At 42.6% G+C, this 64844-nt stretch overlaps 4 protein-coding genes across 7 annotated transcripts; 3 read left to right on the top strand and 1 right to left on the bottom strand.

The window, feature by feature from the left end:
- Positions 1–4981: 4981 nt before the first annotated feature.
- LOC133739428 (translation initiation factor IF3-1, mitochondrial) lies at positions 4982–11472 on the top strand. The gene is made up of 8 exons (XM_062167206.1): positions 4982–5388; positions 5663–5759; positions 6360–6427; positions 6683–6781; positions 7249–7308; positions 8332–8400; positions 10273–10335; positions 10430–11472. Exons 1-8 carry the CDS (start codon positions 5197–5199, stop codon positions 11156–11158), a joined length of 1377 nt encoding a protein of 458 aa, XP_062023190.1. The 5' UTR covers positions 4982–5196; the 3' UTR covers positions 11159–11472.
- Positions 11473–16395: 4923 nt separating this feature from the next.
- Positions 16396–26164, top strand: LOC133735743 (uncharacterized). 4 transcript variants are annotated; one of them, XM_062163177.1, is made up of 14 exons: positions 16396–16577; positions 17009–17644; positions 21040–21121; positions 21222–21278; positions 21985–22040; positions 22595–22826; positions 23009–23092; positions 23374–23448; positions 24154–24237; positions 25052–25116; positions 25184–25415; positions 25504–25592; positions 25678–25792; positions 25876–26164. In XM_062163177.1, exons 2-14 carry the CDS (start codon positions 17061–17063, stop codon positions 25915–25917), a joined length of 1797 nt encoding a protein of 598 aa, XP_062019161.1. In that variant the 5' UTR covers positions 16396–16577; positions 17009–17060; the 3' UTR covers positions 25918–26164. The 4 variants fall into 4 exon arrangements, with proteins under 4 accessions (XP_062019161.1, XP_062019162.1, XP_062019160.1 ...); XM_062163178.1 differs by having other exon boundaries at positions 17003–17644; positions 25199–25415; XM_062163176.1 differs by having other exon boundaries at positions 17003–17644.
- A 2886-nt stretch (positions 26165–29050) lies between these two features.
- Positions 29051–32813, bottom strand: LOC133735742 (uncharacterized). The gene has a single exon (XM_062163175.1). The coding sequence runs from the start codon at positions 32652–32654 to the stop codon at positions 29055–29057; it is 3600 nt and encodes a 1199-aa protein (XP_062019159.1). The 5' UTR covers positions 32655–32813; the 3' UTR covers positions 29051–29054.
- Positions 32814–53094: 20281 nt separating this feature from the next.
- Positions 53095–56360, top strand: LOC133738967 (monooxygenase 2-like). Its single transcript, XM_062166670.1, has 6 exons — positions 53095–53294; positions 53448–53594; positions 53987–54055; positions 54367–54532; positions 55090–55318; positions 55600–56360. The coding sequence occupies exons 1-6, from the start codon at positions 53221–53223 to the stop codon at positions 56154–56156; spliced, it is 1242 nt and encodes a 413-aa protein (XP_062022654.1). The 5' UTR covers positions 53095–53220; the 3' UTR covers positions 56157–56360.
- The last annotated feature ends 8484 nt before the right edge of the window (positions 56361–64844 follow it).

Raw genomic sequence — 64844 nt, 5'->3', positions numbered from 1 at the left:
TCTCTCAGCCATCTCCGACGTCTCTCTCAGCCATCTCCGACGTCTCTCTCTTCTCTGAGCTCCGGTATGTGATGAAATTAGTCAAATTGGGAATTTAGATTTAGGGTTTTCTAGTTTTCTTCTTTGATTTCTGATATTTTTTGTGGGTTTTACAACTTTGGTTTCTACTTTGCAACCGATTGTTGATTGTTGGTGTTTGTGGGTTTTGTTTTTGATTGTTGTGGGCTCAGATTATGAAATTAAGGTCACGAACTTGATTTGTTTTTTATTGTTGTTTGCTCAGATTATGAACTTGATTTTTGATTTGTTTCTGACTTGATTTGTTTTTGTTGGGATATTGTTCTGATTTGTTTCATTTGTTATTGGCTTTATGGCTTACTGCATATAGTTAAAGAAATTGTTTCTTCTGCCTTTTTAGAACATCTGAGGCTAAAATTGTGTTCGATATTTTTTGCAGATGATGGAAGGAACTCAAGGAACTCCAGGAACTCCAACTGGATCAAGCATAGGCACCACTCAATCCCAGCTGGATCCTGCAGCAGCTATGAGAGTTGTTCCATTAGCCCAGCCTGCTTCTACTACTGCAACTACTGCTGATACTGCAGCATCTGAGCAACCTGCAGCTGACTCTGCGCCTAAAAGGAAGAACAAGAGCATAGCTTGGGATCACTTCACTAAGCTCACCAATCCTGATGGTTCGAAGATGGATAAGCCTCGAGCAAAATGCAATTACTGCCCGCAAACATATTATGTGCACTCCAAGTCGAATGGGACTTCCAGTACTTCAAGTATGAGGAACCACATGTTGTATGCCTGCCGAAAGTGTCCCTTATACATACCGTCGAAGAAACAGAAGCATCTGGTATTTGATTATGCTGATAATGGAGGTAATATTACTGCACTTGGGTATGAAGAAAGCAGGTCTAGACTGTTTTGTGCTAAAATGATCATTAGGGATGAGTTACCCTTTAGTTTTGTCGAGGCACCAGGTTTTATTGATTTTGTGAATGTAACTCAGCCTTTATTTAAACCACCTTCCCGTAGGCAAGTAGTTAGAGATATCTGGGATCTCTACCAAGGTGAGAAGACTAGGATTAAAAACATTTTAGCCACCTACTCTCAGAGATTCTCCCTCACCACTGACACTTGGACTTCGATCCAAAATGTCAATTATATGGTTCTCACAGCTCACTTCATCGATGAAAATTGGGTTTTACACAAGAGGATCTTGAATTTCATTGTCATTCCTAACCATAAGGGTAAGACTATTGGGAAGCTTGTGGAGTCATGCTTGATAGGATGGGGAATAGAAAAGGTTTTTACCATAGTTGTCAATAATGCTAGCCCTAATCAGGTGGCCCTCGATTATATGAAGGAAAAGATAGGAAATTGGAAGGAGCTGGTCTTAAATGGTCAGTTTTTGCACATGAGGTGCTGCTGCCATATCCTTAACTTAATTGTTAAGGATGGCATGGAGGAGTTGGATTCATCCATCGATGCCATTAGGAACTGTGTCAAATATACCAGGTATTCTCTTGCAAGATTGGAGAAGTTTACAAAGTGTGCTTCGCAAGAAAAAGTAGATTCTAATGTGTCCATAGTTTCGTTGGATGTTTGTACTAGGTGGAACATCACTTATTTTATGTTGGACATTGCTGTTAAGTTTAGAAAGGCATTTCTAAGATTGGAGGATGAGGATTCTCAATTTGAAAGTTATTTTCAAGAAAGGGTTGGCGGCAAGAAGAGGGATGGGCCTTCACTTGCTGCTGATTGGGACAAGGCAACAAGGTTGGTGAAGTTTCTGAAATTTTTTTATGATGCAACACTTAAGTTTAGTGGAACCAAGGTTGTCACAGCAAATCAGCCCTTGTTGTGGATGTGCACCATTGTCGGAGAGCTTGACAAATGCATTTGCAGCGATGATCATCTATTAGTAAGCATTGGGACATCTATGAAGAAGAAGTTCGACAAGTATTAGAGGAAAATGGAAGACATGAACAAGGTTCTCATGATTGTTGTTGTCTTGGATCCTCAATACAAGTTGCTTTATCTTAGGGGTGGGCATTTTAACCCGGAAACCCGAAAAACCGAGCCGGATCGGTCTGGGTTTTGCAAAACAAATACTGAGAAATGAGAGAACCGGACCGGTTTAGAAAAAAACTGGGCCGGTCCCGGTCCAAGGATCTGGCAAATTGAAAAGCCCGAAAAACCCGAAAATATATAAATAGTCCACATGTCACAGTATGATAGGTTGTCTATTCAAGCCTATAGTTCTATAATGCACTCAATCTCATGTGATCACAGACGTTTTCTCACCCTTCTCAGTCCAAAAACGCATCTTTTGGAATCAAATCCTAAAAAAATCTTCGATCTCTAACCTCACTCTCACAGTTTCTCTTCTTCAAAGAAATGAATAACACCCTAAAATCTAAACCCAGTTCATCAAATCCCAGCGACCCAATTAACCCCAGCCTTCATCAGTTCAAAAACCCAATTCCAGCCTTCATTAGTTCGAAAACCAATCTCTCCGAATCTCCTCTAGCCAAACATCCTCAAGCATCCCTCGATTCCTCGATAGATCCAATAAGCAATGAGGAGTGATGAAGGCTGGATCTGATAGATCGGGTTAGCGGCGGTGGCGGTTTTGACGGAGGCAAAGGCCGTGAGTTGTTGGGTCGAGCATCCGGTGTCAGGAGAGGGATAGGTCGTGGCGGCGTGGTCCGGACGGTGTCAAGGGGCTTCTGGTACGGCGGCGGTGCTGAGGTCCGAAACACTGAGGTCTCCTCCTCGTCCTCTTTGTCTCGCTTCTCCTTTCAACCATGGTCTCTTCCCACTTCCAATTGCAATCTGACCATGGTCTCCGTCGGACTGAGACACTGAGTCTCCTCCTCGTCCTCTCTTTTCTGTGGCGTGTTTAGGCCCGAAAGCCCGGAAACCTGACCCGAAAAATTTCGGCCTGGGTTCACTCCGGTCCCAGAGTATGGATTTCATGTTTTGGGCCCGACCCAAATATTTCGGGCTCGGTCCCGGTCCCTGTAAATATGGTGCCGGTCTGGGACCGTGCCCATCCCTACTTTATCTTCAATATTTCTTCCCCAAGCTGATGCAAGACAAGGAGATGGTTGCAGTCGCTGTTACTGAGATCAAAAGCCTTTTTTTGGACATGTTCCAAGAGTATTTGGAGGCTGATCTAGAAGCTGCCCAAGCTTCTGCTCATGTAACCATTCCCAAATTCGACACTGCAGTTGTAGATGCTTCTGAAGAGGACAGCCATGCTCAAACCATGCATGAGTTTATGCTGTTACGACAAGAGAAAGATGTTGTGGAGATTAAAAATGAGGTTGACAAGTATTTGTTAGAGGCTTTCGAGGACCCTTCAAATAAGGATTTTCCATTATTGGACTGGTGGAAAGAGAATGCACCGAGGTACCCTATTCTGTCCCAAATGGCTAGAGATGTGTTTGGAGTTCCAGCTTCAACAGTGGCATCCGAGAGTGCTTTCAGCCTTGGTAAAAGGGTTATCGATCCTTTTAGGGCTAGTTTGACACCAAAGATGGTTGAATGCTTGGTTTGCTGCAGTGACTGGTTAAGGGCTAATGGTGTGGCCCAATTATATCAAGAACCTACGAGAACTGAGTTGGAGATGTATGGTGAGATGGAAAAGCTTGAATCAGGTAAAAGTTTGTTTAATTTCAGTCATTATATGTATTTGACTATTTGCATATATTTTTTAGTTTTTTTTTGTCTAATACATGTTCTTTTATATGTTTTCTTTTTCTTGAACTAGAATCAGGGGTTACTCAAGTCACCGCATTTGAGGAATGAACTGCTTGTGATGGTGACATGATGAGTTGAGCTGCTGAAGGCCTGTTTTTGATGGTAGCAATGTTTTTTTTTTTTCCCTACACTGCTTGCTACTTTCTTTCTTTTTCTATTGGAGTGTTAAGACTGTTGGCAGCATTGCAGCAAGACTTATTTAGCTATTCGGTTTGTAATAACTTAACTTATTTAGCTTCATTGCTTTGAACTTAATTGAGAGACTAATGTTGGACACTTGAACTGCTTAGTGATGTCTAAAATTTTAGGTTTGATAATTTGCAGGTTTGATTCGTTTGAATTGCTTAGATTTGGGTTTAAGTCTTTTGCAGGTTTGAATTTTGAAATAGTTATCATTTGCTGCATGTTTGAACTGTTAGGATGATGCATTTGCAGGTTTGAAATGTTGATAACATAATATGATGATTGATGCATTTGCAGATGTGCTGAGTTATGATGTTATCATGTTATGAGTTATGGTTGAAATTTTAGGTTATCATCCATTCATGCTTAGATTTTGCAAGTTTGAGTGCTTGGATTTTGAATAATGTTTGTAATGTTTTTTTTTTTTTTTTTTGAAATGGATAATGTTTGTAATGTTAGTGATGCTTAGATTTTGCAAGTGCTTGGATTATATGCACTTGGATTTTGTGATGCTTCTTTTCACGTTTGTGAAAGACTGAAAGTGAAAATAGACTGAAAAAGTCACTTATGGGCTGAAAATTGATTATAATATGCCTAGAAATAATATTTCACATTGGGCTTGAAAATGAAATTTTGGGCCCATAATAAAACCGAAACCGACCCGGCCCGATTCCAGAATTTGGCCCAACTGAATTTTCGGCCCAGCTAGGAACAATATGGTGTTCGGTGTCATAAATGGGATTTCCGATTGGATTGGTTCGACTTCAGTTTGGGCCTGAAACCGACCCGACCCAACTATGCCCAGGCCTACTCTAGACATAGAACCCACGAATAACGAATTTGTGTATTCATCATACGACATTATCTCCACATTTGTTTAACTGTCGAAGTAACTGGATTATAATATCACCAGACTGAATGACACTTTCTAAATTATTATTTTATGTATCAGGAAGGAAAACTCTGAATCCAGCAAGAAAATTTGGGCTTAAAACCAGAGCCATTCTATTGTCCAAATTAGGTTGAGCCACAACAGTGTACATTAGCCCAGAGTTAGAAAGACAAGACATGTTAGCCCAGAGTTGGAAAGACGAGACACGAACCTCTGTGTCTGGTTTCTTGTTCGTGATTTCTTGAAACCTTGTCACCCTCGCTGTTAGGTTTCCTTTGCCACTGTCTCTGTGGAGGGTCGCAATGCTGCGATTTGATATCTGAAACCACAAAACAAAAACAAAGATGGCATTTTGGTGCAGCAGACTCACCCAATCTAAGCTCAGGCAATTAGCCCATCACTCTAAGACCATTCCTTATGCTTCTTCTCTGCTTAACCCCACTGCTTCCAAGCCATGCGTTTCAGACAACCCATTGATCTCTCACCCTGATTTTATTTTTGCCAGTAAAGTTAGGTTCTTTGCTGCCCCAGTTCAGGTAAAATCACTTGGGAAATCAAATACTTCATGTATTTCTGTAAAGGGCACTTTTTTTTCCTTTGTTTTTTGGTGTTGAATTTTTGTTTATCTTTTATTTTGTTGATTGGTTTGGTATATTAGGAACACAGAGAGCTTAAAGTTGAGTAACTAAGCACAAAGTTTGAAGATTTTGTGAACTTTCATTGGCGTTTTGCAAGTTTGAATTGGGTCTGTGGTGGTTTTGGTAATGCTGATTGGTGTGCAGTTTTACTTAGTGTATTGTTGAATTTTAGGCAAATGCAAATGCAAAGAAGACAGAGCAGGGCACGAGTGGTCCGCGGTTGAATGAGCATATCAGAGCCAATGTTGTTAGGCTTGTTATGGGCGAAGGTATTGTCTTTTCTTTCTGTGAGTCGGTGTTGTTATGTGTATTGAAGGTTGTGAAGCTTTAATCCATGATGACACTATATTAGATTATTAGGTACCTGGGAAAGTGATCATTTCAATGTAAACATGACTAGTTTTAGGTTGTATGCTAATGCTGTTAAGTGTTACGTTTAGGCTGCATGAATAAATTTTTGAAGAAAAAAAACAATAGCAAGTATGAGAAGGAAAAAGAGATTAACCAGGTTTCTGGTCATTGATAGAGGAAAACTAAGAAGCACAAACTACACATTGTAATTTTATTTATCATACTCCAACTAATTACAACCAGTCATTGTGATTTGGTGGTTTTAAGCTGCATACTCATAGGGAGTGAATGAGATATTTAAGTTACTGTAAAACAGATAGATGCTATGGTAGGCAGAACTTGGGGACTTAGAGCTATAGGATCAAAGCATAAAGGAGAAATAATATAAAATAGAACGCCTCATTTTGTTTTTGTAAAACCGGTGGTTTTAAGAGAATGATGAGCTGTATTAGGGTGTTAAACTTTAGGAGTGTAGTGAACCTCTTTTAGATGTCATTCTCATTTATTTATATATGCAGAACATTTTGTCATCTCAAAGAGTGAAGCTCTGGAACGTGCCAGGAATCTTGAACTTGATTTAGTCGAGGTAAACTTTTTTAGTTATGTGACCATGCCATTTTCCCTTAAAACAATGATTGATGTTATTCTCTATTCTTCATGAAAACTAAGAGAGAGGCTTTATGTCATGCCAGTTTTTCTTTCATCTGTGCTATATATTCTTAGTATAGTTAACCTTTTAGTTGTGATGAATATTTGAATGGTTAACTTGTTAATTTCCCTAAGTTAATATTCTTTGCAGATTGAAAAATTTATTCAATTTATTTTGTTATATATTTTACAGGTTCAGGGCACAGCTAATCCTCCTGTTTGTAAAATCATGGATTACCATAAAGAGAAGTATAAAAAAGAAACAAGGGAGAAAGAGCAGATTAAAATCAAGGTATGGTATAACTTGTATTTGTTCTTTGGGTTTGGTGCTGTTAGATGTGAAAAGAAATATAGTAAAAATCAATTCCAGGTAGAATGAGTCTCTCTCTCTCTCTCTCTCAAATTATTTAAACTAATGCTCCATTTTCAAGATGTAAATCTTTTATGAGTTGTCCAAATTATCAAAATAAAATTCAATTCATTGTGTTCACTAACACATGACTCAATAATAATGCAACTCGTAAATATGACCTAGTTTGGCTAATAGGTTGATGTTACATTAGAAATCTAAGAAAGTTTGGGAGTCAATTCAAATAATTTTATCTGGTATATACTTGGATGTTATTATTGCAAATCAACGACGTGAAGGGCCGTGCATGCTTATTTATACTTCTCTTGCTTCTAGCTTAAGCTCCCATATTTCTCATAGATATACTATTTGCATGGCTAATGTTCTAATCAAATTTCTAATATATGCAGTCTAAGGAAGTTAAGACTTTGCGTGCAGATACTAAGGAAGTCAAGTTTTCTCCAAAGACTGTAAGTTCTTGAAATGCTCTGTTCTTGATTTCACTCTACCATTGATTGGTACACCTTGAAGCCTTTCTCGATATTTCAGATTAAGGGAAAAGAAAAATGCTTGGTTCTTATATCATGTAAGGAGTTACTCTCCTTACAAGTTAATCACAGTTCAATACTTGTCCTTTTCTTTTCTTCTCATATGGATTTCCTCCTCATAAGTCCGCACATGTCAAATGAGATTAGCTTGTAAATAGAGCTTTTCCGTACTTTTAAAAGTGAAGCATTGTTGAAGGGAAAACAAGTTGTTAAGGAGAGAATTTCTACAAACAGAGACTAATATGTTGAATTGGAAAATGGTCAAGAAATCAAAATTTAGTGTAGGGTTAGACTATTTTGTTCTCTTCACTTACTCAGAAGATTACTGTCTTGCCCTTGCTATGTGGATGTGGTACATTACTACATTAGCATTCTTTTATTATGGCTTTTCTAGAAACTTTAGTTTTTGATTTAGTGTTTCCTTTATTCTATTTGCTTAGTTCTCTCCCTTTTCCACATCCTTCCTCATGTTTAATTTTTTAATAGTTATCCAAGAAAAATTTATTATAGTTAAATTGATATATTGCTAGTTGTACTGTAACTCGAAATCGAACTTAAACTCAATGTCTTTTATCTATTTATTATTTCTTTGGACTGTTTATAAATTGAACTTGTGCTTTGTTAGGATTTAGGAGATGATAGGAAAAGTGCACCCAATAAAAACCCTTTTTATTTTATTACGATTCTTCTGTATCTTATATGTGTAAATTTAGAACTAAGTAGCTACTTTTACTTTTTCTCTTGTATGTCACGGTGCCAGTAATCACATTTGGGGATATATGATATATCGGTATGTGTGTAATCTTGCTGGAGATTGCTCAATCTATTGATTTCCTCTCTCTGGATGAATATGCTGATCATTATTGATATCCATCTAGTGATTTCATGATTTGAAATGGATAGGGCAGTCTGATTTTACAACATATGTACTGCTACTGATTTCAGGAGGCAAAGGATCTCAAGATGAAAGCAGACATGGTGAAGAGATTTATGGACAAGGGTTACCGGGTGAAGGTATTTTTCTATTTCGTTGAAGCGTTCTATTAATCAAGGGAATCATGAGCATTACTATTGCTCATGAGTTCATGTTGGCATGAAACTTTAGTGTTTTCGTTGGTAAAGGCATATTTACCAATCCCTCTCTTCTTTTTGTACCTTTGTCTTGTTCTTAGACTTTTATGCACATTTTCTCTTGAAAATTAATACAAATAGCCACCTTTTTATAGTTACATTTCCATCAAGCAACCTCAAAATAATCAAGATAGCCATCACAAGTAATAATCTCCTATCATGTTATTCTCAATTTCCTGAATACCTTGTACTTCAAGTCCAAACTATTATAAACCATGACTATCTTTAATCTTTAGAACTTTAAGTTGCAATCGTTTTTGCCTGTGCACTATGGAGTTGTGGGTACTATCTGCCACTGCTGTTTAACATTAGGTAGGATTCATGCAAATCTAAGTTCGTAATATTATGAATGCAATAATTCTGATGGTTCTGTAGTCTTATGTTAAGGATTACTCAACTTATTATCGCTAAATATAGTTTCTGTTTTCTCCTTCTCCAATCACACAGATGACATTTCAGAAATTTCTTTATATTTGTTTTGTTTTTTTTTTTTTTTTTGGGGGGGGGGGGGGGGGCGCTTTGCTGCTTTCTGGTCTGCGCAAGATGATAATTATGCACCACTCTCTCCGCTGCAGGAGTTTGAGTGACCTATTGGCATCTGGAGATATTAGTGTTGCGATACATGGATCTCATATTTGCTCCTAGCTACTGGCTTCTATTCAGGTTATCGCCAGTGTTGATGATAGAGAATGACTGCTATTTCTGTTGATTGTAAACTTGAGGTGTTGGACGGGGTTTGTTTTGTTTAAGCATCATTATACAAAGAGCCTCTGAAGGACCTTATATAAGGAACTTGGCAAAGGTCAAAAAAAAAAAAAAAACCAAATTGAAAATTAAGAATTGTCAATCGACCTTTATTCGTTTGAAGTTATGGTTAGTTGGTTTTGAAGATTTATTTACTCTGGGTCAATGGACTAGGTGCACTTGTAGGTGGACCTGGCTTTTTGCGCACTATGTTAGAGTTTTGCCTTATTCCTCTTTCAGCTTAGCCTTTTTTAGGCTTTTAGCTAATTGTAAGAATTACAGTTCACAAAAACTTTTAACTTCCTGACAGTTGGAGTTTAGTAGTGCTACTTTAGGTTTAGGTTCATTTCAAGTACTTTAGTATTAGAATTGCCATGTTAGATCCCAAAGGCTGCTAAACCTGAGCCATAATGGATTCAATCAAATCCTTGAACATGGTGACTGTTGCATAGGTACCAATCTACCAGTAACTATCATTCAGTTACAAGAATAGATGAGGTTTTGAAGTAGCTGAAATTTAGTAAACAAAAATACATATGACAGCTTAAGGTTGAAGACAAGTTCACCTTTTTCCTTCTTTAGTGTCCATTTTGTCATTGCATCTCTCATATTTTAACCAGTCCTTATCAAAAAGGGTAGTACTTCTGTTGACCAATTTGGAATATTATTGAAATATTCTTATCCGAAAGATCCCTTATAAGGAAATTGAAAAAATACATCATAAGCTAACCAAGAACGTGTGTACTGTTATCTGTTCATTAATTGACAATAGTGATTTTTAGATCTGTACTTATTCCATAAAAAAATACAGATGCATTCATGTACTTATTTATTCATTAATCTACTTAGTTGCTTTGTTTCCTATATGCATGCTTCCTCTTATATTCATGGGAAGAGTTGAGTTGTTTTGCCACCTACAGTTGTTGTATGAATCTATTCACAGAATCCTTCAGAGGCTTTAATGGGAGTTCACTATCAATTGGCTAATTCTGTTCCATGAATATGAAACAGTGTACTGCCTCGGATTCTGAGGGTCGGGACTTGGGAGCAGTTTTCTCTCGTCTCATTGCGCTGGTATGGACAGATGTTCTTTTGTCACTTGTTTTGAATGTCCATGTCATTACTATGAGTTTTCCTTTTCTCCAACTAAGATGTACTCCATTTACAGATAGAAGACACAGCTTATATTGAATGTGAACCTACGGTAGGAAGAGGAAAAGAGTCATTCATAATGGTCAGGCATGTGAAATTTGGCCCACCAAAGAGTGGTGGGAAAAAAACTAAGGCTGAAAACAAAAAAAGCCCTGAGAAGGGTAGTGGTGATGGTATTGGGGTTACTACAAGAGCAGACACTGTTCCACTTCCTCCACAAGAATCTTCTGGTGTTGCTGAAAATAGGTATAGAAATACTGAGGTTTCACCAACAAGAGAAATGGATAGTAAGAGAGAGACTCCCAATAACAGAGAAATCCCAATTTCACATTTCTCACCATCAATGAGAGAGCAGCATATTCCATATCAAAGAAGAGAAGCGCCTACAAACGTGCACTTCTCATCGCCAACAAGAGAAACCAACAGAGCTGCTCCATCGGCATTTAGAAACTCTGCTCAGCTTCCTAACAGTATTCCCAAGCAAGAACCATCTAATCCTAATCCTAATCCTCCCCGTTCTGCAGGATTCAAGCAAGAACCATCTAGTCCTAATCCTCCTCGTTCTCGTCCTCCAGGACTTGGTTATGGGATATTTAGCACCCCAACTGGTAATGGTTCCGCAAAACAAGGTGTGTCGGAAAGGTTTCCGGCAAATCCAAACTCACCAAGTTCAAGACCTTATAGTAGCCAAAGACCAGGAACAGACATTGGTGAGGATGGACGGGGGATGGGGAATCTTTGGTAGAGAGCGCTTTAAAAACCCTAGCCGGCCAAACTAAAGATGCAGACATATTACAATGCATGTTTAGACGATTATTTAGAGAAGTATCTTGCTGTATGTGCCAATAATTATTTGTAACTGTGTTCACCCTGAGAGTTGTGTCCCTTTTGAAAATTGCATCTTTATGCCTTTAGTATGCAAGGGGGTCTAATGAGATTTTGATCCGTCTCTGTGTAGTATTTTTGACTTCATTCAGTAGGCAGTTTACAGTGATTTTTACTGGAACCACATATATAAAAGACTGCTAGTTTTACATTATTAAATAATTCTTGGCGTTATATTGGTTTCATGGTTTGCAATTATAGGACACATCAAGATCTACTTTACTGGACCAAAACTTCTTGTTCTTCAGAACACCCGCAGATCCTACCGTTGATTCATGGAGGTACGGAGAGTCGGAATAAAAAAATGCAAGTTTGATTCATGCAAGTTTGATTCTAGAAAAGAACACAGCATATGAAGTTTAAATATCAAGAGTGGGGCTCTAACAAGGACCAAAATGTAGATTCAATGAGGACTTTCAAATCAATGGTTATGAGACTCACTAACTTTTCGATCACATTTCGGTAAAGTTTAGATCTTCATGAGTAGATTATTTATGTAAATTTTCAGCTAAACTGAAAATCGTTAAAGTGTTCATAATCATGATTTATCATTTTGAACATCAAAAGTTCAAGTTTGATAGATTTAGTTTATCCAATAATTTGATCTAGTGCGGTACCTAAATAATTAGCAACTTGGGAGAGAGTTTTCAAAAGTGATTTACTTATGGAGATTTAAACATCTAACAGTTGATTTACCGAGATGTGATCAAATTTATTTATTTATTTAAATACAGTGTAAAAATAATCCTATACTAACAAAAAATCAACTCCTAGGGTAATGAGTGCTGCCTTGAAGAAGGTTTTGATATAATTATGGAACCACACAGTTTAACTTGGATATGGGGGTTGATTTAATTTATTTTACTCGTATCCACCATAATTTTTCTTTGTTTATGAGTGGCTAGGTGTATGTAAGTGTAGTGTTATGTGTAGAAAACTTATTTTGACGGGCCACTATGTGACAAGTTTATTTGTAATGCTCAATAAAGCTATCGTTCCAACTCACCAAAAAAAAAAATGCAAATATCTTTTTGTAATGAGTGTGTAAAGAGCTGAATCACGGAATTATGGGTTTTAGATTTGTATATTATTATTATTTTTTTTTTTTTAAAAGAATCCAATGTCTTTGGTTTTACAAGTGCATGATATCATATGGTTTATCAACCCCAAATTTTAATTTTAAATTTTGAAAATTGTACCTCCGATGAGTCCAAGATGCACCAACACATAACTAAAAAAATTAGGCGAAATTATTACCGAACTCTATCAATTGTGTTTTTTACCTGACATTACTTTTGTTTTATTTATTAAAAAAGAAATTGATGAAAAATGTCCCATAAAATCAATGCATCAAACATCAAAGAATTCAAGACTAAAATGAGTATCTGTGCCATTTGATATTGTGATCCTATGTTACATGTCTTTTTTTTTTTTTCGATGACAGAAAACAAATACTAGAACTACAAAAACACAAAATCACGTCTAACACCTCTTCCTAGCTGATCTAAATGGAACATTGGGGACACAGCAAGGGGTAAATAGAAAAATGAAGCAGCATTATTTTGAGACGTATGAGCCAATGATGCCAATTGGTCGGATACGAAATTTGCCTCGCGATATATATGCCGGAACACAATGTATCCAAATTGTTGAGATAGCTTCTAATATCCTATATATATCAAAATCTGAATTCGCCATGGCACCTTGCACCTTCCTTGGATACAATCAATAAGCAAGTTGGAATCACCTTTGACTAAAATATTATTATGTTGATGAAGTAACGTCGTATGTAAACCATCCCGTAAGGCAGTTGCTTCAGCCACCAGAGCACTCGTGATTCCTAACTTCTTATTAGCAGTAAATAGAGGATTACCATATGCATTTCTAATGACAAACACAATCGTGGCATAACCATTACGAACATAGCCATCAAAATTAAGTTTAACCTAATTTGTATCAGGATGATGCCATTTGATATGATAGTATCTAGATAGTTTGAGATTTATATTCTTAGGATTTGCTTTGGCATAATTGGATCCCAACACAATTGCTTAGCAGAAACATTGGTGAGGAGACAAGCTTAAATTCTGATTCTAGAATGCCATATGGACCAAGGAATCATTAAAATTGACGAGAAATAATTTCTAGAATCATCACCATTAGCTATATGATGTAGCCAAGAAATAAAAGAAGCATTCCAATTAAATAGTTTCGGAGTAAACACACATTTATAGCATAATTACAGTGCATAAACAAATGATCCACATATTCCGGTTCAACTGAACAAAGAGAATAAACAAGAGAAATATGCTGATTGAACGAAGAAACTCTATCTTTTGTTTCAAGACCATTCCGAATTAAAGTCCAAGCAAATCTTTTGACTTTAGGAGGAATATTTAGAGCAAGTTTACCCGTAGTCAAGAAATGTCAAGGTCGAAAAGTCAAGAATTCGACTAGTCAAGTTACTGTTTACTGCCACTGGACATAGGTTTGCACCAGTTTTTTTCTTGACCGGTCAATACTGTTTATTTACTTTTACTGTTCATTTCACTGTTTACTTTTACTTCACTATTTACTTTTACTGTTCAAGCACTGTGGATGTCTTCTTCTTCCTCTCTCTCATTTCGTTACTATGACCTCTAATCCATGAAGAAGACCCAGACGATGAAGAACCTCACTCTTCTCCTTCTCCTCCTCCTCACCTGTCACATCTCCTTAGTTCTCTCATGGAAAAAAGACGAGTTCCGAAGCTGTAACCAAACCCCTTTCTGCAAACGTGGCCCAGCCCGCAACCCCGGCTCGTCGTCCCTTACAGCCCAAGACCCCGCCATCTCCGACGGCGAGCTCACCACCAAGCTCTTCCCCAAGAGAATCGAACAACAAGAAACAAGCCCCGATCAAATCAAGCCCTTGCTTCTCACTCTCTGCTTACCAAGATGGGATCTTGCGCCTCAGGATCGATGAGCTCGACCCGCCCCGGAAGAGCTTCGAGGTCCCCGACGTCATTTTGCCGGAGTTCGAGAGCAAGAAGCTCTGGCTGCAGAGGCTTTCGATCGACGACGACGCGGCTGACTTCAGCTTCTTCACTTTTGCGGCGCCACGCGTCGATGATTGGTCCTCCACTTCCCTCCATCGGCGCGTCGTGCTTTGCTGAGATAGTGCTCACGTCAGCCACGATCAAGCCTAGTCCTAGCTGGCATGTGGGCTTGGTCGGTCATGGAAATAGTCATGGACTTGACTATTTTCTTGGCTGTAGTCAAGAAGGGGTGGGTTTTGCCCGGTCAAGGCACCACCGGTGGAAGATGGATTTTGCCACCAACGGTCACCACATCAGCTTTTTCTTGACTATGACCAGTCAAGAGCAAACCAGTGCACTTGCTCTTAGCTTCCAAACTTTATTTAAGAGTGAGGTTCTAGAATATTTAGGAACTTGCTGAGTCTGTAACCAAGAAGCACTTTTGATAGAGAACTTACCTGATCTGGAGGGACCCTAAACAAAATTATTAGGGGTAGGATGAAGAGGTAAAGGAATGGCTATTATTTGATTAGCAACATCATGAGGTAAAAAGGAATAAAAGAGCGTCTTTATTCCAAGACATATTATGAATGAACTTATCAACTGTGAGGGACCAATCTAAAGAGCTTATTTGATTTTCTGGAATTATTGAGAATAAAGGAAAAGATAAAACCCAATTAAAAGACCAAAACAAAATAGAATGGCCATCACATTCCTTAAGTAAGAATATTCCTGGCATCTAAAATTCCTTTCCAATGTTACATGTCTTTTGAAGATGGTCATATGTAGCACAAAAGACTCGAGCATCTTTTAACATGCTAGGCCAATAAAAATCACTTTTTCAAAACTTTAAGTGCAAATTTCTTAGTTCCAAAGTCAGGTGGACTCCACATGTTAGTATAGATTGAAATGCATATTCAGGTACGCATCTTCTTATCATCTGATTCAGAGAATGCTTCCATAAGTATGGATCATCCCAAACACGGTGTTTAGCGGTTTTGACAAGTTTGTCCGTTTGAGAACATATGAGATCTTTTAGAATCAATTAATGATGACTACAAGCCGAGGATTATAAACCTGCAATGAAAAGAGTTGCTCATCTGGTACGCTCTCACGCAAGGGAAGCATGTCTTTCTTTGCATTGGAGCTATGCACAAGTTTGCTAGATGATGATCCGCAACCACATTTTTTCTACCTTTTTTTGTCCTTGATTTTGAGGTCAAATTCCAGAAGATCGATGCTTCTACGTATAAGTCGCGACTTTGCATCCCTTTTTGTAAGAAGGTATTTCAATGCTACATAGTCAGAAAAGATAATCACTGTAGTGCTTATAAGATGATAACGAAATTATGTTATGCTGTAATCGAGTTGCATATCGAGTTATCTTTCCGTTGTGTCACCGCTGTAAAGCAAATAGAGTCGCCTGTAGAGCGCTCTTTGCTAGTTGGTGCGTAATTGAATACAATTGTTTAGTAGAGAGTCATGATATTATTTCAGGATGTTCTCTAGGTGCCTATTGTAATAAGGGGTTTAGGCTGAATGTCCCCCCCCTTGTATTCGACAGTTTCATTAATCAAGGCTTGAGGGCAGGTGCACCATCCCTTTATTAAAAAAAAAAAAAAAAAAAATCACAACTAAAAGCTCATTCTATGTAAGTTGAGGAATTCAATTGTGCGTCGTTGGTGGTCCTCGATGCTTAATAGATGATGTGGGACATCTTGTTCACATTTCGGCTAAACATGCTCCCACCTCGTAATTTGATGCTTCACACATCAACTTAAATAGAAAACCCCAAGATCGTGACATGATAAGTGGAACCTTAGACAACAACAACTCCTTTTGCTTGTTGGACATGCCCCCACACACTCCTACTTGAAGTCGAAGAATGCATCCTCTCTCGTCCGGGACTGTAAAATAATTTTTCGAATATCGAAAAGTATCTAAAAAGAAAAGGATAAAAAGGTGAAAATTCTCAAAAATTCCTCTCGTCTACTCAGGGCTCCAGACCCGGTTAATACAAAACGGTCAAAACCAACCCATCCGGGTCGGGCTGGGTGATGTATATCACGTGGCGCCCAAATTGATAGCCTGCACTTTTTGCCCTAGTGCGCGAGAGAGAGAGAGAGAGAGAGAGCAGAAGGAGAAGAAAGAGTGATACACTCTCTGAATCTGTAATTGAAATCCGCTTTAGCTTCTCGAATTCACTGAGCTCTACTTTCGTCTACCTTTTCCTTCTGCTCATCGCTGCTTCTACTCGCCGGAGGTAAAAATTCAAGCTCGCAGTAAAACCCTAACACTGTGTATTTGGGTTATTTATCATTTTTTTGGAAGCATGGATTATTGTTGCTGCGGTGTTGCACTGTCGATAGCAATTCGCCTGTGGTTGGCTATTTAGGGATGGTCTAGTTGCTTTGCTTCTGTTTCACTCTCATTTGTATGGTTTTCAAAAATTGATAATGGATTTGAACTCCGGTGAAGTAAATTCTAGTAAAGAACTAAGAATCTGTATCGCTTTCGTAATATTTTTTTTTTTAAAAAAAAAAAGAAAGAAAGAAAGAAAGGATGTTGTGTTTGGCGTTTGGTATTCTCTGGCTATAACTACTCTTTTCCTTTGGCTTACTTTCGGCAGAAAAATGCAGCTGCAAATCAAAACTGTGGTTTAGCTTATTTATTTATTTTTGTATATAGGTGCAGATATCAGCGGGATTAAAGTTTATATCTCTGAGGTCTGTAAAAGAAAGGTGTGATGGATTTCGATGAGTATGACTATTTAGAGAAAACAGTTGAAAATCCTGAACCTCCGACATCAAAGGACAATGCAAATGGTGGGGAGGAAACTTTGAAGTCTGGAGAAAAAGGCCGCAGCCGAAGTTCAAAGCATAAGAGTGATGATAAAGATCATGACGGGGAGCGTCGCTCAAAGCGTTCAAAATCTGGAGATGAGTCGCATGACCATGATCGGCAAAGAGAGAGGGGATCTTCTCGCCACCGTTCACAGTCCAGAGATATAGAAAGGGACCGTCACAGGAGTAGTCGGGAACACAGAGATAGGGAGGATAGAGAAAAGGAGGAAAGAAATGGCAAGGAGAGAGATAGGAACAGGGACAGAGAACAGGATCGTGATCGAGACAGGGATAGGAGAGAGCGTGACCGCGATACTGACAGGGACAGGGAGAAGGAGAAGGAGAAGGAGAAGGAGCGGTCACGTCGAAGCAGGAGTCATTCAGAAAGGCATAGAAGTGATCGGGATGAAAGAGAGAAAAGCCGTGACATAGAGCATAAAGAAAGGGAGAAGGAGAAAGATCTACGGGAGCGGGAGAAAGAAAGCAGGTATTCCTTACTCCTTGTAGCTGTTAGATTTTTTTTGTAGACTTCGTAATCTATTTTACTTTTAATTTTATTTTTATCAATGGTCTACATGAGATTAATAGTGCATAAGAATAGATAAGTGAACCTCATTATATCTGCAAGCCAGCAAACTTGGTTGATCAGTCTAGTTCTTGTTTGGCTTTCTTGCTTTTTGTGCTGCTTGTTATTTTTCTACTTCAACAGGGACTGGTTAAATTAATTGTACTTCTAGAGTAACAACATTGTCTCCTCATTGTACCATGCTTTATGTTGGGGAGGAAGCATATGCTACACATACTTATAGTAGAGGCTGATCATTGTGCAATCTTTCCCTTTGTCCTAATAAATCTAAACAGTTGTTCTGATGGGAGAGATTTTTTGGCCCCTTTTTGTTGGTAAGAGGTAGGGAGACTTATGTTTAGTTCTCCATTTTAAAGGTACAATTGGTGCACTACTGCATTAATTCCCATCTGATTTTGAGAATTTCTATGGATTTCCCATTTCTAGCACTGATTTTGAAAGGAGGAGGTCCTAGGAGTCTTTTACAAAAATGGATCCTAAAGAGCTGTAGGATACTGTAGTTTTAGCAGTTAAAGAGGATTTATAATTTGTGGAGAGAGGTACTTTTGGGTGGCAAGGGTATGTATGCCGAAAGAATAGCTATTAGGATAATCGGTCGCGAGTCGCGCGCTTCTGGAATGTCTATGGAACAATGCGAGCAAAATATGCATTTTAATTTTTTCAATTATGCTTCTTGCACCAGGCACTTTCCAAACATTTTCAAGGCTTGAAGAGCCTTGTACCAAGAGCCATTGTTCAGGATCTTTTTTTTTTTTTAGCAATTTCTGTTATTAGCATCTTCCAAACCTTCTGTGACATCATCACCGCCTTCCATTATTGTTTTTTTTTTCCCTGTTAATTAGGTCGAAAGTCATGTTATCCTTGAGGCACTAGCTTTGATGTATCATGTATAGGTCGAAAGTCATGTTATCCTTGAGGCACTAGCTTTGATGTATCATGTATATGTATATGTATATGTATATGTATATGTATATGTATATGTATATGCATATGTATATATGTATTGTAGACTACAGAAATGCTCACTCCTTTCGTATAAGAGCAATTCATCTTTACAAGCCAATCACAATTTGACAGATATTGACTTTCAAGGAGGAATTGGTTATTAGGATGAAGGATAGAGTAATGGACACATGTCGTGCTGATTTGCTATAAGGATGAATAACTTCTTATATGCAAGGAGCCAAGGCTTTTTCATAAATTTATATATTGTAAATGCCAGTAGATTTAAGAAAAAAATAATATATTTTTTGTTTTTTCTCTGAGTGAGACATTGTGGGTTGAGTAGATATTGGAACCTCTGACAGGCATTTGTTAATTTCTTTTCCCTCCAGGCATTTTGGTGTCAATATGGCAATTTCAGAGAAAGGTTGGCTAGCTAGGGTTAGGATCTTTAGCTTGAATTTCAAGTGATTTTATTTTTACCTTGAACTCTGGAACTAAAGCTGGTGAACCACTTTAATTTTTAGTGTTGATAGGGATATGGAGCTTGTGAAAAAGTTATCTGAAAACTAAAAACAAAGATGCTAGGACTATTGCACTAGCTGCCCTCTTTAGATCTTTTAAGCGGACTCCTTGTCCGTATCCCTGTAACTCGATTTTGCTTTTTCAATAAAAAGCTGTTTCTTATCAAAAAAAAAAAAAACTAAGAATCCCTTACATTATAGGAACAGTTTGTTGATGGAGATTTTGTGTTAAATATCAGACGCGTGACCAATTGTATTTTGGCAACTCACTTTGTTTGTAAGCACTAAACTCACTTGACGAGGATCAATTTGTGTACTTGTTTCTGTACTGGATGTGGAAATGCATTCATTTTAAAGATGTACTACACTCACTGGATTGTTGTTATTATTAGTATTATATCCTTCAGTGTCTACTGCTTCCTCAAAGTATAACTTTTTCTTGCACAAAGGGGTTTCATGCCATTGTTTAAATAAAATCTCAGTTAGTCGTGCTTAAGCTTCATAAGTTACTTCTGCTATTTAATAGCCTTAGAAATTCTGAATATTGAACCCTAGATTCTCGGAACTCGCAGATATACTAGAGCAGTCTTCAGATGGTCTTTCTGGCAATTGGGCCAGGTACAGCTCGGTCATGGGTCTTAAATGTTTCTTCTAAACTTCCAGGCTTCTATTTAGAAGCTTGCAATGCAAGAGTGAGGGTTCATATCGGAGATTTTGACCGCGGTGGTGATGTCATGTTATGCTTTTTGTTATCCTCCCCCTCTGAAGTCAGTTGCTTAATTATATTTATTCTGTTGCAGAAATGCTGGTGAGGGAGTGATGGGCTTTGCTTAGAGAAGCAGCTCATCTTCTGATGCTTGTGGGAAGGGTTACAAGATTGGCTATTAATTTTTCACAGGATATATTATATATATAATTTTAGTATGTGTGATTGCTTGCCTTTAGCATTTAGGTTATAGATGATGTCTGCAATCCTTGGAAGTTGATTTTAGTGATCCTGGATCTAAAGGGACTTATGTGGTTTTCCTTGTAAGCATAGGTACCTGCCATTGTGTCTGTATACGTACAAACCTGCATAAATCCTGAGATAATTACATCCTTATGTGTATGTAAGTGTATAACTTTATGTCTTTTTATTCCTGTATCGAGAAACTTGTGCAAATTGCTTGTCTTGGATGCTTTAGGTCCATAAATTATGTTTTATTTTCCAAGCTTTCTCATTTAGACTTATAGTTAAAAACACTTGATCATATTAATATCATCTTTTTTTTTTCTTTTTTTTTCACTGACTTTTCAAGTAGATACTAGGCTGTGTTTCAGTTTCTAGGGGTAAAGTTATTCTATATGTTCATGATTTTTTCACTGGAATAAAAGCTCTAACATGTTCCAGATAATTGCAACTAGGTCCTTTGATACTGCCATACATACAACTTGATGGTGCTGTTTCATTTAACATTATATTGTTTATAGAAGGTACAAAATCCATTTTTAATTAATGCATTACGAACTTTCATGCGATATTTTTCTCCACCTTGTTTCTACTTCAAATTTTAAGATGACAAGGGCTGTTAACTTCTTCATCTACATAATTTGGTAATTTTATGCTAAGTATGTGTAGTTCCCTGCAGAATTATGGTGCATGGGTTCAGCCTTTATTCATTCTACAGAAAGATTGTCTGCCAATTTGGAATTATTATTTTATTCGTTTTGGATCTAAGGATATACTACTTTTGATTCTTGCATATTCTGTTGCGACATGTTATTGTCGTTTGTTCATATTTTGCAATAATAATAGAACTTTTTTGTCAATTTTCTCTTTCTGTGTTGCAGAAGATATAAAGAAAAAAAGGAAGAAGTGACAGAACCAGAGGCTGATCCTGAAAGAGATCAGAGGACAGTATTTGCTTATCAGGTAAGAGCAAGTATTTTTGTGTTTCGGTTTTATTTTGTTCTCATGACTTCTGTATTTCTCAGGTTTTTAATTTTGGATTTTTGGTGAACAACTTTGGCAGATTTGTCTGAAGGCAGACGAAAGAGATGTATATGATTTCTTCTCACGAGCCGGCAAGGTTGATACATTGGTCATTAATTTTTATGATGTTTAATTCAAAAACTTGGACTGTTGATTTAACAGACTTATATTGTGTTACTTCTTTTTTTTTTTTTCATGTCAGTTAAGAGTTTCAAGTTCTGTGACAAATACAGTTTGATCTATACATGCTTGAAGGGTGTAGTGGATCACCCTGGCTCTATCTGATTGAATGTGTATCTTCTGTTATATTCTGGAGGCATCTTATCTCTTATATTGGCTATTAGTCCAGTATTTTCTTCAACTAAAGCAAATGCTGAAAATCTAAAACCTCTTGATTTTTCTCTTTGTATTTAAAGTGGCTGTAAAGAAACAGATTCTAGTAAATCATATGGCCAGCCGACAGGATGGTTGCGATCTGTTTTTGTCCTGATTTGGTTAACATTTTTACTGCATAAAACTATGGAAGATAGTTTTCCCCAAAGTAGCAAACCTTGGCCAAATGCTTCCTGTTTCTTGCAAATTTTTTGACAACCATAAGTTGGGAACTTATGAGAATTTTATATGTACCTTTCAGATAATCTAGTCAGTATAGGGAGTTTTCTAATTAGAGTATCTATCTCAATTAGAAATTGAGATTGGGTGTCTATATGTCTGTCTCTTTATGTTTGTGTCTGTTATTCTACTTTTCCTAATAATTGTTGGTCTATTTCTATCAGAATCTTTCTAATATTTTATTTTTCCAGGTCCGCGATGTACGTCTCATTATGGATCGTAACTCAAGACGGTCCAAGGGAGTTGGGTAGGTTTTTTTTTTTACTTTTTAATATTTTATTCTGTCTTGAATTCTTGGTGACAAAAGCTTTGAGTGTTTTTATTTTTTATTTTTATTTTTTTAATTTTATATATTTTATATTTTATATTTTTATTTTTTTATTAGAAGACTCACTTCAAGAATCACACATTGGTAGGGGTAATAAGAACTAAGATAGTCTGACAGTGGCCTAGTTATTTAGTTGTTTACAGTTGTCTGGTGTTGACTAGAAACTAATGAATCCATTAAGGTGAAAATTATGCTGTTGTTTTTATTGTTCGGTTAATTTTGGAATTTGGTTTCAAAATGCCTTCCACTTCTTCTCATCTCGAGGGCTATATCACCCTTGTTCTTAGATTTTCTGCTGCAATAAGAGAATCATCACATTATTTAAAAGTTTAAGTTGTTCCTTTGTACCAACTACAGTGCATATTAAATAGGTTTTTCCAACTTGTCAAGACAAACTAATGTAAGGATAGCCTTGCAGTTATATCATACTAATATCTTGCTTTGACTCGAGAGTATTGGTGTCTGGTTTGTAGGTATATCGAGTTCTATGATGCGATGTCAGTACCTATGGCTATTGCACTCTCTGGTCAACCTCTTCGAGGTCAACCAGTGATGGTGAAGCCATCAGAGGCTGAGAAGAATCTGGTTCAGTCAACTTCTGTGGTTACTGGAGCCGGTGGGATGATAGGTCCATATTCTGGTGGAGCTAGACGGCTGTATGTTGGCAATCTACACACCAACATAAAAGAAGACGATCTACGCCAGGTGAATAATTCTCCAAAATTATTCTAATTTTGGCATCCCAAGTCTTAGATGAGAGGGAAAAAAAACAGGAGTTGCGTTTTGAGCACTTTTGTTTATATTCCTAAAGAAACTCTCCTATTGTTGATATACTTCTCATTTTGACTTTTTTAGTCAACCTTTAATTGTGATATTTATGTATGCAGGTTTTTGGAGCATTTGGTGCTGTAGAACTGGTTCAGTTGCCTCTTGACGAAACTAACAACTGCAAAGGTTTTGGATTTGTTCAGGTGTGTTCTCCAACTTAAGTGGATTACATGTATATATGAAAGTGCATTCAAGAATTGAGTCAATAAGAACTGAGCCAATTGAACCCAGTAATCCACTAGGAAGTATTAAATTTAAAACATTTAAACTTAAAGGGCAATGGCTTAGAAATCTTGATGAGGATGGATGTTTCTATTTTTGTATGTGCCTATAAGATCCATTCAAATGTTCTTATCATGCTTGGTAAGATTCCTTGTAATTGTATTGTCTAAACAAACTGATTGAGGTAGTTATGTTCCTGCAGTTTCAACGGCTTGAAGATGCTAGAAATGCACTGAGTTTGAATGGCCAATTGGAGATTGCTGGTCGAGTAATTAAGGTAAGTGCAATTTATTATAATGTGATTGGACTTTCTTCTCCAAAAGCCGGTTGAATTTGTATATTCTAGTTCATGAATTAGGCCATGTCTGTATTTCTTCAACATTCTGCTCAAAGTTTTTATTGATAGGATATGAAGTTTGGTATGTTTGTTCTTGTTGCCAAATTAGTGATGCTTTGGTATAGGAGAATAGTGCAACCCATCAGATGCATTTTGCCATAAGGAATCAGCTGGATTTTTGTTGGTGTTCATATTTTCTATAGGGATGTCAGTGTTGGGTAGCATTTTTCTATAGAGATGTTCGTATTGGGTAGCATGTATTCTATGTGGAAACTTCAGATAGAATTCCGGCGTAAGATCCACTATACGGATACTATATTAAGTGGTCAGCTTATTATAAAATTCCGGTGTAAAATCCTTTTGTTCTTCTGTTTTGAATTTTCTATCTGCCGTACTGTTGTAATGATGTGGCAGTTTACTGCTACAATCATGAAATTTACTTGGTGGATCGGAGTTGCCACTTGGACCAATTGTTTAGACTCAGCTTTTCAAAAGCTGTTGGATTGCTACATAGTGGTGTATTCTTGTGCTTCCTAAAATTAAGATTAGGTTTAAAATTTTCTTGCATACATAATCTGGATTTTTTTTGTTTTGCTAGAGCATATATTTTGAAGCTTAATCTGCCAGTTTTGCAATTTCATCTAGGTATCAGCTGTGACTGACCAGGCTGGAATGCAAGATGTTGGAGCAAATGCTGGTGATTTTGATGACGATGAAGGTGGTGGCTTGGTAAGATCTATTTTTCCTCTTTGGTTAAATTTCACAGGCTGAGATGATTGCGTAGAACTGGTTGCTCTCCTAATAAATGTCTAGAGAGTAATTGTTGCATGTGTAAAGGCTGCTGCTATATTGCTTTTAAGATGTCATTATGTTTGATGCTAATGGCACCTCTACTTCATTTTTTGATAAGGAAGCAATGTTATTGATACTTCATTGGTTCAATCTGCTTAGTACTTTATGCGGTTGTTATCATCTTAGTTATATATTTTCTTTTTATAAATGATTAGAGTTCATTATCCTGAGAAATAAAACGTGATAAATTAGTTTAGATTGGCGTCTCGTTTACTCTGTCAACTTTTAATCATTGATATAAAGAATCTCAGTTGTGATTTTATTTGCAAGTCAGTAATGAAAGTTGAGATAGAGAATACAGTCTTGTAGCCTGTTTACTGGGCTTGTCACTCATCCCCTCCCTCTTTGGTTTAACTAGTAAGAAGTACATTTTCTCTCAAGACATTTTGGACAGCAGTGCTACAAATCATGAGTGGTGGTTTGGAGTGAAAGGAGATGACTTTACTAGTTTTTTAATCCCACCACTTAGCCCTCCCTTAATATCCTTGTTAGTTGACCCTGTTGCTTTGACTAGTAGGAAGTGCACAATACTCTTCAGGCAGTGCAGTCATCAGCACTGCAAATCCAAAGGGTAGTGGTTTGTAGTATAAAGAGATGGCTTTACCAAAACACTGAACTAAGTTTCTGCACTGCATTATAATTTTTGGTTGATCTGCAATATAACTGACTTAATCTGCTAATAATATTACAGTCATTGAATGCCCGGTCACGAGCAATTCTTATGCAGAAACTGGATCGTAGTGGCAGTGGATCAAGGTTTGTCTTTTCTAATTCTTGTATTTTTAATTGTTTTGGTTGGGCTTAAACTTTGTTATCTATGCAGTCTTGCTGTCAATAGCACTGGTCTACCAGTGGCACTTCCAGCGGCACCAATCCTGGGAGCTGCACCAGGAGTTTCTTCTCTTGGTACTCCCATGGCCTCTGTTCCTGGTCTTGCTGGACTTGGTGTTCCGGGTCTTCAAATTCCTACAGCTACTGTTCCTTCTGTAGATACAATTGGTGTTCCAAGCGAATGCTTACTGTTGACAAATATGTTTGATCCTAAAGAAATTGAGGTTTGTGGTGGACGCCCTCAATAAAAATTCATTATTTTGATTCCATTAGTGGTTGTATCATATAATTGTTGGTTCCCTGTTTGAGCAGGCTGAACCAGATATTGACGTGGACATTAAAGAAGATGTTCAGGAGGAATGTTCAAAATACGGGAAGCTGAAACATATTTTTGTTGATAAGTAAGTTTTGTTTGCATCAATGCTCGTGTCCTTTTTTCTGTTTTAGAGTTTTATGTTTGACTCTCATTATACGTTTAATGAGCAGGAATACCGCTGGTTTTGTGTACTTGAGATTTGAGAACACACAAGCTGCAATAAATGCTCGACAAGTTCTCCATGGAAGATGGTTTGCTGGGAAGATGATCACAGCGACTTTCATGGTAATTACATGTTATTATGGCTGTTTATAGATTGTTGATATTGCCCCATATTCTCTCTGATAAAAATGACTTCATTCATGCAGTTGCCTCAGACCTATGAGACTAAATTCCCTGAGAGCCGGTAGGATTATGCACATTGGGAATGTGAAGAAGGCAGCTGGTATGCCTTTTAGGTCCAATTTTCAGACGAGGGATGGGGATTTAATTGTCCTCGTGGCAGTGTAGCAAGAAAGAATGTCATGTTGAGATGTACATCACTTGGAAATTTTCAGTCAGTGCAATGTGAAAGTACAGATACTGTTTGTAGACTAATTTATACTCCCATTTGTGTCAAATTTTTGAGTTTTTCAATTATGAATGGGTGTTGCTAGATTTTATCGACTCCTCGATGGGACATCCAATAAATGCTCATGCTGTTTGGATAAAGGTTTTACAAGCGTATTCTGGGCCTCACTCTTCAAGCCGTTCTATATGAACAAATTGAAGCATGAGGACACTCGATGCCCAAAATGAAGTGGTTTTGTCTCTTTGATACTCGAAAGAAATATATGTAGTCTGATCATTTGTGATCTTTTGAGGGCTTGTTCGTGCTTCATCAATCTCGTGGTAACATATTTCTTTTCTTTCATTTGAACTGGAATAAACACTGACGTAAACGAATTTAGTGTCATCGGTGGAAGACACTGCGTTTTTGTTTCCTAGTTCTTATTTCATCACTGATGTAAGACACTGCGTTTTGGTTTCTTAATTCTTATTTCATCACAGCTTTTTGGTGTCTTAATCTAATAAGCAGTTTATACGTACGAACTGAGACTATCTAACGTTGAAATTCGGAAATTGCCGCCAACAAGAAGCTTGGAAGGCAAACAGGTAGATAATAATTTTTAGAGCATCTTTAGCAGACTATCAATCTCGTTACCTTGGCTATTTTAGACAGCATGCTTAACTTTTTATGAATATTAGCAGCTGCACTAGACTCCTAAGTGGCTCTCTAAATATAGAGAGCGAGATAATGCTCTCTATTATTTTTGTTAATTTAAAATATTTATTTTAAGTCATTCTATTATCTTGAAGGCTTTGTATTCTTACTAATCCGCTTGTGTTTGTGCAGCGGGACTGCGGTACAACCTAACGCGGGAGGAGGAGTGTCGCATTGCTCGTATCAGAGGCTGCTGGCGGAACCGTAACCTGCTGGACTTTAGACTTCTGACTGGCTGGGAGTTGCTAGTCGACCAGAAACTTACTCGCTCCGTTGGTAAGAAATTTCCGTCAGACCGATGTTTCCTTTGTAATAAGTAGCCGAGACTGACTGGCTTATGTATATTTTCCCAGAAACTCCGCCAGGAAATAAGTCGAGCCGCGACGCTTTCGAAAAAGCAATGGACCGCGCCGAGGTGGACAATTTTCTGGAGACCATGTACGCCGAGGGGCTGGCGGCCCAACAGACGCTGGTGAACCCCGAGACACTGGCGCTGAGCCAGTCGGAGGTTCCGGTAGTGCTGCCAATGCCGCACCACTCCCATCTTGGTGAGGATGGCCTGCCGGTAGTGCAGGCGGGGGTCCCAGTAGCTGGCGGGAAGAAGGGAGGCGCTACGGCTGGGCAGCAGAAAGATCGGATGCCCGCCAACAGGCGTGGCCCCCAAAAGGAAAAGGTGGTGCCGTCGGCGGATACTGTCATTGCAGCAAGGGAGGAACCGCCGGTGAGGGTGACGAAGACTGCCGCCGGGAACCAGAGGGCGCCGGAGAGAAAACGTCGGCAGGCCGACTCCCCTGACGAGGAAGAGGGGGAGGACGTGGAGGTGATCGGCTCGCGCCGACAGAAGAGGGCCCGAGGAGCTCCGTCGAAGACTGTTGTGGGGGAGGGGGAAGAGCCCGTCGCCAGCGAGCTAGACTCGTTTGCCGAGTACGCACCGTTCATGACGGATGGGGAGCGGGAATTTCTCTTCCACCTATGCGAACGGCTAGGGTTCGGCGGCCTAGCGGGTATCTCACGCCCGACAGCAATTGACCAATCGCCCTTCAACCTGGCGTTTGGGCAAATATCTGCGGGACTGCACGACATGTTTGTGGCGGCGTCGAAGCAGCCCATGGTCGAGGGGGAGCTGCGGGAGGAAATTCAAGGTCTCCAGAGGGAGTTGGCGGAGGAGAAGGAGAAGCTGGCAGAGGCAGAGCGGCGCCTGGCTAAGGCAGAGTGTGACCTTGCCGATGCCCGCGGTAAGCTTCGCGTGGCCATCGAGCGTGACTTGGAGAGGAATGACCGCGTCTCCAAGTTAGAGCGGGACGTTGCGTTGCTGGAGGATCGGATTGCCGCCAAGGACAAAAAACTTATTATCGTACAGCGGGAGTCCGCCGCCAGGGTGACGGAGTTGAAGCGGTTAGAAGGTGAGGTTGCTCGTCTGAGAGCTGAAGGGAATACCGCTGCGGTAGCCGCTGTCGAGGCATTCAAGCGGTCTGCGGAGTTTAAGAAGGGGATGACCGAGTCGGCGAAGGCCGGGGCCCTGGCAAACATAGATATGCTGAAGCGGAAGGGTGCCACCGACTTCGCCAAAGCGTCGCAGCCCGATGCGCCGCCAGTCAAGAGTACCCCCACGGAGAGAGACGGCGTGGCCGCTCCAGCGGGAGGTGCCCGGTCAGGTATCGGGGAAAGTGGTGCGCATCCGGCGGAAGGGTCCCAGCAGACTCCCAACCCCACCCCATCGGAGGTGTCGTGCGCTGGTTTCCTGGCGGCGCACACCCGTGCGGATGGCACCATCGAGACTCCAAGTCCGACAGCGCGAGGATCTGATCAGACGAGTCGAGCGGTCGTGCCGCCGCCTGCCGAAGCAGAAGATGTCGAAGGCCACCCCTGAGGCCAGTTTGGACCGCTCCCGATTTTTCAACTTTGTTTCTTTTGTAGCCGTTGAGGCATGCCATTTTGTAATGTTTTGCTGAATAATATGAAATTTTGAGTTTGTGTTTGCCCCATGTGTTTGTACCGTTAGTACTTTGAGTTACATTTTGCTTTTGTCAATCAATGACACATTAAAGGAATTAAAATTGGTCCAAGTGCACCTCGTAGCGGACGAGGTCCGCTGACGATCGCTGGCGTTGCCAGTTGCCCTCAGTGCTAGACTTGGTAACAATGGTTTGAATAATTCCTCGTTTCATTGATAGCTGATTGATCAGCGTACAAAAGTGGGGTAGTACCCGTCGGGTAGCTTCCCTTAGCTAAATATTAAACAAAAATTTAGCTAAGTCAAGATGCTCCTGGGTAGCGGTCTGACTATTTGTAATAATACCGAAGGTGTTCAGTATTCCAAGGGTGGGCCGATTTGACGCCATCCTTGTCCATTAAGTAGAAGGTGCCTGGGCTCACGACTTCCACAATGTTGTATGGGCCTTCCCAAGTTGGGCGGAGCTTTGTTGGTGGTGGAATGACTTCTTTCATTACCCAGTCCCCCAGTTGGAGGTTCCGGGCTTTGACTCTGGCGTTATAGAAACGCGATACCAGCCTTTTGTTTTGCAAGTTGCGCAAATGGGCCTTGAGTCTTTTTTCTTCTAGGAGGTCCCTGTCCAGGTTGATGCCGTCGCCGTTGGTGTCTGGGCAGTAGCCCTCGACCCTAGCGGTAGGCTGAGTTACTTCAATAGGTAGGACCGCCTCTGTGCCGAACATCATGCAGAAAGGAGTTTCGCCGGTGGCGGTAGTTGGAGTCGTCCGGATGGCCCATAGGACTTCTGGAAGCTTCTCCGCCCATAAACCCTTGGCGCTGTCGAGCTTCTTTTTTAGCAGCTTCTTGATTATCTTGTTTGCTGCTTCGACCTGGCCGTTGGTTTGGGGATGGGCGACAGATGCAAAACTTAACTTGGTGCCCAAGTTGGCGGTGAACGATATGAGTTCCTTATTGTTGAACTGTGTACCGTTGTCTGTAATGATTGTGTGTGGGACACCATAGCGGCAGTAGATGTTCTTCCAGAGGAAGCGAATGACCTTGGCGGTAGTAATTGCCGTTAGTGGCTCCGCCTCTATCCATTTGCTGTTGTAGTCGATGGCTACAATGATGTACTTGAATTGGCCCTTGGCGGTTTGGAATTTTCCCATCAAATCGAGGCCCCACGTGGAGTGAACCCAAGGGCCGATGATGACTGACAGAGGTTCCGCCGGTGCATGTGGGAGATCCGCGAACTGTTGGCATTTGTGGCAAGACCTCGAAATTTTCCGGGCGTCATCACCCAGTGTGGGCCAGAAGTAGCCCTGTCGCAATGTACGGTTGGCCAATGATCTGGCACCCGAGTGGTTTCCACATTCTCCGCCGTGGATTTCCGCCAGGACGATCTTTCCCTCCTCTGGGGTTAGGCAGCGGAGGTTGGGGTAGGTGAACCCCTGACGGTACAGCTTGCCATTCTGAATGTTGTAGCGGGTTGCTCTCCGCTTGAGCTGTCTTGCCTGGATCTTATCCTCTGGCAATGTGCCGTTGCGCTTATATGCAATGATCTCGTCCATCCAGCTGGAGTTGACTTCAATGTTGAAGATCTCCGCCAGGGTCTTTGTGATGCTTGGCTTGTCAAGGTATTCTACCCTTGTGTCCGCTGGACTCTGATGTGGCTGGGCGGTTGCCAGTCTCGCCAGTGAATCAGCCTTGGCGTTCTTTTCCCTGGGGATTTGTGTGATGTTGTGAAATTTGAACTTTTTTAGCAACGTTTTGACGTACCCCAAATATGCCGCTAACTGCTGGTCCTTGGCTTGGAAGCTGTCGTTGACCTGGTTAACGACTAGCTGGGAGTCGCTGAATATGTTGACGCTGTCAGCCCCCGAGTCAATGGCGAGGAGTAGACCGGCGATGAGTGCCTCGTACTCCGCCATGTTGTTTGAAGCTTTGAAGTTGAATTTTAACGCATATTCCGCGTTCAGTCCCCCGGGTCCTGTTAAGATGATTCCGGCGCCGCTGGCCTTGGCGTTGGCGGAGCCGTCCACATGCAGGTTCCAATCTGACTGTGGGGGGGCTACCTCCTCAACGGTCACCATTTCTGTTCCGGGCCTTGTCTCAACACCGGGCTCCGGCTGTCGCTCGGTTAGCTCAGCGATGAAGTCCGCCACTGCCTGGCCTTTCATGGCGGTTCTTGGCCTATAATCTATGTCGAACTCGCTGAGCTCAATGGCCCACTTGCTGAGGCGCCCCGAGTGCTCAGGGTTCTGCATCACTTGCCGCAGCGGCTGATTGGTTAACACATGGATCGTGTGAGCCTGGAAGTATTGCCGGAGGCGTCTGGCAGCAACGATAAGTGCGAGGGCCAGTTGCTCCAAGGGAGGATATCTCGTTTCTGCTCCGTTCATGCCTCTGCCGGCGTAAAACACTGGAAGCTCATCTTGGCCTTCCCGCTGGACAATGGCGCAACTTACCGCCGATGCCGAAACCGCCAGGTAGATGAATAGTATTTCTCCTTGCACAGGAACAGAAAGGAGAGGGACTGCCGCCAGGTATTCCTTTAAGCCCTGGAACGCCGCCTGGCACTCTGGGTTCCAGTTGATGACCTTCTTGTGCGTTGTTTTGAGGAGTTTGAAGAATGAGGCGCACTTATCAGTGAGTCGAGAGATGAACCGAGAAAGGGCGGTTAACTTGCCCTGGAGGCACTGGACGTGTACCTTATATTTAGGGTCTGCCAGGTCAAGGATGGCCTGGACCTTGTCTGGGTTAGCCTCGATGCCTCGCTCGCTGACGATGTAGCCCAGGAATTTGCTTGCGGTGACCGCAAAGAAACACTTCTCTGGGTTGAGGCGCATGCCGTAGGCCAAGAGAATGGTTACTATGACCTTGAGGTTTGCCACATGTCCGCTGGCCCTTACGCTCTTGACTAGCATGTCGTCCACGTAGACCTCGATGATTTTTCCCAGATGCTCAGCGAACATGGCGTTCATCAACCGCTGGTAAGTTGCACCGGTGTTCTTCAGACCGAAAGGCATGACATTGTAGCAGTAGAGGCCTTTGTCGGTGGTGAAGGTGGTGCATTCCTGGTCGCTGGGGTGCATCTTGATCTGATTGTATCCGGAGAAAGCGTCCATCATGCTGAGGAGCTCATGTCCGGCAGTTGCATCGACTAGCTGATCGATACGAGGAAGCGGGAAACTATCCTTTGGGCATGCCTTGTTGAGATTTTTGAAGTCGACACACATCCGCCACTTGCCGCTGGCCTTTTTGACCATTACCAGGTTTGAGATCCACTGGGGATAGATGACTTGGCGGATGAACCCAATGTCCTGGAGTTTGGCAACCTCCTCTCTGATTGCCCGGTATTTTTCCTCATCAAAGGCCCTTCGCTTCTGCTTGATGGGATAAAAGGAGGGTTTGATGGTCAGTTTATGAGTGATAATTTCAGGAGAGATACCTGGCATGTCCGCGTATGACCATGCAAAGACGGCGGCATTATCGCGTAGGAACTGAGTGAGTTCTGCCTCCACCTCTGGGTTTAGATGGGCGCCTATGCGGACTGTCCGCTCAGGGTGTTCGTCCGAGAGGCAGACAACCTTTAGCGACGTGTCAGGGTCGACCGGCTCCTTCCGTACATACTTCTCCTCCTCATCCCTAGGATCCTCAAAGATGTTTGGTGGCGGTGCCTCACTACCCACTGTCAGAATTTCATGGCGGCGCGTCGACCGCGCTATAGTCGTTGAGTAACATTCTCGTGCCAGCTGTTGGCTTCCCCTGACACAGCCCGTGCCGTTAGGTGTGGGGAACTTCATGAGAAGCATGTACCCGGCAATGATGCACTTGAGCTTGTTAAGCGCTGGTCGACCAATGATGGCGTTGTACGAACTGAAGCAGTCGACAATAATGAATTCTGTATGTACCTCCGCCATGCAGGGGCTAGTGCCAATAACCAGCCGCATGTAATCTGACCCCAGCGGTTGTGTGACGTCACCGGAGAAGCTGAGCAGTGGCTCGTGATCCTGGAGTAGTTTTTTGTTCCGCTTGAGATGGTCGTAGCAACCGTTGAAGATGACGTTGACAGCGGACCCGCTATCTACCAAAATTCTCCCCACCGAGAATTTGCCCAGAATGGCATCGACCAAGAATGGGTCGTCATGGGGTAAATGCACTCCGCGCTCTTCCTCATCCGAAAAGGTAATAGGTTCCCAACCTGATTTTGGGAGCTTGGCGGATCTTTCGTAGCGGATGTTGCAGACTTCCTTTGGGTGATTAGCGCGTGCATAGTGCTTCCTTGCCCTGTGAGACATGCTGGTGATTGGAGCACCGCCATCGATGGTGTTGATGCGGCCCAAGGTCTCAACGTTGGCAATTACTGGTGGTGGTTGACGCACCTTGAACTGCTCCAACTTGCCGTCACGGTACAAGGTCTCGATGGCCGTTTTGAGAGCATTGCAGCTATTGGTATTGTGGCCGCTGTCCTCGTGGTATTTGCACCACTTGCCGATGTTCCTGGGTTTGCCTGTTTTTGGGTATTTTGGAGGGGGTGGCGGTGGGATCTGATCCTTGCACTGATTGTAGATGTCTTCATATGAGGCAGTCAGGACCGTGAAAATTGCATACCGCTGCGAGGACTCCGCCTGCTTGTTGCTGTTATCCCCATGGGTTGGGCGGTTGCCCTTATGGTAATGCTGGTCCTTCTGCCGCTTGCTCTGGTGGTGGCCCTGTTGCCACTCCCTTTTCTTGTCAGTTGATGGTGCTGAGGGGGTCTTGCTAGCGGTTTCCTGATGACTGGAAGATGGCTGTGTTGATTTTGGTGTTAGTGGTGGCGGTGGGGTTTCTCCGTATGTGATGAATTCCGCCTGGGAGTGAATGACCGCCTCACTCATGACGTGGTCATACGTCGCATTGGGATGATTGTAGTTGAGGTGATAGAGGAACGGTCCCTTGAGCAGTCCCTTCCTGAAGGCCGCTGACGCCATCGTTTTGTCTAGGTCACGGCACTGAGATGCTGCCGCCCGCCACCTTGTGACAAAGGCCTTCAGTGATTCGTCCTCCCCCTGCTTGACGCTAAACAGTTGACTTGTGTTGTGGTGTCCGGCGGACAATAGGATGAACCGGGAGAGGAAGGCATGTGATAGTGCATGGAATGAGTTGACAGACCCCGGCGGACACTCAAAGAACCAGTTCATTGCCTCACCGTCCAACGTCTCACTGAACAAGTGACACAAGGTGGCGTCATCGAATCCTTTGTTGTTGGTGACTTTCTTGAAGGTGTCCATGTGGACAAAGGGATCGGACAATCCGCCGTAATGCGCCATCTTTGGGGTTTTTGCAGACGCTGGTCTGATAGCTTGCAGAATCTCAGCGGTGAATGGCCCAGGTCTGGAAGCGAAGAGTGGATTCTGGGTTGGCGCTGGGGCGCCCGACTCCGCCCGGATCAGCCTTTGCTCCAGTTGGTGCATCCTTTCCAATATCTGGGCGGTTGCATCGCTGGCGGTGTCAGCCCGGGTATTCCGCTGGACCTGCCTGCGCCTTGGCGCAGGCGGATGGCCCTCAGTCCTTGCCCTAGCCTCCGAACGGTTGGTATGCGGCACTGATTCCGCTTCCTGCTCAATCATTAGTTGGGGGATGGGCGGTGGTCCCATTCCCGACAACTCAGGTGGGTTCAGCGGTACCTGCATCTGTATGACTGGCCCTGGTGCCAATGTGCCAGTGCCGGGTCGACTACGTCTGGTGCTGCGTGACTGCTCGCTCAGTGCTGGGCGGGCGGTAGGCTCCAGGGTCCTCTTTAGCTCTTCAAAACGTGCCAAGAGCGTAGCCACCTGTCCCTGGGCCTCAGCCTTCTCCTTACGCTCCTCCTCACGCTCTCTGTTTGCCCTATGAAGATCCGCCAGTGCTATCTCGTACATAGCGACGAGATCCTGGCCCGGCGGGCGGCTGCTGCTTGGGTTTGCCTCGCCGCCGGGGTTGGCTGGTGTTGTAAATAGTGCGCGGTTAACGCCTATCGTTGGATCGGAGGGTTGGGGGATGGTGGACTGGTCCGCCCGCTCCTCAGCGTTCCCTCCGCTACCGTTAGTCATGGTGGATGTAGTGGGATGACCTTTTGTTCAAGGATTCCCACAGACGGCGCCAATGTTAATGTCTAAAAGTTCGGCGGTAGCTGAACCTTTGTTAACGCTGATCACGTGGGCGGATCGATACTTGTGACGTTCTCAAAGTCTCCGCTACCTGTCAAGTAAAATACAAAGGGCGTCAGAGGGAGACCGCGTTGGGCGGTCTTCAACTCTCCGATGCCTAAGTTAGTCAATGTATTTATGTTGACAAAGTAACAGTAGGTAAGTATTGAATGCGTAATTAATGAGGAGAGAGGAGAGAACCTTTTATAGGTGAGGAAGAGGTTGATCTTCTCTTTGTTTTCGATGTGGGACTGATGTGCTTCAGTCCCCAGCTCTGGGAGCTTCTGATGCTACCTTGGCGCGGCGCGTGGCGGCGCGTTGGCGGTGATCTGGGGGTGATCCGCCGCCGAGGTTGTAGCCCGCCTGGCGGTGTGTTTGCATGTCATTCCTTTGGTTGGAATTAGTACCTTTGGCGGTCGAATGAGCGTGACCCATTATAGCTAATTATGCTTGCAAATGTACATGTATGTACAGTATGTGTAGCTGGAGACGCGCTCCACCCCATGACCCCAGACATTGGACAAGGCGGCTGTGTTGCATTAGAGGATGGTGTTGTATTAGCAAGGTGTCTCGGTGAGGCCTTGTTGGAGAATCGGAGCCAAGAAATTAGAGATGAAGGTGAAGAAGGAAAAGTGGAATATAAAATGATTGAAAGAGGATTGAATAAGTATGCTAGTGAGAGGAAATGGAGAAGTTTTGATCTTATTAGTACAGCTTATGTGGTTGGTTTTATACAGGAGGCTGATGGAAAAATAATGACTTTCTTGAGGGACAAGTTTTTCTCTCCAATCCTGGCCGGGTTGCGGTTGAAGAAGGCTGATTATGATTGTGGTAAGCTCAGAAGCTCTTAACTGCAATGAGCAAATGATACATCCTCTGTATAATGGTTATCAAGATTGCAAGTATTCTTATATATCTGTCATATTTGTAATTCTAATAATCCTATGTAACATGAAGAATTACTATTGGAGTGCCCTAGGAAAAGGGTTTCTGTATAAAATCAAAACTTGTATTATCTCTTTATTAAATGGAAGAGTTTAGGAACTTTAAATCTCAATGTGATTTGTCTCTGCCATAGAGGCAGAAGGTCTTGCTCTTTAATGGATCCCTTAATGGGTATATAAGCAATGTGGGATTGTCTTCTTGGGAGTTCCGATCTCTGGGTAATGGAAACTATCCTAGAACCCAAAGATGGCTCCTTTTCAGGATGGGAGTTCGCAAGGCTGGCTTAGAAGAGGTGCAACGGTGCAACCTGTGATAGAGTCATAGAGCACCGGCTCTCTACTTGAGGGGCCTATATATTGCATGAGATTCATTTGTACAATCAACTTTGGATATAAATGAGATCATGTTTTTATCTAATAAGCAACAATTATTCATACATAAAACTCTTATATTACCGTTTCACCTGAACTTCTGGGTTTCCGACCGTCCATGAGGCTCCTAAATACTTTAACTACTTATTACAAACAAACAGTAGTTGAAGTAGTTTGTTTTCATGAGTAGTTGAAGTTGTTTTTGGGAGCACGGTTGGAAACTCATAAGTTCAGGTGAAATAGGAGAAGGGTTTTATGAATAATTGGTGCTTATTAAATAAATCAATCTCATTCATATGCATCCGGCCACAATTTATTAGATAAAGTCATGAAGCATGAATCTCACATGCAGTTATGCACCTGTTAATTGTTAGCCTTGTTACTCCATAGTAGTCATCTTCCCTCATTGAGTCATCGTCATCTTAATTGTCATAACAGGATATAAATACCCAATGAATTCATTGTTCTTGGATATATCTTTGTATTGTGCTTCACTTCTTTTTGTTTCCATTAACCAAGAGAAAGGTTCCGAGAATAATAAAAAACCATGGAAGTAGTCGAAGATGTTGTGATTGTGGGAGCTGGAATTTCTGGCCTTACAACCTCCTTAGGACTTCATAGGTACTCTTTTCTGTCTCAGACACAGTCACGCTCCCACTGTGCATGTCGATCTGTGACTTTGTGTAAAGTACTAGTACATGTTCATATGTTTTGTGCATATTGATGTAAGCAAAGTCAAAATGTTGGTGCATGCAGGCCGGGTATTAGAAGCTCAGTGCTGGAATCATTTGATAGCTTGGCTTAAGGATAACAGGATTTGCACCCGCAATATGGACTAATGTGTTGGAGCCAAAGCAGTAAGAAAGATTAAAGCAAAGGAAATTCAAAGTTGATGCATAATTCTTGATTGATCTTCACTGGATGAAAAGTACAACATATAAAGATGGTATCCCATCATAGACAAAAAGGGATCTGATCGTGTGGTACAGGACCACCAGTCACGTCAGTCCAAGCATAACAGCTCTTACTACATATTGGGCCTAATGCGCTGCTAATGGCGGGCTAACAAAAGGGATTTGTTGGGCTGGTCCTAACAAGTCCGGCCCCCTTAAGTGGCAGGCCGACCACGGCTGCTGAAGTGAGGAAAGCGGGCCATGATGGACTGCGCCTCTTCCCAGGTGGCGTCCTCTCGAGGCATTCCTGTCCATTGAATGAGCCACTGGGTCACAGAACGACCCTTCTTCTGAACAACTGCCATATCCAATACCTTGGCCGATGTCCATACGACCTCTCCGTTGGCATCAAAGTGGGGAAGGGTCTGAGATGTTGGAGTAGAGTCACCGTTGCGGCGCTTCAGCAAGGAAACGTGGAAAACGGGATGAATCTTAGAGGACGCCGGCAGATCGAGCCGATAAGCAACTTTACCGATCCGTTCCATGATCTTGAATGGTCCGTAAAACTGGGGTGACAGCTTATGGGAAGGCCTTTTTATCAGAGACTTTTGGCGATATGGATGAAGCTTGAGGAAAACCCACTCATCAACAGCAAACTCCCGGTCAGTACGACGTTTGTCTGATTGTTGTTTCATACTGTTATGTGCCAAACGCATGTGATGCTTGAGGGTTTGTAATAGCTCGTCACGAGATTGCAAGGATGAATCCACCGCGTGGACGATGGTCGAACTAGGCAGGTATCGCTGAATGGTAGGCGGTGGAGTCCCATAGAGGGCCTGGAAGGGAGGCATCTTGATGGTAGAGTGGTAGGTGGTGTTGTACCACCACTCTGCCCAATGAAGGAGGCCATGCCAAGAGGAAGGCTTGTCAGCAACAAAACAACGAAGATAATGCTCAAGAGTGCGATTGACAACTTCCGTCTGGCTGTCCGATTGGGGATGGTAGGCTGAGCTCCGGCAAAGCCTGGTGCCCTGTAATTTGAAGAAGGACTCCCAGAAGTGGTTGAGGAAGATGGGATCTCGGTCCGACATGATCGAACGAGGCATGCCATGAAGTTTGAAGATTTCTTTGACAAAAACCTCAGCAATTTGAGAAGCTGTATATGGGTGCGTGATGGGAATGAAGTGGGCATACTTGGATAAGCGGTCAACAACCACCAGGATAGCATTCATGCCATGAGAATTGGGGAGACCATCGACAAAGTCCATGGAAACGTCACAGAAGATGCCGGTTGGGATTGGTAGAGGCTGGAGCAACCCAGGTGGATTGATGGCTTCATAATTTTGTCTCTGACACTGGTCACAGGCGGCTATAAAAGCCTTGACATCCTTCCTCATTCCCGGCCATTTGAAATTGCGGGCTAAGCGAACCAAGGTGCGAAGATAGCCCGAATGGCCGGCCTCGAGCGAGGAATGGAACTCATGGAGGATCTTGGCTCGCCATTCTGAGGTTTGAGGTACGAAGAATTTCTCCTTGTATATGAGGTGATTGTTGATCATAGAGAAGCCTTTCTTTGTAGGTTGTTGCTGATGGAGAGCTTGAAGGATCAGTTGTGCTTCTGGGTCTCTTGAGCATGCCTGTTGGATCTGTTGGAGGCTGTCGAAAATGGGGGCCGAGACCGCCTGGATGGCATAAAGTCCATGACTGCGGGAAAGGGCATCGGGGATGGTGTTGAGATGGCCGGGCCAGTACTCAATCTTATAATCGTACCCAAGTAATTTGGCCAACCACTTATGTTGTGAAGGAGTAGAGATCCTCAGGTCTAGCAGATGCTTCAAATTTTGATGGTCTGTGAGAATAGTAAACTGGTGGCCAAGCAGGTAGGGCCGCCATTTTTCGACCGCATACAAGACAACTGTCATCTCCTTATCATAAACCGGCAAGGTTTGGTTCTTGGGGGAAAGGGTCTTGCTGAGGTAGGTAATCGGGTGCTGATTTTGGGAGAGAACCGCTCTAATGCCCAATCCGCTAGGGTCCGTTTCCACCGTAAACGGAAGGGAAAAGTCAGACATGGCCAGAACCGGGGCCGTGGTGACGGCGATCTTCAATTGGTGGAAGGCATCTTCTGCTTGGGGTGTCCAAGTGAAATTGTTAGCCTTGAGCATGGCTGTTAAGGGTTGGGCTATTAGCCCAAAATTCTTCACAAACCTCCTGTAGTAACTAGCCAAGCCCAAGAAGCCCCTGAGGCCCTTTACGGTTTGGGGCTTGGCCCACTCCTTCAAGCACTGAATTTTATCTGGATCCATAGCAACTCCATCACTTGAGATAATGTGGCCCAAGTAGCTCACTAATTGTTGGGCTAGGGAGCAGTTAGAAAGCTTAACTTTCAATTGGTGTTCTTGCAATAAGTGGAATACCTCGGTAAGATGTGCCAAGTGTGATTTAAAATCCAGGCTATACACCAATATATCATCAAAAAACACTAATACATATTTTCGTAAAAGTGGTTTAAAGATATGATTCATCAAGGATTGAAAAGTGGAAGGGGCATTAGAAAGCCCAAAGGGCATTACCACAAATTCATAATGGCCGTCGTGAGTACGAAATGCCGTCTTATGGATGTCGTCCTCCCACATTCGAATTTGGTGGTAACCGGCTCTCAAATCTAACTTGTAGAAATAATGGGCACCATGGAGTTCATCCAAGAGCTCATCCACGACCGGAATGGGAAATCGATCCTTGATGGTGACCTCATTGAGCGAGCGGTAGTCGACACAAAAACGCCACGTTCCTTCCTTCTTGTGGACCAAGAGGACTGGTGAGGAGAATGGACTGCGGCTCGGTCGAATGAGCCCCTTGGCAAGCATGTCTTTCACTTGGGCTTCTAACTCGGCCTTTTGGCTATGAGGGTAGCGGTAGGGCTGAACGTTGATTGGTCCAGCCGACGGCAAGAGTGGGATCCGGTGGTCAATGGGCCGGATGGGGGGAAGGCTCGTGGGCTCCTCAAATAAGCCTTTGTAGACTGAGAGTAGTTGTTGTATTTCTGGACCGTAGGCCTCTGTCTGTGGCACTTTAGGACTCATTGTTGGAAGCCCAGAGTCCAACTGCTCGTGCGAGAGAAGAGCCATGAGAGAGGAGGAGTCGTGGAGCGAGGGTGGTTTTCAAAGGCCTTGGAGAATATGGTAATGCCCGTCGGCCATGAACATCATGACCTTGTCCAAGAAATGCCAGCCTACGAATCCGAGGGTGTCCAACCACTGAGCACCAAGGAGTAAGTCACAGCCAGGTACCGGAAGAAGGAGAAAGGAACTCTTGAATTGGTAACTTTGGATGGTGACTGTGATGTCGAGGGTCTGGCCGGATGGGGAGACCGTTTGACCGGTGGCCGAGGTGAACTGAATCGGTTCGGCGGTGGCAATTGGAAGACCTAATTTGGAAGCAACGCTGGGGTGGAGGAAATTCCTGGCTGATCCACAGTCGACGAAAACATCGACGGTGTGCCCATTGATCTCTCCTTTGAACCTCATCATTTCGCACATGGTGGTGTTGGTGATGGCATGGAGGGGTACGATATGCTCCGAATCAGAGGTGGGCTCATCCTCTGGACAGTCCTCGAAAGGTGGGTCCTCTGGCAGGGATGGTGACTCCAGGATGGCCATGAATGACTTTTTGCAAACATGTGACTTTGACTAAGTCTCGTCACAAGTGTAGCAGATGCCTTGGGCTCTGCGCTCACGTTGCTCATTAGGGGACCATTTGCAGTAAGAGACATCAGATTTTAGCTTATTGTTGGGATTGAAGTGGGAGGTGTTTGAGGAATTTGGCTGGTTGTGGGTGGTTTGTGAGCCAGTTTGGCTTAAGGGGGAGGCAGATGGGTGAGAAGAGAATTGACCAGACCTGGTAGAGTGGGCCCATGATGTCGTTCGCTGTTGCCTCGAGTATCGGATATCAACCAATTTGGCTTCAAACCGGCGCGCTAGGCGCTGTGCTGAGGTCAGCGAACGTGGCTCCAAGGCGATGACGTCATGCCGTATCTCAGGTTTGAGGCCGCTGAGGAAGACGGAGAGGAGTTGGGCATCAGACCATCCTGGAGCTCTGCAAGCAAGCTTAGTGAAAGCCACAATGAAGTCATCGACGGAGGTGGTTTGTTGGAGATGAGCCAGGGAGGTCTGGAAGTCTGCATCGTTGCCGACGCCAAAGTACTCCAGAAATGAAGTAGCAAATCTTTCCCAAGTCGCAGCCGGGAAACGTTGCTCGAAACAACTCATCCACATACATGCGTCGGGCCCGAAATGGGAAGCCACAGTGGGGATATGCTCGTGTTGGGGAATGCGTTGGGAGCGGAGGTACCGCTCGGCCATGTTGAACCAACCAATAAGGTCAACTCCGGTGAACCGGGGTAAGTCAATTTTGGGTGGCCTGAAAATGGGGGTATGCGTGTTGTGGTGAAATCTGGGAATGGTGGCGTAAGAGGTTGGTGGGATGGTGAAGTCAGGTAGGGAGGTGTGAGTTTGTGTCTGTGGGGATGAGGTCCCTGTGAAGTGAGGGCCTGACAGTGAGGTGATGGTGGAATATGTTGGTGGAATAGAGAGTTGGGGTTGGGTAGGCATGTGTGGGGACGATGTTGGGAGGGGGCTAGAGATGGATCCCAAGTTAGTGTGGCTCGGTAGAGGGGAAGGGATGCTGCCGAAAGCAATTTGAGGAAAAGTTGAAGGAGTGCTAGGCATAGTTGGTATCACTGTAGAGTGGGCTAAAGGTGTGGTTGGGCAGAGAGAATTGGATGGAGTAGGTTTCTGTTGGCGATTGGGGACTAAGGCCTGCATCAGGGTATTTTGGAGGGCTGCCATCTGTACTGACATGTGATTCTGAAAAGCTGCTTGGTTGTTGTTGACGGAGTCTAAAGAGTGATAAAACTCTTCGCACAACAGTTCCAATGCCAGATGGAGGTCGGTTTGGTCACCAGGTTGGAAGGAAGATGAGGCCAAGTGTATGGTTGGTGGTGAAGGGGGTGGTGGTGGGACATGAGTGGAGGAAGTGGGTGGGGAGGAGGGGGCGGAAGTCTGCACGGTCCTGGATGGAGCCATGCTTTGATACCAGATGTTGGAGCCAAAGCAGTAAGAAAGATTAAAGCAAAGGAAATTCAAAGTTGATGCATAATTCTTGATTGATCTTCACTGGATGAAAAGTACAACATATAAAGATGGTATCCCATCATAGACAAAAAGGGATCTGACCGTGTGGTACAGGACCACCAGTCACGTCAGTCCAAGCATAACAGCTCTTACTACATATTGGGCCTAATGGGCTGCTAATGGCGGGCTAACAAAAGGGATTTGTTGGGCTGGTCCTAACATAATGCGTGGAAGGCTTTAGATGCCGTTGGTATTGGCAATGATCTCCGACAGCAAAACCAGACTCTTCATGGGTAAGTTTGACTGGTAACTTTTCTGTAAATCATATTATGCAGTCAAATTTTCAATATGAGCTAGTTGGTGTTCTGGATCTTCAAATTCCTACAGCTACTGCTTCTGTAGATACAATTGGTGTTCCAAGGGAATGCATACTGTTGAGAAATATGTTCGATCCCAAAGAAATTGAGGTTTGTGGTGGACGCCCTCAAAAAAAAATTCATCATTTTGATTCCATTAGTGGTTGTATTATATAATTGTTGGTTCCCTTTTTGAGCAGGCTGAACCAGATATTGACGTGGACATTAAAGAAGATGTTCAGGAGGAATGTTCAAAATGCGGGAAGCTGAAACATATATTTGTTGACAAGTAAGTTTTGTTTGCATTAGTGCATGTGTCCTTTTTTCCGTTTTAGAGTTTTATGTCTGACTCTTGTTACACGTTTAATGGGCAGGAATACCGCTGGTTTTGTGTACTTGAGATTTGAGAACACACAAGTTGCAATACATGCTCGACAAGTTCTCCATGGAAGATGGTTTGCTGGGAAGATGATCACAGCCACTTTCATAGTAATTACATGTTATCACGGCTGTTTATGATGAACATAATCGTCGTGCCTTGAAGAACACGTTAGAATCCTCTAAATGATTCCAGCCTTGGAGGCCAAGTCTACTTGCTGCCTAAGCTTAGCCTCTGTAATCTCTTTGTAAATCTATGTGTTTAATACTTTCCTTGTTACCTGTATCAGATATAATATAAATAAGCAATACAATTGGTCCTCTCTGTGTGTGGTTTTCCATAAATTCTCTGTTCTCTTTCTGTTATCTTTCAATTTATAGATTGTTGATATTGCAACATATTCTCTCTGAAAAAAATTACTTCATTCATGCAGTTGCCTCAGACCTATGAGACTAAATTCCCTGAGTGCCTGTAGGATTATGCACATTGGGAATGTGAAGAAGGCAGCTGGTATGCCTGTTAATTAGGTCCAATTTTCAGACGAGGGAGTATTTAATTGTTCTCGTGGCTGTGTAGCAAGAAAGAATGTCATGTTGAGATGGAATTTTTCAGTCAGTGCAATGTGAAATTACACATACTGTTTGTAGACTAATTTATGCTCCCATTTGTGTCAAATTTTCGAGTTTTTCAATTATGAATGGTTGTTGCTAGATTTTATCGACTCCTCGAATCTGCAGGACATCCAATAAATGCTCATGCTGTATTATGGGCCTCAGTTACGCTTCAAGCGGTTTTAGTTGAACAAAAATTGTAGCATCAGGACACTCACAATGTATGCCAAAATGATATGTGGTTTTGTCTGCTTGATACTTGAAAGAAATAAATGTAGTCTGAATGTCTTATATGTTTAAGAATGAGAGATTTGAGAGAGATTGATGAGAGAATTGCATGTATGTTCCATTATTGAGAATAGGAGCCCTATATATAGGGATTACAAAGTACATATTCTAATGATACAAGGAAAACTATTCCGAATAGAACTAGGAATTCTAGAACCTTCTCTCCTATTACAATCATAGAACTAATCCTAGTTTGATTAGGCACACAAAGTTGATTTCCTTCAACACTCCCCCTTGTGCCGCTCAAACTTGGTGGTGACACTTCATCCGTTGCCTCGTTAGAGAAAAACAATCATGTGGGAGAAAAACAAGCTCGAGGAGGAGAAAAAGAGTACAATACATCCTTTACTCTTTGAGATCGAACATGTAGACATCATACCTCCCCCTGATGTCGATATCTCCTCATGATTACTACAATCATGGGAGTTTGGATAACTTTCTTAATCCGATGCTCTTCACATGTTTCTCGAAGGTGGATTTAAGTAACGACTTAGTGAATAAGTCCGCTACATTATCCTCTGATCGGATTTGATTCACTTCAATCTTTAGAAGTGATTGTTGTTGCTGATTATAAAGAACTTAGTCGATATATGCTTGGTGTTGTCGCCCTTGATGAAACCTAACTTCATTTGCTCAATACAAGCTGCATTATCCTCATAAATGCATGTAGGTTCATCCGTGGTAGACTTCAAACCACAGCTTCCTCGAATATGTCTAATTACAGACCTTAGCCATATACATTCACGTACTGCTTCATGTAGAGCAATAATCTCTATATGATTTGAGGAAGTAGCAACAAGGGTCTGTTTTGTAGACATCCAAGATATCACAGTGCTTCCCATGGTAAAGACATAACCCGTTTGGGAGCGACCTTTGTGAGGGTCAGAGAGGTACCCTGCATCAGCAAAACCCATCAAAATATCATGGTCGTTTTGATGGAGGGAAGTAGGGGGATGCCAGCCACCTTGGACGGCGGTGGCGACTTGCCTCTTGGGGTCCGATCCCAATTTTCCGTCATTCCTCTTCTCTCTGTAGGGATAAAATAGGCCCATATCAATCGTACCTTTCAAGTATCGAAAGATTGTCTTGACACCAATCCAATGGTGGCGTGTTGGAGCAAAACTATGTCGAGCTAACAAATTCACTGCGAATGAGATGTCCGGTCTTGTGCATTGAGCTAAGTACAATAATGCGCCTATTGCACTTAAATAGGGGAGAGAATTTTAAGAACAGTACATGAACTTAAGGCCACTCCGAATTTTGGTGCCCAACGTTTATATAACCCAAAATAAGTACATGAACTTTTAATCCCGACCCAGTTTTCATACATGCCGTCACTAACACCGTTAACACCTATGCCTTATTAATATGCCACGTGGCATAGATGTTAACGGTGTTAGTGACGGCATGTATGAAAACTGGGTCGGGATTAAAAGTTCATGTACTTATTTTGGGTTATATAAAAGTTGGGCACCAAAATTCGGAGTGGCCTTAAGTTCATGTACTGTTCTTAAAAATTTCCCTAAATAGGGCACTTTGGCCTCTAATAACTCTTCGTCCTCATCCTTTGGACGAAACGGATCTTTTCCGGGCTCAAGACTACAGCCAATCATGGGAGTACTCACAGGCTTTGCTTTATTTCATTAAAGCGCCTTAGAATTTTCTGAGTATATGCAGACTGATGGATCAAAATCCCATCAGTAAGGTGCTCGAGTTCTAATCCGAGACAAAACCGTGTTTTCTCAAGATCTTTCATCTCAAATTTGGATTTCAAATATTTAGCACTTTCCTTTAACTCATCTAGAGTTCCAATTAGGTTCATGTCATCGACATAAACTGCTACAATTGCAAATCCGGAACTTGTTCTTTTAATGAACACTCATTGACATATTTCATTGTTAATATATCCCTTCCCAATCAAGTAGTCACTTAGACGGTTATACCAATCCGTCCGGATTGTTTTAATCCATATAGTGAGCGTTTTAATCTTATTGAAAACGCGCTCCGTGGTTTAGAGCCACTTGATTTGGGTAATTGAAGTCCATCTGGAACCTTCATATATATCTCTGAATCTAGATCCCCATAGAGATATGCTGTAATCACATCCATAAGCTGCATGTCAAGTTTTTCAGAAACTGCCAAACTGACATGGTAGCGGAATGTTATAACGTCCATTAGGGGAGAATATGTCTCCTCGTAGTCGATTCCAGGGCATTGTGTGAAACCTTGCGCCACGAGGCGGGCTTTATATCTAACCACCTCATTTTTCTCATTACGCTTTCTAACAAAGACTCATTTATGGCCAACAGGCTTTATATCTGGGGGTGTCTGCGTTATAGGCCCAAATACCTGTCTCTTTGCTAGTGAATCTAATTCAGCCTGGATCGCATCTTTCCATTTAGGCCAATCCGTTATTCGTTGACATTTTTCGACAGAGCGAGGTTCGATATCATCATATTCTATAATTCCTTTTGCAACATGATATGCAAAGGCATCATCAATAGCAATAGAATTTATATCCATCATCTCATGTACACTAGTGTAATTCATGGAGATCTCCCTATTCTCTGGAATTGGTTCTGACATTAGAGCGTCCTCTAATGATGTCTCTTGGACATAACCATAATCCAGAATATTCTCATGAGATGGATTATTCACATCAATGATTAATGGATTATTTTGTGCCAGACTCGCTTTCTTTCTTGGGCTAGAATCCATCGAACCTTTGGGCCTCCCTCGCTTCCTTGTAGGGAGCCCGGCTTGAGCCACTGCGCCATTACCATTGTGGGCTGCGGCGCTGTGCCCAATGACACTAGGGACGGCGCCATGTCCTCTATTTTTAGGGACTTCAATTCTTGCAGGCACGTTTGTAGCAGGTATGTGCGATCTCGTCACTTTAGAGATATCAGAAAATGCATCAGGCATCGATTCTGCTAAGTTATAAAGATCGAGAATTCTCCGCCCTTCAATTTCGGACTGTGCGGTTCGGGGATCAAGATGAGACAGAGTGGGGACAGACCACGACAATTCCTGTCGTTCCTGTTAAACATTTATGTTCTTATCTCCCCTTAACGACGGGAAGACTGTCTCATCAAAGTGACAATCCGCAAATCTAGCGGTAAATAGATCGCCTGTCAAGGGTTCTAAGTAGCAGATAATAGTTGGAGAGTCATATCCAACATAAATGCCTAATCGTCTTTGAGGACCCATTTTGATGCGCTGTGGAGGCGCAATTGGCACATAAACTGCACACCCAAATATGCGTAAGTGTGAGACATCAGGCTCATACCTAGTCACCATCTGGGACGCAGAAAAATGTTGAGTGGCAGTGGGCCTAAGACGAATAAGCACTGCTGCATGCAATATTGCATAGCCCCAAGCAGAAATAGGGAGATTGGTGCGCATTACCAATGCTCTGGCAACCATTTATAGTCGTTTAATGGTAGCTTCTGCGAGACCATTTTGGGTGTGAACAAGAGGAACTGAATGTTCAACCTCCATCCCAATGGACATGCAATAATCATCAAAAGTTTTTTATGTAAACTCCTCAGCATTGTCTAGTCCTATAAACTTAATAGGATGATCAGGGCGGTAAGCCCTTAACTTAATGATCTGTGCTAGGAGTTTAGCAAATGCAGCATTCCTAGTGGACAAAAGCATGACATGTGACCAGCGTGTCGATGCATCAACCAACACCATAAAATATCTAAATGGTCCGCAAGGTGGTTGAATAGGTCCACAAATATCACCTTGGATTCTTTGCAAGAATGGTATGTTTTCTTTAGTGTCCTTTGCATAGGATGGTCTCGATCCTAATTTTGCTAAAGAGCAGGCTTTGCAGAACAAATGATGGGCTTTAGAATCAACCAATGAGGATTTTGGTTGAGCCATAAAGTCACAATTGACTTGAGAAGTAGAAAGAGGAGTCAAAGATGAGTCCATGGCGTCAAAGGCATGGTGAGGTCGTAAGCACCGACCCTAAGTGGCCGGTTTTGCACATTTTCGGCGCCATGAGGCGCAAGTGCATCTCCTCAAACCAAGTGTTTGTTCTTACTTCTCTTCGTCCTGAAGAATGGATGTCCGTGTGAAGTCTTTAATATACGGATCATCATATCACGACCTGGGTGTCCCAATCGGTCATGCCAAAGCCTATATGTGTCGGAATCCCATAAATCATCTCTCATAACAAGATTGGATTCAATGACTCGAATAGTGGTTGCATACAACCCACTAGAACGACACATAAGTTTCTCTAAGACTCTTTTATGTTCGTAGTCATTAGAGGTGATGCAAAGGAACTCTTGTCCATTCTCACAATGTGTTTCCACATGAAAACCATTGGCTCTTATATCTTTGAAGCTCAATAGGGTTCTTCCAGCCCTAGGAGCATAAAGAGCTTTGGTAACATTTATATTTGTGCCATTTGGCAACATAAAATGGGCTGGTCCTCTACCACGAATCAATTGTGATGATCCAGCCATTGTAGTCACAGAAGATCGAATAGGCGTCATCCATAGGAATAATTGCCTATTTCGAAGGATTCTATGTGTAGTTGCACTATCCAGGAGGCATTCTAACTCTCCGGGAAACATACTAAAAAATAATAAAGTTCGAAATTAAAATATGTCCAAGACATTGAATAAAATAAATCGAGACTTTATTAATAATAGCCAATGATTACATCAAAGTTTCTTGACCAAAATCTAATCCAAAATAAAAATCAAACTTTAGACAAATCGTAGTCACTCAATCCGTTTGGTAACTCCAATTTGGTTGTGACCAGATAAGGTAAGGCGAGATTTTGGTGGAGCAGTGCTCACTTTTAAAACCGTTCTCTCAGTTCAAACCTTTCCTAGACATCACAATTACTCTTGGATGAGCCTAGTGAGAAAGAGTTAATACAATAAGTCATTTTATTGATTAAGGCATAATTGCCATTACATAAATCTTGGAAAAATAAAGGACTACACTAATCAAAATCTGCGGCATCCTTGTGCACTACTTTGTCAGATTTGAAGTCCGTTATGGTGAGATTAACGTTGGCATCATCACCATCATCTTCTTCTCCATCGGCAAAATGTGCCTCTTGCTCTCTTGCTTCTCTATATGCTTTATCATGTGCAGCCAATTTGTTGCTTGCATTGCATTGTTTGAACCAATGTTCAATAGATCCACATCTATGGCATGCATCATTGTGATTTCCTCCCTTGAATTGAGGTGCATCTTGTGCACGAGGACGAGGTTGATGTCCATGTTGGACGATGGCGCCACCTCTATGGCCGACGGCTTGGTGTCCTCCTCTCCCATATTGGCCTTTGTTGCCACGTGTTCCCGCTTCATTTTGGTGGTTACCTTCCTTTGTAGGGCGGTTATATGGACCAAAACGTTTGTTTTGTCCCTTAATTTTAGAGTTCCGCTCCTTTGGGTGCATTATTATAATTCGCCTCTTGAACGCTCTTAGTTCCGACAGACCTTGAATTATAATTCTTCACGAGGATATTATCATGTTTCTCAGCTATAGACATAACATTAATTAGCTGATGAAACCTCGTGATCCGTCCAGCATTGTACTCACCTCTGTATTGCTTGGATACCAAAATTGCTGAGACGGGGAAGGTGGAGAGAGTTTTCTCAATTAGCTCTTGCTCTGTGACGGGTTGTCCACATAATCCCAACATGGTTTTGAGGCGTAGAGCTTCTGAATTATATTCAGCGACGGACTTGAAGTCGGCGAATCGTAGATTGCTCCATTGAACCTTCAAGTCGGGGATGAGGGAATCCTGGACATTGCCAAAACGCTCTTCTAGCGCAACCCATAGTTCTCTATCATCCTTGATCGCCATGTATTCCAATCGGAGTGATTTGTCCATGTGGCGTCTCATCAAGATGAGGGCGGTGACATTATTCGTAGCCGTATGCTCAAATATGAGCTTAGGGTTTGGTGCCTGAATTACGGGTAGGATCCCTTTTGAAGTGAGATGATTCTCAACATCCGTGACCCAACTATGGTATTCCGAGCCAGTTGAATCAAGCATAGGAAAGTCGAGCTTCGGTTTCGATATCCTGAAAGCAAGAAGAAGAAGTAGATTAGTTTCGGAGTCAAAGCTTCCACGACAACTAATAAATAATAAGATTTCCGAGCTATGCTACCAAGAAATCGATTTCCAAGAATTTTTGGATTAGACCAAAACAATGATGTTTATATGGTCATAAATCGATGCTTACGGACTCTCTTAGTCCGAAGTCTTACGAACGCTCTTGGTTCGTTTATAGCATGAATCCCCACGATTCCGCTTTTCAAAGAATCGAACCCACGTTATAAGAAAGGTGGGATGTATAAGAAGGGAGGTTGCAAGTCCCCGAGAAAAAGAAGAAGAAAGTAAATACAGAAAGCAGGAACTTTAATCTTAAAAACTTACTTGTTTGTTTGGAGCTTGAAACCTTGAAATCTTGAACTTTGGAGACGATGTAGGTCGAGTTGGCGTCAACGAGAGGACTAGGGGACTCGGTGATGTGCAACAGCTGCGCAGAAGATAGTTTGCGTTTGCTACTGAAGATGGAGGGGCCGAGGGCAGCTTCTTAGTGCACGGGGGCGAGCAGTCTGAAGGCTAGCAACGCTAGCTGTGTTGCGGTGATGCTGCAGGGGCAACAGTGCAGCGATGTAGAGGTGCAGGCGCAGGCAGGCAGCAGCGAGCCAGGGGTGCGCGCGGGGCAGGTTGCGGTGGTGGCTAGGCTAGCTCGGGCTAGGGGCAGCGAGGCTAATTGGTGAAAGAGTTTTTCGGTTTTGGGTTTTTGATTTTTATTTCAGCATTAGGCTCATGCTGATAACGTGTTTAAGAATGAGAGATTTGAGAGAGATTCATGAGAGAATTGTATGTTCCATTATTGAGAATAGGAGCCCTATAGGGATTACAAAGTACAAGGAAAACTATTCCGAATAGGTCTAGGAATTCTAGAACCTTCTCTTCTATTAGAATCATAGAACTAATCCTAATTTGATTAGGCACACAAAGTAGATTTCCTTCGACATTATCATCATTCTCGGGGTAATATATGTCCTTTCTTTCATTTGAACTGGAATAAAATATTTACGTAAACGAATTTAGTCACTGCGTTTTGGTTTCTTAATTCTTATTTCATCACTGATGTAAGACGCCGCCTTTTGGTTTCTTAATTCAAATTTTATGTAATAGAGAAAGCGGAGAGATTCGACGCAGTTGCAAAGTACGTATTCACTTTTTTTAAAAATAATAATACTAATAAATAAAAAAAGGATGGGTCTATTCAGACCTCCTAATTTACTATTTGGACCTCTCTTCAGTTTTTTTTGCCACTGAACTTCCTGATTTACCACTATTTTTATCTATTTACACCTCTGTTATATATGCGATGTTCCAATAATAAAAGAAAAAAAAAATTTGCACCTCCAAACTCCAGTTAGCTTTCATGATCAATTGGGAGCACACCCAAAAAAAAAAAAAAATCTTTTAAGATTAACGTTTTCTCTATTTTTGATAATTACAATCGACTAATTTGAACTCTCAATTTCAAACCCCATTTTGTGTTCTTCAAACAATTTGGCATTACTTGATGCAATTGAAGTTGGATTTCCATTGGAGCAATTTAAAGAACCTTATAATTCTTGATTGCCCAACTAGGTTTGATGAATCTTGGTCAATCCTTTTTGGGTTGAGAGAAAAGTTAGTGAAAGTAAGTCTTGACCCTGTTTTTGTTTTTTGATTTCAAAGATATATTGACATTGAAATTGCATAAATTTAAATTCAAATATTTCAAATATCATCTAATCTATAATTTATAGAATCTAATAATAAACTTGAGATGAAACAATGAAGACGTCTCAAGCTCCTAGAGTCAGTGACAACCAATTAGGTGATGCGTACGAGAAGAGAGAGAGGGAATGAGAAGAAAGACATGAAGGAATAGTGAGGAAGAGGGAAAGGAGAATAGAGAGAGGATTACAATAGAGAGTTGGAGAGAAAGAGAGATGTTTACTGCTTAGATCATATGATACATGTTTTTCTTTTTCTGTTTTCCAGTTTTGATCAAAACGTGTTTCTTCCTCTTCTTAATCTTTGATTAGATGGTGATTTCAAATAAATAAGATGGAGTAGTTATTTCAAAGTTTGAATTTTAACTTTCTAAATTTTATTGGATAGGGATAGAATTGGAGAGAGAACTGCAAGATGTAAGGGGGGAGCTGCAGCTCCCACCATGTAGATGCAGGTTTTTTTTTTATTATTTTTTATATATTTGTAGAGGGGTAAAATTGATTTTAAAATTATGCAAAAAATGAAGGAGGTCCAAATAGCAAATTTAGAGGTCTGAATAGAACCACTCAAAAAAAAAAATGCTGCTAACAGGGTTTGAAAGGCACACAAATAGATAACAATGATTAGTTGCCCAGATGATGAGGCTTCCATAAATAAATCCAAAAATAGAGGCGCCAACCTCTTTGAGTACAGTGCTCCAAAAATCCAAACCTCTCCTCCTGTGGTTGATAATTAAGCTTGTCAGGAATCATGTCCTAAGAGCAAGTGCACCGGTGCTCTTTTGCCCGGGCACCACCTCAGTATTCCATGATTTTGACTGGGCAAGCTCTATTTTTCCCCTCCACCGGCTCTGTTTTGCCTGGGCAGCTTTTGCCTTTGTTTGACCAAGGGCAAGAAAAATGTCAAGCAGCTGCCTTTTTCTTTGCCCAGGCTTGGCCTGCTGCCACCTCTGCCTGCCACTGATCGTGGCTGACGTCACAAGGGCCAGCAAGAGAGAGACGCACTGGTGAGAGGCCGTGAAGAGCACGGACCAATTAATGCGAGGAACTGTCTTAAACAGTGAATTTAAACAGTAATATGAACAGTAACTGTATACAATAAAAACCACTGGTGAACAGTGAAAAGCAATAAACAGTAGAGATGAACAGTGAAAAGTGAACAGTGTTGACCGGGCAAGAAAAAAAACGGATGCAAACCTATGTCCAGTGGCAGTGAATAGTAACTTGACCGGTCGAATTCTTGATTTCTCGACTTTGCCTTTTCTTGACTACGGGTGCACTTGCTCTAAAAGCTCATTTTCCTCAAAGATTAGTCAATCCCAAGAAAGGTGCAGTGTTGGAAGCAGCCATTTTTTTTTTTTTTTAAATGGTGGTGCGGTTGGTTTGAGTTGTAATAAAAACAAGAAGTGCAATCAAACACGACCACTAGTGTCTTCGTCATCCCCTTCGTCATGTAATTCTCATCGCTTAGATTTAAATACCCTATGAATCCAGAGTTGTCAGATATGTGCATATATCTTCGTATTCTGCCTCACTTTTCCACTAAACAACACTAAAAGCTTCATTCATAGAATAACCGAAAACCATGCAAGTAGTAGAGGACGTTGTGATTGTAGGAGCTGGAATTTCTGGCCTCACAACCGCCCTGGGACTTCACAGGTACTCTTTCTTTCTTTCTTTCTTTTTTTCTTTCTTTCTTTCTTTTATCTCACAGACATAGTCAAGATCACACTATGCATGTCTGTGTATAATGATATGAACCCGAAATACATGATGTACAATACCTAAAGTGAAATTGAACTTTTGGTGCAGGCTGGGCATTAAGAGCTTAGTGCTGGAATCGTTTGATAGCTTGAGGATAACAGGGTTTGCACTCACAACATGGACTAATGCGTGGAAGGCTTTGGATGCCATTGGTGTTGGCGATTATTTACGGCAGCAACACCTGACTCTTCTTGGGTAATTTTGACTCATTGGTTACTTCAAAGTCATTTCATGCAGTCAAGCTTTCAATATGAGCAAGTTATTTAGAAGATGAGTGTTTGTTTAAATACATAATATGCCGTCCCTTAAAAACATTACATTTACGATTTGAAAAAGTCCATGGTTCATAGGCCTAGATATAGAATCTGTTATCAACCCATATCCATAAATATATTGTCTCCACAAAATTGAAGAATTGAGATTGCAGTTCTGGGTTCTTTTATAATATGAACATTTGGCTTTGATATATAGTCTAGTCCTTTTAACAATACTGCAATCAAGAGTAAACAATGACTCTTAATTTGTGAGATTTATTTATACTTGCTTTACAAGCGCGTGTGAAACTAATTGCATTGTGTTGAATACAGGAATGTGGTTTCCTCGAGAATTTCAGGGCTTCAGACGTTTGAGATGTCATTTAAGGAGAAAGGAAAACAGTAAGTCTACTAGTAGTCTAGGAGCCTCACTGTATAGCTGATATTCATATTCCTATACTAGTAGACTTTTCAACCGCAGATATTTCTTGTTCTGCTTTTAACCTCTTCAAAATCACTCATAACAAGTCACTTAACGCTTAGAAGTGCTAAAGAAAATAACTGTTCCTACCTTTGGTGATGCCTAATCCAATTGTTCTCTAATAATATTAATCTGTTTCTGTTTAATTGATTTTTTTCATATACTATCCGTATTTTAACATTCAGTTTAAGCATCCTCTGATAATTTAGAGTATAAACTAAATAATGTGCAGTGGAGACCATGAAAATCGTTGTGTGAAAAGGAAGTTGCTGTTGGAAGCCCTTGCAAGTGAACTTCCTAGTGGCACCATTAGGTTCTCTTCAAAGGTTGTTTCCATTGAGGAATCAGGCTACTTTAAGCTGGTGCATCTTGCTGACGGAACCATCCTCAAAGCCAAGGTATAATAACATTGCCCTTTTATCTCTATCTTTCCTGTTTTTAAAACCATGACTCGTTTGCTCAAAACCCAACTCTATTCCCCTGTTTCCTTCCCAACTTTGACAACTGCTTTTGGGGTTCCCACATTTGACCAGCGCAGTCGAGCATTATAGTACCAGAGCAACCATAAACATATATGCAAAAAAAAACTTTCCAGTTATGACATCTTTTGACTGAAATAACATCAACATTTGGTCATCGCAAAGCTAACATAATCATTACATGACTCCCTGGCTCATTGGCCAGAAAGCATGGACCATAGACTCCTCTCTTCCTACGCTCTCAACACTACTGTTTTGGTTATTATGTTCCCTAATTAGTTTGGTTCCCAAGCATAGTTTCATGACAAGTATGCAATTAAGATTTCTGTTGATGATCGTCATTGCTCGGCACTATATATTCTTAACTGGACCATATTTTGATGGGTGTAAAACAACACCATCTGCATTTTAGATGGGCATAATCATATTTATGGGTTTGAACTGTTGCTTATAATGTCAACACTATGACTGAATAGGTTTTGGTTGGATGTGATGGAGTAAACTCAGTGGTTGCAAAATGGCTTGGCTTCAAGCCGCCGGTCTTTACAGGAAGATCTGCCCTTCGAGGTAGTGCTGAGTTCAAGAGCAGCCATGAGTTTGATCCCATGTTCATGCAGTACTTTGGGAACGGTGTTAGATCTGGTACCATTCCTTGTGATGAAAAAAATGTTTACTGGTTCTTCACTTGGTCTCCCTCCAGCCAAGGTAAGCCTTTCACACAAGTTTTAGGGATTATTTGCTTTCATTCACACTGCTCCTCAAGTTTCCAGTACTAGTAATCTTACAGGCGTTTCTTCATTGCTTTAAAAATGGTGTTCATCTCTCAATCTCATAACAGATAACAAACAATAATGATAAATGGTTTCATAGTGTCTTACCCTGACAACTTCAGAAACCTTTTGAATGTACGTAACATCCATATTATGTAGTTACCTAAAGCAGTATATGTGGATTTCATTTTTTGTCTATACTTGCATGTCTTGTAGAGAAAGAGCTAGAGGAAAACCCAGTTCAGTTGAAGCGATATATGTTAAGCAAGCTCGGAAAGGTATCAGATGAAGTACGGACTGTTGTGGAAAACACCGATTTGGATGCTTTTATATCCTCTCCATTGAGATATAGGCATCCTTGGGAAATTCTTTGGGGAAATATTAGCAAAGGTAATGTATGTGTAGCTGGAGACGCGCTCCACCCCATGACCCCAGACATTGGACAAGGTGGCTGTGCTGCATTAGAGGACGGTGTTGTATTAGCAAGGTGTCTTGGTGAGGCCTTGTTGAAGAATCGGAGCCAAGAAATTAGTGATGAAGGTGAAGAAGGAAAAGTGGAATATAAAATGATTGAAAGAGGGTTGAATAAGTATGCCAGTGTGAGGAGATGGAGAAGTTTTGATCTTATTAGTACAGCTTATGTGGTTGGTTTTATACAGGAGGCTGATGGAAAAATAATGACTTTCTTGAGGGACAAGTTTTTCTCTCCAATCCTGGCCGGGTTGCTGTTGAAGAAGGCTGATTATGATTGTGGTAAGCTCAGAAGCTTTTAACCGCAATGAGCAATGATACATCCTCTGTATAATGTTTATCAAGATTGCAAGTATTATTATATATGTCATAGTTGTAATTCCAATAATCCTATGTAATATGAAGAATAAATTACTATTGGAGTGCACTAGGAAAAGTGTTTCTGTATAAGTTTTGTATTATCTCTTATTAATTAAATGGAAGAGTTTAGGAGCTTTAGAACTCAATGTCGTTTGCCTCTGCCCTAGAGGCGAATGCTCTTTCTCTTAAATGGATCCCTTAATGGGTATAAGCAATGTGCGATTGTCTTGGGAGTTCGGATTTCTGGGTAATGGAAACTGTCCTAGAACTCAAAGATGGCTCCTTTTCAGGCTGGGAGTTCGCAGGGCCAGCTTAGAACTGGTGCAACGTGTAAGAGAGCACCTGCCCTTTAATTGAGAGGCCTATAATTATTACATGAGATTCATGCTTTGTCTAATCAACTTCGGATATAAATGAGATCATGTTTTCATCGAATAAGCAACAATTATATATTCATATATTAAACTCTTATATTACTGTTTTCATGAGTAGTTGAAGTTGCTGTCGGGAGCATGGTTGGAAATCGAAACCGTCCATGAAGTAGTTGAAGTTGTTTGGCTCCAAAACCAGTCTGGTTGCAAACAGTCTCTTTTGAGTGTGCGCAGGCGTGCCAGCACCGTGGGGTGCAGTCGTCGGGGAGTCCCTTGACTTGACTTCTTCTCAAACGCTGTGGACGAGGAGAGCACCAACCTCGTCACTAGGTTTTTTTCTCTGCCTTTCGGAAAAGGACTTCTTGTCTTACGGATAAGGGCTTGTGTTGTGATCTCTTGAGTCACCGAGTTGATACTCAACGTTGTAGGTTGAGCAGAGCAATCACCGGGAAGTAGGAGAAAGCACAGGGTTTGCTAAAGCGTGACTTTAGCTTCGCTGGGTTGCGAGGGCGTTACCCTTGCTTCGCTAGTTTCAACTGACGTTGAGAATAGGTTTGCTCCGGAGAGGCTTTGATAATCTGAGAGATTAGTTGATTGAAAAGTTGTGTCTTTTTCATCCTTGAAACCTGGTACTTATACCCTTAGGGTTTTGACTGTTCCTTGCCATAGAAGGATTATTGATTGAAGTTTCCTATTCAATCTCCGCTACTTGATTCCAATAAGGGCTCGTTTTCCTTATGGATCTCAGAATGGGCGAAGCTATAACCCAAACCCAAGTAGACTTAATTTTGGGCCGCATGTATCGGCTCGCTATGCTAAATCCCCTAAAGGGATCTTGCCAAAAATACTTTTGGGCTCAAACATTGCCCCCCAGGCCTCGAGATCAGGCCCGCTAAATTGTAACTGATCGAAGAGGACTTAAGTGACACTACTTATGACATAAACGAGGCCATAAATGAAGGCTTGCGTTTGTTCAGTTGTTAAACGTCTTTTCGTCGCATCGTTTCCCTCACAAAATCTCTTATTTAAATCCCATCGCCATTTCAGACCTGTCACATCAGAAACTCTCCCAGTCTCCTTAACCCAGAAAACCTTCTTGTTCCACATTATCTTCTCAGAGAAACCCAGAAATGGCTCCACCCAAGAAAAATCATTATCGATCAAGAGGAAGAAATCAACGAGGCGGCCGCCCATACCTGGGGAACTGGCATCGGTACCCGCTGCTTCGCTCATACCACCCTCAAGAGGCCTCCGCTACTCAGTTTCCCCAATTCTCAAGCTGGACTGGGTCCTACCCCGCGAGATTCCATTCCAGAAGACGCCATCGCCCTCTACGGTCTACCCATTCGCCGACCCATTCCATTCCTCCGAAGGACCCTTGGAGATTTCAGCAGTTGGGGTGCACATCAGTACAGAGCCAAGATAGGGTTTTGGCCTACGATCAACGCGGCGGAACTCGCCTGGTATCGCGAAGTTCGAGCGAGGGATCTGGCTCGTTGGGACGCGGAGGGTATTACCCACACCATCGATCTATGTTTCCACCTTCCTCGCAGTGGCAATCGTTAGCCACTGGTCGCCATTCTTTGCTTCTGGAACACCGCCAGCAACATTTTCGATTTCCGGTTCGGCTAGATGAGCATCACGTTGCTGGATATTCTTGCTATCACCGGCCTACCTATTGACGACGAGCCCTACGTGCATGGCCAATTCGATTCCGTCAAATTTTCCTCGCACATGGTTCAAACCGGCCGCGGCATCCACAGCAGTTCCTATCCATGATGGCTGACCCATTATCGCAAGGAGCACAATGTGACCGGTGGTATAGCCTTTTTGGAATACTGGCTCTGCAAATTCATTTTTTGCACCTCTTCTAACAAGCCCATTGGTCCTTGGACTTCTCTGGCCACGACCTTCTACAACGGCCGCCGTGTAGGTCTCAGACAACCCATACCAGGCGCGCTATATCGCACCCTTTATCAGGCCACGATGCATCCTTTTGAGACTGTCATTTCCGGCCCCTTCTGGGTCCTAGACTTCTGGATACAAGTCTATTTCCCTCACTTTCGCCGGCAAGATATTCCACCGCTTCCCTCGGCTGACGTACTTCTACGTCAGTGGCTCTGCCGCGAGGCAAGGTACACTTCTCCACCATATTCTGAATGTTTATCATATTTATACCTTCTGGACGAGATGCCAGACTTAGACCTGGTGCTTAGTAGAAGTTTCCCGCCTCCACTCGAACATGGGTTCTTTCCTGGGGATCCTGCATATAGCGATCGCAGGCGCTTGGCCTTTCGCCGCGCGATCTCCTGCTCAGATATTAGGCTCGCTGCTGACGACATCAGTTATGAGCTTTATGCTCCTAATCACTTCGCTCGCCAACTCGGGCGGGCTCAGTTAGTGCCATTCCCTCTCTATGATGTTTGTAACTACAACACCTCCTGGGCAGAATTGGCCCCGCAACTGGGCCTCCTCCTGCCCAAAGTATGCTTTCTTAAGTTAATCTTCCGAACTGGGCCGATGAACTCGTCCCGATCGATGGAGTCGCCGAGGACTACGACCACTGGTGGTCTCAAGTCTCTGTTAACTACTGGAAACAGCGGGACGACGAGCTCTTTGCGACCCTCTTCCAAGACTTGAGGTATCCTTATGATACCGATTCTGAATTGCTCGCTCACTTCCCTGAAGATGGAGCACAATCCCCACGACCTGTGCAGGCTCCGCGACCCGCGCGAGCCCTGCGCCCTGTTCAAGCCGGAATCATAATCCGCGAGCCATCACAAGAGGTAATTTCCTTCGCATATTCTTTACTTTACTTCTTTTGCTTTCACCCCCCCTTAACTCATATCTCATTTCAGCGGAGAAGTCTGCCGCCCTCCGGCAATCAAACGGTTAATCTTCCTCCGGCCACTGGTCAGGCCGTGAAGCAAAAGGATGTGGTAACAGAGCCTGAAGCCACATACCCTTCTGACGATGAAGACCCTCAGGAGGTAAGAAATCCTTATTGCTAAATTTCAAAGTCCTGATATTTTCTTTTCAACTCCAACCTGACTCCCTTATTCTCAATAGGTCGCTGCCGCTCTAGCCCGCAAACGCAGCCGCTCCGACCTTCTGACTGACCCCTGGGAAGACGATGAACCGATCGCCGACCGACTGGTATTATATGATTATGTAAAGCAACAAACTTATTGTTCCTTTTTGGCTTCCATCCTATAACGCTCATCCTTTGCAGGTTCGTGACAGGTCTACAGGTCTACAAGTCCCTCAAGGCAGAGTGGGGAAGGACCGTCCACAGCCGGCGGTGAAGGAAACTCCTCGCAAGCCTAGATGCCACCAAACTCGACCAGCTCTCCACCTCCGATCAATGCCGCGGGTGATTCACACTTGGCCCTGGTGCCAGTGTAGATTTCAAATGACAGTTCACCTGAGGCTGAGAGGAGAATGCCCCCTCCTGGCACTCCTCGCGATGAACCAATCGCGACTACCATCCTGGAGCAAGTAGTGCCCGATTCAGCCCCTAATGTTATTATGGGTGGTCAGGAACAAGCGGTGATGGGAACATCAATTCCTCCAGTGATAGCTGAAGAAACTCCAATCAACTCCCACGAGTAACACACTGAAGAGGTACCTCTTCTCAAATAATTCTTGCTCTAATTTATCTTTCTTGACTCCTTGTTGATACTCTGATCTCTCTTGTCAGGGTCAGAGTTCTGCCCGCATTGAGGAGGCGGTGGTCAACGTCGAGGGAATGGCTGGCGAGAATCCTGCTGAACCAGAAGTTGCGGTCGAAGCTGATAATGAGCCTGCCCCCCCAAGTGCTTGAAGCAAGGGAAGAAGTGAACCCTGAGCCTGAGGCAGCTCCTATCGCGGAGCCTCACGAGGCTCCAGTCGTTGTTGCCCCAATTACACCGCAAGCACCTCCTGCTGAACCTTCCAGACTAGAGCGGTTGGCCCGCGTGCTCGAAGTAACTCCTCTCGGAGTTGTAAATGATGCTAGGGAAGGTCTTCGTCGTCTCCTGGGCCATGACATTCTGACGCCTGGCGCCCCCGCGAGAGCTTTAGAGTACCTTAGAGTACTTCGCCGCGAGGGTGCCATCACTGAGGCCCAGTTCCTTGACATTGACAAATTGCTGGAGGATCTCCCTAGGTGGCTCAACGAGAAAACAGCCACGAAGGCGCAGGCCATGCAGGCTCAAACCCATCATCAGGCCCTTGCTCAACAGATGGACTCTCTGCGCAATTTCCTGGGTGAACGGGCCTCTCATATTAGGGAAATGACACTCGCGGAGAATCACCTTCAGTCTCAGATCCAAGACCTTCAGGCCCAATTATCTGCTGTGAGGGCCAGGATTACCCATGCGGAAGCCCAACTGGAGCAACCCCTGGCCGCTTCCGAGACGCTATCTCAAACCCTGGCCCAGGCTCGCGGGGCAGCCCAACAGGCCGAACAAGTCGCCGCTGACGCTGGCTTTCGTCTGGATGAACATTTCCTCCGTCTGACTTATACGGGCCGGGGCCTTTAGGCCTCTCAGTAGTAGGCCCATTATTTTTATAATATGAATATTATTAATATTATTTAGCCCACTTTTATTGGCCCAAATATATCTTTTAATTTTGTAGGCAACAAAGCGTTCCACTTTGCCTTAATTGCAAATTAAAACAGTTTCAAAAGATAATCTCGAAACGGAGCGGTTACCTCCTTGAAGACCGTTCCGTTACCCACGCATCTTCAATTTTCCTTCATTTCCGAGATCCTAGCATTGAATTCTCTTGGTGACCAAAGGAAATACAAGGTCTTCGGAAGCAAGATTGACAAGGCACCGAAGAAATCTGCAAAAGAATCGATGGTCGTCAACATTGCCCCAGTCAAAATCTCTACACGAGATAAGGAGGTTAAGAAAGCAGAGCCAACTCGCACCTACGACAGAACAAAGCGTTCGTTGAAGGAATGGCAACAAAAGACATATCCCTTCCCAGATTCTGACATGGCAGGCATGTTGGAAGATTTACTTGAGAAGATGGTGATAGAGCTCCCAGAATGCAAGTGGCTCGAGGAAATGCATCGTGTCAAGGACCCGAAATACTGCAGGTACCACCGGATCGTCAGTCACCCAGTTGAGAAATGCTTCGTTCTGAAGGATTTAATAATGAATCTTGCCAAGCAAGGAAGGATTGAGCTGGATGTCGATGATGTTGCTGAGGTAAACTGCACTACCATCGTGTTTGGGTCATTTGAGCCCGCCCCGTTGCCTTCTCTTCCAATGAAAGCACCATATCAGCTTTCGAGAAAGCCATGCATAAAGTCAAAGTTAGAGGAAGTCAATCCAATCCAGCAAGCAAGCCTCGCACCTGTTGCAACTCCTAAAGTTGACCCAGTTGTCGATGATGAGGGATGGATACTTGTCACTCGAAGGAAGGCACGCAAGAGCCCATCGCCATGTTTTGCCTATCACTCAAGCAAAATTCAAGCAATCACAAGAAAGTCGTCAGCGTCTCGAGAAAGGTGGGACAAGATTTTTCAAAGAGTGGAGCAATCCTTCCGTTCGAAGACCCCATAGTGTGATTTCATCAACAAAAGTCTTTCCCAAGAGAGGCAACGAACAAGAAAAGGTGAGAGCTGCCCACATGACAACAAGCTACGAAATTGGTTCGAAGGATTCTGCCAAGGCTGAGTCAAGCAAGGTCAATATGAACCAAACTTCAGAGGAGAACGAGGTGTTGAAGCAGCTAGAAGACCTACCATTGCACTTTAGCATTTTTGATCTACTACAATTGCCAAAATCGGCAAGATGTGCTTTGGTATAGGTGCTGATAGACATAAGCAAGTACTCCACAGAGATTAACAAGGTAAAACCGAAGGAATGAGTCATGTGTGTTGCAGATTGTGATGCCATTCATTTTACGGATGAAGACCTTCAGTTAGGCTCTAAGCTGCACAATAGACCTCTCTTCGTGACAGGGTATGTGCGAGATCAAAAGCTAAACTGCATGCTTGTAGACGGAGGGTCTGCTGTAAACATTATGCCTAGGTCGACTATGAAGCAGCTTGGCATCAATGTGGAAGAGTTGTCCCAAAGCCGTCTCATGATTCAAGGCTTCAACTAAGGGGGGCAAAGAGCCATAGGCATGATCAGAGTGGATATGACAATTGGAGAAATGAAGTCGAACACTTTGTTCCACGTGATCGATGCGAAGACCCCCTATAATTTATTGTTGGGACGACCGTGGGTTCACGAAAATGGTGTCGTCCCTTCCACTCTTCATCAATGCTTCAAGTTCTACGATGGCGGAGTAAAAATGGTAGCAGGTGATACTAAACCATTCACTGAAGCTGAATCTTACTTTGGGGATTCCAAGTTCTATATGGATGATGAAATAGTAAAGGAAGTTCTCCCAGTTGGAGTACCCTCTACAGGGAAGACTGCAGAAGTGCGTAATAAGGAAGCAGAATCCAGCATGGCAAGAAATCGCAATGAGGAACCACATAAAGTTTCTTCGGAAACTAGAGTGGCAGCTTCAAAGAACAAAATCAGCTCCTCCGCTCCAGTCCTTCGTTATGTGCCAAAGTCTAGGCGAAAAGAAGGGGAATATCCTTTTTTGGAGGCAAATGAGCAAGAACATCCGCGAAAACTAGATGAGAAGGACGTAGAATTGCTAAAAGAAACATCAACCATACCGTTGACGAAGTTGAGCAACGCAACTCCCACCAAGCAGCCACTAAAGGGGTTTGTCAAACCGATTCAAGGCAAGACAGAGCACGGTACACTTCCTGACAAAAGGACAAAGGAAGGATTCGACCCTAACGCTTATAAGCTGCTAGCAAAGGCCGGATATGACTTTGGTTCGTCGAGCAAGGAAGGTGACCAAGTCATCCCTGGTAAAAAGGTGCATGAGCTTAATGAATCCTAAAGGAGGTTGAGAGAGCAAGGATGCACAGCTGACCTTGCTAAAGCAGGTCTTGGTTTTGTACCAGGCAAACCAATCAAAATTTCAGGAAGAAGAAAAGTTGCGAAGGCAAGCACGCAACACATCAGTGTCGAAGTAGTAGAAGAAGAGACTCAAGAATCTAAATCTGCCTCTCGCGTTTTTGCACTTGATCGCATTCATCCTAATTCTCAAGCTGCAGTGCCTGAACAAGTTGATGAGTTGGCGCCTCGAGTTTCTGTATTTGATCGTGTCGACACATCAACAAGCAGAATCTCAGTTTTCAATCGCATCACCCAAACGACCACTCGAGCTTCCGTGTTCAGTAGGTTGTCATCTTCCGATGAAGGAAATAAGAAATCTGAGTCAGCCCCTCGAAAGTAGGCACTTGAGAGAATACAAGCGCCCAACAAAGGCGAAAGAGAAAGGGGATCGACGACCAAGGAAACGACAAAGAGATCCGAAGTCTCATCCCGTCACTCATGAAGCGACGCTCTGTGTTAGAGGTGAGCTCAAGTGAACAACTCAAAGTGAAGGAGCACACCATCGTACTCACTGGCCAAGTTACAAAGAGTAATGTTGATGGCAATAGCGAAGATGAGATTGTTCAGTCTGCCTATCATATCACGGTAGCAGAAGCAGAGGCTTTTGAAGAAGATGACCCTGATCATTCCGAGGATGAAGTAGATGAAGCTCCTCCAGAACTTGAAGACGGGGGGCAAGCTACTGTCGACGAGCTTAAAGAGCTCAATTTGGGAACTGAGGAAGATCCAAGACCTATCTTCGTGAGCGCTTCGCTGAGTCCCAAAGAAGAAAATGAATACTATGATCTGCTTCTTGAATATAAAGACGTCTTTGCATGGACGTACAAAGAAATGCCTGGCCTTGACCCAAAGGTAGCGGTTCATCGTCTCGCAGTTAAACCTGAGGCTCGACCGATCAAGCAAACACAACGACGCTTTCGGACAGAACTCCTTCCTCAAATTGAAGCTGAAGTTGATAAGTTGATTGCTGCAGGTTTCATTAGAGAGGTTCAATATCCTAAGTGGATTGTAAATATTGTTCCTGTCAAGAAGAAGAACGGACAACTCCGTGTATGTGTGGACTTCCGCGACTTAAATGACGCGTGTCCGAAAGATGACTTCCCTTTGCCCATTATTGAACTCATGGTGGATGCAACAACAGGGCATGAAGCTTTATCCTTCATGGATGGGTCATCCGGATACAATCAAATAAGGATGGCCTTAGAAGATGAAGAGCTTACTGCATTCCGCACTCCCAAAGGCATTTATTGTAACGTCCCGTATCTCAATTTACCTGTTTACTAGTCATTTG

The sequence above is a fragment of the Rosa rugosa genome, chromosome 3 (genome assembly GCF_958449725.1).
Source record: "Rosa rugosa chromosome 3, drRosRugo1.1, whole genome shotgun sequence".
Classification (NCBI taxonomy): Eukaryota; Viridiplantae; Streptophyta; class Magnoliopsida; order Rosales; family Rosaceae; genus Rosa; species Rosa rugosa.
This window is presented reverse-complemented; position numbering and strand designations above follow the sequence as displayed.

Excerpts from the sequence above, each read along its gene's own strand:
- LOC133739428 (XM_062167206.1), top strand. The coding sequence starts at position 5,197 with ATGGCATTTTGGTGCAGCAGACTCACCCAATCTAAGCTCAGGCAATTA. Across the intron at positions 6,428-6,682 it reads TTGAACTTGATTTAGTCGAG|GTTCAGGGCACAGCTAATCC; the intron begins GTAAACTTTTTT and ends TATATTTTACAG. Across the intron at positions 6,782-7,248 it reads AAGAGCAGATTAAAATCAAG|TCTAAGGAAGTTAAGACTTT; the intron begins GTATGGTATAAC and ends TAATATATGCAG.
- LOC133735743 (XM_062163177.1), top strand. The coding sequence starts at position 17,061 with ATGGATTTCGATGAGTATGACTATTTAGAGAAAACAGTTGAAAATCCT. Across the intron at positions 17,645-21,039 it reads GAGCGGGAGAAAGAAAGCAG|AAGATATAAAGAAAAAAAGG; the intron begins GTATTCCTTACT and ends TCTGTGTTGCAG. Across the intron at positions 23,449-24,153 it reads TTGCTGGTCGAGTAATTAAG|GTATCAGCTGTGACTGACCA; the intron begins GTAAGTGCAATT and ends AATTTCATCTAG.
- LOC133735742 (XM_062163175.1), bottom strand. The coding sequence starts at position 32,654 with ATGCGGCTGGTTATTGGCACTAGCCCCTGCATGGCGGAGGTACATACA.
- LOC133738967 (XM_062166670.1), top strand. The coding sequence starts at position 53,221 with ATGCAAGTAGTAGAGGACGTTGTGATTGTAGGAGCTGGAATTTCTGGC. Across the intron at positions 53,595-53,986 it reads CAACACCTGACTCTTCTTGG|GAATGTGGTTTCCTCGAGAA; the intron begins GTAATTTTGACT and ends TGTTGAATACAG. Across the intron at positions 54,533-55,089 it reads GAACCATCCTCAAAGCCAAG|GTTTTGGTTGGATGTGATGG; the intron begins GTATAATAACAT and ends ATGACTGAATAG.